General features: G+C 41.0%; 2 protein-coding genes across 4 annotated transcripts in view; one reads left to right on the forward strand and one right to left on the reverse strand.

Moving 5' to 3' along the window:
* The first annotated feature begins 32,867 nt into the window (after positions 1-32,867).
* UPK1B (uroplakin 1B) lies at positions 32,868-60,455 on the forward strand. The gene is made up of 8 exons (XM_058555538.1): positions 32,868-32,980; positions 44,609-44,696; positions 45,708-45,908; positions 48,204-48,278; positions 48,958-49,080; positions 51,294-51,473; positions 56,198-56,281; positions 59,568-60,455. Exons 2-8 carry the CDS (start codon positions 44,628-44,630, stop codon positions 59,616-59,618), a joined length of 783 nt encoding a protein of 260 aa, XP_058411521.1. The 5' UTR covers positions 32,868-32,980; positions 44,609-44,627; the 3' UTR covers positions 59,619-60,455.
* Positions 60,456-67,638: 7,183 nt separating this feature from the next.
* Positions 67,639-72,089, reverse strand: part of B4GALT4 (beta-1,4-galactosyltransferase 4) — a 26,310-nt gene continuing 21,859 nt past the window's right edge. For all 3 annotated transcript variants that reach the window (XM_058555844.1, XM_058555843.1, XM_058555845.1), the window contains exons 6-7: positions 71,838-71,942; positions 67,639-68,562 (exon numbers count right to left, since the gene is read on the reverse strand). In XM_058555844.1, the coding sequence (XP_058411827.1) occupies positions 68,430-68,562; positions 71,838-71,942 (238 nt within the window). In that variant the 3' untranslated portion in view covers positions 67,639-68,429. The remainder of the gene's footprint in view (positions 68,563-71,837; positions 71,943-72,089) is intronic.

The following is a 72,089-nucleotide window of genomic DNA, read 5'->3' on the forward strand; positions in this document are numbered from 1 at the left end:
TTTCAGAGTGGAGGGGAGCAGTGTTCAGTCTAGGATTAATTATTCCCCACTACTGAGGCAAGACCCTTTGAGTACTTTCCCCAACACCCAGGATCCGTGAGGTTTTCCAGTCTGACTGGCGATAATAGGCACCATGCCTAGCTTGGTTCGTTGCATGGCCTCAGGTAGTTTCCCACACGCATGCACTGATATATACGCAGGGGATTACTTGAAGGGCCCCTACCGTAGATTTCCAGAGTTCTTTCTGTGCAGTTCTCTCCTCTCCAGCACTCTGCCTGTGAACCACAGCTGCCTTGGTTTCCCCAGGATCTCAGGTCCATCTCCTTGGCTCAGGGGTCTGCAGGGTTCCTCCGGGGTTCTCTTTTTCTACACCGAGGCCAGGAAATATTCTGAAGAGAATAAGCTGGGGCGATCATCAGGCTCCCTTCATTTCTTTCCTGTCTCCCAGAGAGCACTGCCCTTTGTTGCCTGATATCCACTGTCTTGCAGACAGTTGTTCCTTATATGTTGTCTGTTTTTGAGCTGTTTCAGACAAGAGAAAAATATGGTCACTGTTAGAAGAAACAGAAACTCCAAATCTTTGTATTTTAATGCTTTTCATCTGTTTTGAAAAATATTCAGGGAACAGAATATTTGCTGGGGGTTCCTTTTTATTATTTATTTTTAAATGTTTTTCAATTATAGAACATTTCAAACATGCAAAAATGGAGAGTAGTATATTTAACCTCTGAGTGCTCATTATCCTATTAAATATCTATCACTACATAGCCTATCTTACTCGATATATACCTTACCCACTTTCCTTCTCCCCAGACTATCTTGAAGCAAATCCCAGTCATAATATAATTCCATTTGTAAATATTTCAGTATGCATATCTAAAAGATAAGAACTTTTAAAAAATCTAACCACAATACTATCATCACCTAAAATAGTCTCAGTGATCTCTTAATATCAAGTAACAAGTCAGTGTTGGTATTTCACCAATTGTCTACTTTTTGTAGTTTTAACTGGAATCAAAATAAGATCTATTATGTAAAGATTCACCCCTTCATTTCTCTCTCTCTCTTTATTTCTTACAGTATTTTTTATTGAAGTAACCAGGTCATTTGCCCTGAAGAGTTTCCCAGTCTGGGTTTTGCTGATTGCTTTCCAATGATGTAATGTAATATGTTCTTCTGAACCACATATTTTCTGTAATTGCTAGTTATAGTCATATCTAGTGGTTTCTTTAAATTCAGGTTCAGTTTTTTGTCTTGGATAGACTACTTCATAGGTGCCCTGGCCTATCTCCATCAGATGGTGCGTAATGATCCAGCCTCTGACGATCTTTTGTGCTAACTGCAAGCAGTTATTGATGATCATTACCTGACCCATTCATTCATTAGGGGTTGCAAAGTGGTGATATTCTAATTTTATCACTCTTTTTGTATTTATTAGCCATAATACATCCCATCAACTATTTGGTTACCCTAAGGCGCAGATTACATAGGAAAACAGGATAAATGTTAACTCTTTCTCCTTATTTACCAGTTTTCAGAATAAAAATTTTTCATAGAATTCTCTAAAGGTAATCAATCTTTTTACTATTATTACCAACTCATAGATTTAAATGTATTTCATGCATTTCATCCCTTGCAGTTATTATTCTTGTTGATGCTCAAATCTTCCTATTTGAGGCCAATGGGAACTTTTTTAGGATGACTCCTAGCACTTTTAACACTCCTTATAATCTTTAATCACTTCATTACTTTGTGCTATAACAAGATGTTCCAGAAACAACTTACACTTTTCCTGCCCCAAATCTGAAAGCAGAAACTTCTTTTCACCGCATCTTGATTTGTCAATCTTTTAAATTGTAGCCATTCTAGTGGTTGTGTAGTGATATCTTATTGTAGTTTTAATTTGCATTTCCCTGATGAACAGAAATGTTGAACAGCTTTTCACGTACTTATTGGCCATTAATGTATCTCCTTTGTGAAGTGTTTGTTCAAATCTTCCAACCATTTTTAAACTAGGTTTTTGTTTTCTTATTGTTGAGCTGTAATCATTTGTTGTATATTCTGGTTATACCAGTCTTTTATCAGATAAATATGTTGCAAATATTTTTCTCCATTGCCTAGCTTTCCTTTGATTTTTCTTTACAATGTCTTTCAAAGAGCACACATTTTTGGTTTTGATAAAATATGATTCATCCACCTTTCCCTTTAGAGTTTGTGCTTTTTGAGTCTTACCTAAGAAATCTTACCTAACCCAAGTTGCTAAGATCTGCTCCTATGTTGTCTTCTAGGAGATTTATCACCTTCACTTTACAATTAAGGTCTATGATCCATGTGTAGTTAGTTTTTGTGTATAGTGTTGTATTAGTTTTCCTTGAGGTTGTAACAAACTATTATAAACTTAGTTGCTTAAATCAACACAAATTTCTTATAGTTCTGTAGGTCAGAAGTCTGGTGCAGATCTCTGTATACTGAAATCAAGATGTTGGCAGACTGTGTTCCTTTCTGGAGGCTCTAAGGGGAGAATCCATTTCCTACTCATTGGGTTATTGGCAGAATTCAGTTCCTTGTGTTTGTAGGATCAAAGTCCCCATGACCTGCTGACTGTAAGCCGAGGCCGTTCCCAATATCTAGTGGCCACTGCATTCTTTGTCTCATGGTCCCCTATCTTCATCTTCAAAGCCAACAATGACCAGTCGATTCCTTCTCATATGAGTTGTGTTCTCTTAATCAATCTAGCTAGGGATGAATCGATTTTGTGTATCTTTTCAAAGAACCAGCTTTTGGCTTTGTTGATATTCTCTATCATTTATCTTTTCAATTTTGTCACTTTTTGCACTTTTTTACTATCTCCTTTCCTCCTCCTAATTTTGGTTTATTTTACTCTTTTTCTCTTGCTTCTTAAGGTGAAACCTTAGATCATTTATTTTAGACCTTTCTTCTTTTCTACTATAGACATTTAAAAATATGTTTCCCCAAACGAAAATGAAAATATGCCATACCAAACAACATGGGATGCAGCAAAAGTGGTCCTGAGAGGGAAACTCATAGCAATACAAGCCCACCTTAACAAACAAGAAAAAGCCCAAATAAGCAACCTTAAATTATACCTAACAGAACTAGAAAAAGAAGAACAAACAAAGCCCAAAGTCAGAAGAAGGAGAGAAATAATAAAAATCAGAGCAGAAATAAATGAAATTGAGACCAAAAAAACAGTAGAAAGGATTAATGAAACAAAGAGTTGGTTCTTCGAGAAGATAAACAAAATAGACAAACCCTTAGCCAGGCTTACTAAGAAAAAAAGACAAAAGGCTCAAGTAAATAAAATTAGAAATGAAAAAGGAGAAATTACAATGGATACCACGGAAATACAGAGGATTATAAGAGAATACTATGAGAAATTATATGCCAACAAATTGGACAATCTAGAAGAAATGGATAAATTCTTAGACTCATACAACCTCCCAAAACTGAACCAAGAAGAAATGGAGAATCTGAATAGACCAATCACAAGTAAAGAGATTGAAATAGTAATCAAAAACCTCCCAAAAAATAAAAGTCCAGGACGAGATGGCTTCTCCGGTGAATTTTACCAAACATTCAAAGAAGATTTAATACCTATCCTTCTCAAACTATTCCAAAAAATAGAGAAGATGGAACACTTCCTAAATCATTCTACAAGGCCATCACCCTAATACCAAAGCCAGACAAAGACAATACAAAGAAAGAAAATTACAGGCCAATATCGTTGATGAACATAGACACAAAAATCCTCAAAAAAATATTGGCAAACCGAATACAGCAATACATTAAAAAGATCATACACCATGATCAAGTGGGATTTATACCAGGGATGCAGGGACGGTTCAATATCCGCAAATCAATCAATGTGATACATCACATCAACAAAACAAAGAATAAAAACCACATGGTCATCACAATAGATGCAGAGAAGGCATTTGGCAAGATACAACATCCATTTATGATAAAAACTCTCAACAAAATGGGACTAGAAGGAAAGTACCTCAACATAATAAAGGCTATTTATGACAAACCCACAGCCAATATCATACTCAATGGGGAAAGACTGAAAGCCATTCCTCTGAGAACAGGAATGAGGCAGGGCTGCCCCCTCTTACCACTCCTGTTCAACATAGTACTGGAGGTTTTGGCCAGAGCAATTAGGCAAGAAAAAGGAATAAAAGGAATCCAAATAGGTAACGAAGAAGTGAAACTCTCACTATTTGCAGATGACATGATTTTATATATAGAAAACCCTAAAGAATCTGTTGGAAAACTATTAGAAATAATCAACAACTACAGCAAAGTTGCAGGGTACAAAATCAATCTACAAAAATCAGTTGCATTTCTGTATGCTAATAATGAACTAACAGAAAGAGAGCTCAAAAAGATAATACCATTTACAATTGCATCAAAAAGAATAAAATATCTAGGAATAAATATTACCAAGGAGGTGAATGACCTATACAATGAGAACTACAAGACATTATTGAAAGAAATCGATGACGACATAAAGAAATGGAAAGATATCCCATGCACATGGATTGGAAGAATAAACATAGTTAAAATGTCTATGTTACCTAAAGCAATCTACAGATTCAATGCAATCCCAATCAGAATCCCAATGACATTCTTCACAGAAATAGAAAAAAAAATACTAAAATTTATATGGGGCAACAAAAGACCCCAAATAGCTAAAGAAATCCTAAGAAAAAAGAACAAAGCAGGAGGCATCACAATCCCTGACTTCAAGACATACTACAAAGCAATTGTAATCAAAACAGCATGGTACTGGTGCAAAAACAGACACACAGATCAATGGAACAGAATTGAAAGCCCAGAAATAAAACCACACATATATGGACAACCAATTTTTGACAAAGGTGCTAAGAACATACAATGGAGAAAGGAAAGTCTCTTCAATAAATGGTGTTGGGAAAACTGGACAGCCACATGCAAAAGAATGAAAGTGGACCATCTGCTATCGCCATTCACAAAAATTAACTCAAAATGGATCAAAGACCTGAAGGTGAGACCTGAAACTATAAAACTCATAGAAGAAAATATGGGCAACACACTATTTGACATTGGTCATAAAGGAATCTTTTCAGATGACATGCCTACCCAGACTAGGGAAACTAAAGAAAAAATAAACAAGTGGGACTTTATCAGATTAAAGAGCTTCTATAAAACAAACGAAACCAGAATCAAGATGAACAGACACCCCACCAGCTGGGAGAGAATATTTGCAAAACATGCATCTGACAAGGGGTTGATCTCCATAATATATAAAGAACTCACACAACTGAACAACAAAAAAACAAACAACCCGATCAAAAAATGGGCAGAGGAAATGAACAGACACTTCTCCAAAGAAGATATACAGATGGCCAATAGGCACATGAAAAGATGTTCAACATCACTAATCATCAGGGAAATGCAAATCAAAACAACATTAAGATATCACTTCACGCCCATTAGAATGGCTATAATCACCAAGACAAAAAACAACAAGTGTTGGAGAAGATGTGGAGAAACAGGAACCCTCATACACAGCTGGTGGGAATGCAAACTGGTGCAGCCTCTATGGAAAATGGTATGGAGATTCCTCAAAGACTTAAAAATAGAGATGCCCTATGACCCAGCCATCCCATTACTGGGAATCTATCCAACGAACCTGAAATCAACAATCCAAAGAGGCTTATGCACCCCTATGTTCATTGCAGCATTATTCACCATACCCAAGAAGTGGAAGCAACCTAAGTGTCCCTCAACTGACGATTGGATTAAGAAAATGTGGTATATATATACAATGGAATACTACTCAGCCATAAAAAAAGACAAAATCATCCCATTTGCAACAACATAGATGGGCCTGGAGGGTATTATGTTAAGTGAAGTAAGCCAGAAGGAGAAAGACAAACACTGTATGATCTCACTCATATGTAGAATATAAACCAACACACGGACAGAGAAAACTATATTGTGGTTACCAGGGGCAATGGGGGTGGGGGGTGGGCACAAGAGGTGAAGGGAGTCATATATATGGTGATGGACAAACAAAAATGTACAACCCAAAATTTCACAATGTTAAAAACTATTAAAACATCAATAAGAAAAATATACATATGTTTCCCGAGCCAGCCTTGATGGCCTAGCAGTTAAAGTTTGGTGCACTCTGCTTCAGCACCCTGGGTTCAGTTCCCAGGAACAGAACCACACCACTCATCTGTCAATAGCCATGCTGTGGCAGTGGGTCACATAGAAGAACAAGAAGAACTTACAGCTATACACAACTATGTACTGGGGCTTTAGAGGGGAAAAAGGAGGAAGATTGGCAACAGATGTTAGCTTAGGGCCAATCTTCACCTGCAAAAAATAAAATAAATAAATAAATAAAAATTAAAATAGGTTTCCCTGTAGGCACTGTTTTAGTTGTATCTCACAAATTTTGATATGTTATAATTCCATTATCATTCAGTTCAAAACATTTTCTAATTTCTGTTGTAATTTCTTCTTCAACCAGTTATTCATTTAAAAGTGTGCTGTTTAACTTCTAAATATTTGGGGATTTTCTAGATATGTTATTATTATTGATTTCCAGGTTAATTTTATTGTGCCCTGTACAATTTCAATCTTTTTCAATTTATTCAAACTCTTTTTGTGGCCCAGTATATGGTCCATCTTGGTTAATGTATTATATTCACTTGAAAAGAATGTGTATTCTGCTGCTGTTGTTGTAGTCTATAAATATCAATTAGATCAAGGAAATTGATAATGTTCAAATTTTCTGTGTCTTTCTACATTTTTTTGTTTAATTCTGTCAATCGCTGAGAAAGGGGTGTTTAAATCCTCTACTATAATTGTGGAAGTGGCTATTCTCCCTTTAATTCTGTTAATTTTCCCTTCCTGTATTCTAAAGCTCTGCTATTAGGCACATGCACATTTATGATCATTATGTCTTCCTGTTTAATTGACTCTTTTATCATTATGAAATGTCCATCTTTATCCTTGGTAATATTCTTTGTTTTGAAGTCTATTTTCCCTGATATTAATATAGCCAGTCCAGCTTTCCTATCTTACAGTTTACTTGGTATATCTTTTCTCATGTGTCCTGTAATGCCTAAAATATGTATTACCAGCTCTTTTCAGAAAAAGTTTGCCAACTCCTGGTTTAGACAATTAACATTTAACCTAATTATCAATATGGTTGAATTTAGATCTCTCATTTTATTATTTGTTTTCTGTTTGTCTCTGTTTTTTATTCTCCTGTTCTGTATTTTCTATTTACCTTCTGAGATTTCCTATATTTTCTTTCATTTCCAGTGTATTTTCCTTTACTTCATTGAGCATAGTTACAATAGCTGCTTTAAAATGCTCGTCGGGTAGTCTCAACATTGGATCATCTTGGAGTTGCTATCTGTTGATTGTTTTTTCCACTTATTTTTTATATTTTTTTGTAGTAAGAACATTTAAATGTCTTTCACCTCCTTAGTTAAGTTTATTCCTAAATACTTTATTCCTTTTGGTGCTATTGTAAATGGGATTGTTTTCTTAATTTCCTTTTCAGATAGTTTGTTATTAGTGTATAGAAATGAGCTGATTTTTGTATTCTACAACTTTACTTAATTCATTTATTAGTTATATCAGGTTTTTTTGTAGAGTATTTAGGGATTTCTATAAGATCATGTCATCTGCAAACAGGGAAAATTTTATTTTTTATTTTCCAATTTTGAACAACCTTTGGGTCACAGAAGAAATCAAAAAGGAAATTATAAAATACCTCAAGACAAATGAAAATGAAAGCACAACATGCCAAAATTTATTGAATGCAGCAAAAGTAGTTCTAAGAGGAAATTTCATAGCAATAAACACTTACATTAAAAAAAAACTCAAATAAACAACCTAACTTTACACCTCAAGGAGTTAGAAACAGAAGAACAAACTAAGACCAAAGTTAGCAGAAGGAGGAAATAACAAAGATTAGAGCAGAAATAAATGATATAGAAAATAGAGAAACAGTAGAAATAATGAAACTAAGAGTTAATTAGACTAAGGAAAGAGTTACTCTTAGGTAGACTAAGAAAAAAAAGAGAAGAATCAAATAAATAAAATCAAAAGTTAGAGAAAAGACATTGCTACTGATGCTGCAGAAAAAGAAGGATGATAAAAGAATACTATGAATGATTCCTTATATGCCAACGAACTGGATAACCTAGAAAAAATGGATAAATTCCTAGAAACATACAACCTACCAAGACTAAATCATGAAGAAATAGAAAGACTCAACGGATCTATAACTAGTATGGAGATTGAATCAGTAAATAAAAACCTCCCAACAAAGAAACGCCCAGGACCAGATGGCTTCATGGTGAACTCAATTAAACATTTAGAGAAGAATTTACATCAGTCCTTCTCAAACTCTGCCAAAAAATAAGAGGAGGGAACACTTCCAATCTCATTTTGTAAGGCCAGCATTACCCTGATACCAAAGCCAGACAGAGACACAAGAAAAGAAAACTACAGGGGCCAGCCTGGTGGAGTAGTGGTTAAGTTCATGTGCTTCATTTTGGCAGCCCAGGGTTCGCAGGTTCAGATCTTGAGCGTGGACCTACACTCTGCTCATCAAGCCATGCTGTGGCAGTGTCCCACATACAACATAGAGGAACACGGGCACAGATGTTAACTCAGCGACAATCTTCCTCAAGCAAAAAGAGGAAGATTGGCAATAGATGTTAGCTCAGTGACAATATTCCTCATCAAAAACAAAAAAAGAACAGAAAAGAAAACTACAGGCCAAGATCCCTGATGAATATAGATGCAAAAATGCTCAACAAAATACTAGCAAAACAAATCTGACAGCACATTAAAAGGATCATAACCCATGACCAAGTGGATTTATCCTTGGGATGCAAGGATTATTCAATATGTGAAAATCAATGCATGTGATACACCACATGAACAGAGTAAAGGGTAAAAATCATGTGATTGTCTCAATAGATCTATAAAAAGCATTTGACACAATTCAATACTCTTTCATGATAAAAACTCTCAACAAACTATGAACAGAAGGAAGTTACCTCAACATAATAAAGGTCTTATATGAAAAGCCTACAACTAACATCATATTCAATGGTGAAAACCTGAAAGTTTTTCCTCTAAGATCAGGAACAAGGCAAAAATGCCCACTCTTGCCAATTCTATTCAATATAGCACTGGAAGTCCTAGCCAGAGCAATTAGTCAAGAAAAAGAAATAAAAGGCATCCAAATCAGAAAGGAAGAAGTAAAAGTCTTCTCCATTGAAAATGTATTGAATTTTCTAGATTGTCTGTACATAGGATAATTTTAGATTGTATCCTGGACATTGTGAATATTATGTTGTGTAAACTGAGATCTGTCATATTCCTCTGATGAACGTTGATGATTTGTTTTAGTTGGCAGTTAACATGGTTAGATTCAAATTGGAAGCTCTCTCTTGCCTTCTGTGGTTGATGGGTCATAGCTTAGGTCAATTCTTTATGTCTTTGCTGCACTACTTTGAATCTGTCCTGTGAGTGCATGATTCAAGGGTCTGCCTGAGGCTTGTCCAGGTTTCATACACAGAATTGGGGAATCTCCTTCCTTCTTCTAGGATTCCCCCTCACTCTTCAGCATCTGGTCATAGTCAACTGGCTCCTTCCCCTGATTCCTTCATCCAGAAAGACGTGGGTTTTCTATCAGAATTTTGAGCATTCCTGAGCAACCACACTTATGGCTGTAGCTGTGACTGTCATTGGGTCAAAGTTACAAAAAATTAGGAATTCATTCCATGTTGATCACTTTCTCCAAGTTTAGACTTTCCTCCAAAACCTGCCTATCTTTGCATAGTCTCCAGAACCTTCAGGTAATTGTGGGGTGTTTTTTGGGAGGGAGGGGCTTGTATTCTGTCCACAGTACATAGCTGTTACTTGCAGGATTTATTTTTTAAGTGCTTACTCTTGCATATAGGAAGTGGATTTTCCTTTTTTTTTGTTTGTTTGTGAGGAAGATCGGCCCTGAGCTAACATCTGCCAATCCTCCTCTTTTTCCTGAGGAAGACTGGCCCTGGGCTAACATCCATGCCCATCTTCCTCCACTTTATGGGACGCCGCCACAGCATGGCTCGACAAGCCATGCGTCAGTGAGAGCCCGGGATCCGAACCGGCAAACCCCGCGCTGCTGCAGCGGAGCGCACGCACTTAACCTCTTGCGCCACCAGGCCGGCCCCTGGGTTTTCCTTTTTTTATATAATATATGCATTTAAAGTTTATCACATACATTTAAGTATGTGATATTTTCACTCTATTTTATTCAAAATAGTTTATAATTTTCATTATGCTTTCTTCTTGAACTTATGGGTTTAGGGACATTAGATTATTTATATAAATTATCAAATATTGGATTTTCTAGTTGCATTTTTGTTAATGAGTTCTAAGTCAATTGCACTTTACTCATAGAACAATACTTCAAATCTTTGAAATATGTTGACTTGCTTTATGACATACATGTGGTTAATTGTTGTGAGTGAATTAATTGGGGTTGAAAAAGATTTATTTGCGATGACTGGGAAGTGTTCTAAATATATCCATTAGATCAGGTTTGCTAAACATGTTGTTCAAGTCTTCCATTATGATTGTGAATTTGCCTATCTCCTATAGTTCTGTCAAATTATGCTGTGTATATGTAGTTGAGGCTATGTTATTAGGTGTATTGAATTTAGAATTCCTATATCTTTCTGGTAAACTCAACTTTTTATCATTAAGAGGTATATAACATGAACTCTAACTACTCTGCTCAATATTGTTATAGCTATACCAGATTTGTTTTAGTCAATGTTTAAATGGTATATATTTTTGCATCCTTATTACTTTTAACTTGACTCTGCCCTTAAGTTTTAGATGTCTTTCTTATAAATAGCATGTATTATAATTTTTATCATTATTCAAATCTGACAAGCTTTTAATTAAAGCATTTAGTCCATTTATATTTGATGTTATTAAAGATATATTTGGATTTAAATCTATTGTCCTACCATATGCTATCTATTTGTCCTACTTGTCCTGTTTCTTTCCCTCTACTTTTTGCCTTCTTTTATCATTCCATTTTTCTCTCTGTTAGGTTAGAAGTTATACTCTCTTAATTTGAGGGGTTAGTTTTCCATTGCAGTGATTTTTTTAAATTAACAGATTTATTTTTTAGAGTAGTTTTAGGTTTATAGAAAAATTGAGCAGAAAGAACACTAAGTTCTCATTTACTCCCTTCCCCTGCCCCCGTTCCTTCCCCTAGTTTCTCCTATTATTAACATCTTGCATTAGTGTGGTACATTTGTTAAAGTCGATGAGCCAATATTGATACATTATTATTAACTAAAGTCCATGGTTCATATTAGGGTTCTTTCTTTGTGTTGTACATTCTACAGGTTTTGACAAATGTATGTTATATGTATCTATAATTACAGTATCATACAGAATAGAGTCACTGCCCTAATAATCCTCTGAATATTTTTTAATGGTTCCCCAAGAGATTACAACATGTATTCTTGACTTATCAAAGTCTAAGTTATTGTACCAGGTCAGTACAAGGACTTCTGTATTTTAAATTTCTATGTATTTTAACCCCACAAGATATGGTAATTCCAAGTAGACCAAAACTGCAAGCGGAAAAAAATTCTTTTTCATTCTCCCCAGGTAGAGGAAATGATAAAAAACAGAGACAAATATGAAACCTCCAAAGAATGAACCTCTCCTCAACGTTGTTTATAACCATCAGTGTCAACACTATGTTCAGTTTCCCACTCTGAAAAATGGTTTTTGAATGGTCATTGGTAGTGACTCTGCCTAAATGTGTTCTTAATTTTTAAGTAAAAATTCATAGGGTGTCTTTGTAAAAGTCACATAATAGTTACAGATACTTCTGGCTGATCATATAAAAACAGACACATGTTATACTTATCCAGGCATTGATATTTCAGCGCTCATTCCTCTAAAGCACTGAACAACAGCAAGTTCACAAATCCCAAAGAGGATCAAGAAAAGAATATTAGCAATTTATATGCAATTCTCGTAAGGCATACAAATCTACCATGTCTCTAAGCTGTTTGTACAATTTTCAGTCAAATGTGTGTGGAACACAGGAAACAACAAGGGTTGGAGAGGATGTGGAGGGAAGGGAACTCTCATGCACTGCTGGTGGGAGTGCAAACTGGTGTAGCCACTATGGGAAACAGTATGGAGATTCCTCAAAAAATTAAGACTAGAACTAGACATACGATCCAGGTATTCCACTGCTGGGTATTTATCCAAAGAACATGAAAACACAAATATGTAAAGATACATGCACCCCTGTGTTGCAGCATTATTCACAATAGCCAAGACTTGGAAGCAACCTAAGTGCCCATCAAGGGACGAATAGATAAAGAAGATGTGGTATATATACACAATGGAATACTACTCAGCCATAAGAAACTATGAAATCCAGCTATTTTTGACAACATGGATGGACCTTGAGGGTATTATGCTAAGCAAAATAAGTCAGAGGGAGAAAGTCAAATACCATATGATCTCACTCATAAGTAGAAGATAAAAACAACAAAAAACAAACACATAGAGACAGAGATAGGATTGGTGGTTACCAGAGGGTAAGGGGGGAGGCAGGAGGGCAAAAGGGATGATTAGCCACATGTCTGTGGTGATGGATTGTATTTAGTCTTTGGGTGGTGAACATGATGTAATGTACGCAGAAATAGAAGTATAATGATGTACACCTGAAATTTATATTATGTTATAAACCAATGTTACTGCAATAAAAAAAAAAAGGAAGTGTGTGGAAAAGAATTTGTAACAGCACTTTTGTTCTCTTTTAATGGACGATTGCTATAATATCTTTTGTTTCTTAATACCGGGAGCATATTTTTACTATTTTCCTCTTTGACCCTGCTTGTTATATTCTGTCATTGGTAGATGTGATTTAATCTATTCCTAGGGATGGCACTCTTCTGGTTTTTAACCTACAGCAAAACTCAAACATGTTATACTTCTCTGTACATATCTGTGGGAGAGGCTGAATGTCACTTCCTCATTACTTTTATCTCCTGAAGTGTCTACATCGTGTGGAATGTGTAACCAGTCCAACTGGTATTTAAAAGCAAAAAGCCTTACCGTGGTCTGTCTAGTATGAGAGTACCTGCCCAGCAATCATAACTGAGGTGATTGTCTGATACTACTTTTGTGATCGGAACCTTTCATTTAATTTTTATTAGAACGTTAAAGCAGATTTGATTCTTTATATTGTTTAACTGGTGAATTGATGTGGTTATGTGGTTGCATTACAATGAATTAAGCTTCTGTTTGAACAATCATGCATAAATCCTACTTTTTTTCACACCTGAATTTCTTTTATAATAATTATATTTTAAAAATCTCCTGCTTATAACTTCAAAGTTTATTTAGTTTTCCTTCCAATTGTCCACAAAACGTGCATGTGCTCAGGCTCAATAAAATGTTCTCCACTCCAACGGGCAGCTCGTCTGTTGATTGTAGCCTGGCAAAACTAGATGAAAGGTGTAAATTTGCAGTGAACCTATGGGAAAAGTTTGAGTGATGTGACTAAGGTTATAATTAATCAGTTGACCAAGATAACACGATTGAAGGGCCAACAACATTATTAGTGATAAAAACCTTGGATGTTATCAATAACATCAGAATTAAGTATTGAATTTAGTTCACTGGTTTTTAGCCCTAATACCAGACATCTTTAATATGTTTCTTAAAACAGAAAACCTCAAACCAGACCACACCAGCCACTTCAGCCCTTCTCATTGGCTGTCTATGATGCACTTCACAACTGTTACGTTGACCTTTCACGATGAGGCAGTGGACCAGAGGGGATGGGCTTGGTATGGTCCAGTGATCCTGTCTGAACATGTTTGACTGAAAGGAGAAAGGAGAAAATGAAGACCAAGCCTCACTTTCAGGAACTCAGGTCCTCTACCAAAAGAGCTGTCTAGTGCAGAAGTTCAATCAGCTACAAGTACGTTCAGTTCTTAGTCATCAAGTGGTAGGAAGTAGTCGCAGCCAGGAGTAAACACTAAAGGTGAGAATCTAGGTGAAACTGGCTGTCAACTAGAAGAGGAAAAAGAGTCTCAGAGATGGTCTTTTCAGAGTAGAACTGACAGAGGTCATGGATGACCACGTGGAATAAAAATGTAATGGGGAGTAAAAGTTTCAACGTCAGAACAACCAGAGATCAGAAGATACGGTCTCCCTTGAATGACTCCTCCAAGGATACTTCTGAAGGAGGAGCTATTCCTATGGCTGTGAAGCGTGTCTAAAGTGCTGTTAAATGAGATAGCATGTAAAAGCACTTAGAACAGTGCCTGGCACTGTCAATTCTTATTATTTTAGTAGTTTTATTATCAACACTATTAACATTAGATTTTACCTGAGCAATCTTGATGACCCTCCCTCACTGCGTTCCTCAGCCACCCTGATCTCCTCACAGTAATAGAAAGTGAAGCTGCTAGAGCAGTTTTTCTGGGCCTATCCCCACCCCTCTTCCATTTAAAGAATAAATGTGAGATCATTTGTCATTAGGGAAATGTAAATCAAAACCATGATGAGATATCACTTCATACCCACTAGGATGGCTATAATCAAAAAGACAGACAATAACAAGTGTTGATAAGGATGTGGAGATGTTAGAACACTTATACACTGCTACTGAGAATGTAAAATGGTGCAGCCGCTTTGGAAAACAGTTTGGCAATTCTTCAAAAAGGTAAACGTTTATCATGTGACCCAGCAATCCACACCTAGGTATATACCCAACCAATTGAAAAGATATGGCCATCCAAAAACTTGTACATGAATGTTCATAGCAGCATTCATAATAACCAAAAAGTGTAAACAATGCAAATGTCCATCTAGTGATGAATGGATTTTAAATATGTGATAATCAACCGATGAATGGATAAACAAAATGTGGTATATACATACAATGGATTATTATCCAGCCTTAAAAAGGAAGGAAATCCTGTCACACGCTACAACATGGATGAAACTTGAGAACAAATAAGCCAGTCACAAAAAAGACAAATATTGTATGATTCCACTTATATGAGATATCTAAAGTAGGCAAATTCATAGAAACAGAAAGTAGAATGATGGTTATCAGGAACTAAGGGGAAGGGAAAAGAGTTTTTTTCTTTAAATAGGTATAGAGTTTCAGTTTTTCAAGATGGAAAGTTCTGGAGATCTATTGTGCAACAATGTGAATGTACTTAACACTAATGAACTTTACACTTAAAATGATTAAAACAGTATATGTGATGTTATATGTTTTTTATCACAATTTTAAAAAATTAAAAATGAAAAAAACGTGATATATCCATACAATGGAGTATCATTTGGTAATAAAGAGGAATGAAGGGCTGATACATGACTACAACTTGGATGAACCTTGAAAACATTCTGCTAAGTGAAAGAAGCCAGACACAAAAGGCCATATATTATATGATCCCCTTATATGAATCGTCCATAATAGGCAAACCCATAGAGACAGAAAGTAGATTAGTGGTTGCCAGGGGCTGGGGAGAGGGGATGAGGGGAGTAAATGCAATGAGTATGAGGTCTCTTTTGGGGGTGATAAAAATGTTCTGGAATTAGATAGTGGTGATGGTTGCACAACTCTGACTGTTCTAAAAACCACTGAATTGTACACTTCAAAAGGGTGAACTTTATGGTAAATGAATCATGTATCAATAGAGCTACTTTACAAAAGAATAAATGTGGAGGTTAATATTTTTAAGTCCACTTTATGACAGAGGAGAGTGAAGGAGAATAGCTACGAAACTCAGAAACAATAGAAACAGGAATACTTGAGCCTTCCGGGAGAATTATCCTCCAATTTCCCCATTCTTTACAATTCTCTTGTTTTACAATTTGGTCTTTCTCATATGCTTTATTTTTTTGAATGAGCCTCCTATTGTATTGTGTGTGTGTGTGTGTGTTGTGTGTGTGTCTTCATCTTTATTGAGATCTAACTGACATAAAACATTGTGTAAGTTTAAGGTGTACAACATAATGATTTGATATATGTATATATTGTGAAATAATATCTACAATAAACTATCCTATAATTTCTTGACTGACATTTCAGTTTTACTCACTTTCCTCCACTTACCTTCTTTTTCTCTTATGTAATCAACTTCTATATTAACTCTATGCAAACCCACCTATTCTTGCAAATATGTAAATTGTAAGTATATAAGTATAGTTATGTCTGTTGATGTTTTTGTGCTCACACCTGTCTGTCTTGACATGTGTACAGCCATGTTTGGCCGCTCCTTTGACCCACAGCCACCAGCACAAAAAGAAATATAAAAGCTGCTTTCTGCATGGTGGGAACTGGCCCTTCTCCCACGGAAAGAGTTGCAAGTTGTAACATTTCAAGGCTCTTGGAGCGTCGTAGCACGGGATGTACTGGCCATCTGTGCCGGGCTAAGACGATAACCAAAGAGAACAATGCACGTACACAATTACTGGGCTGGGACGTTAGCCAAGGGGCTCAATGCACATACGCCACTGATAACCATTTGTGCATGGGAACACTGGATGCTTGCTCTGTAAACTCTGTAACTGCTTATATAAACTGCTGGAGACTGAGACCTGGTGAGAGTTCCACCTGTGGAAGGGACGCCTTGCCCAGGACGTGTGATCCTTGCCCAGCCGTGTCGATTGACAGGACTCTCCCGGCAGTGGGGCGTGGATGTTGTGAGTAATTGATTTACTGTGAAGTAACTGATTTGATGTGTTCTCTTTTCGGTCAACCTGGTGTTTCTCTTTCCAGTTGATTTGTGTCATTTCCCTTCAGTCGATCTGGTGTTTCCCTTTCCGATCGATCTGATGTTTTTCCCTCTTATTATATGACCTATTCGGATCTGCTGCTATCTCAGCCGATGTGGATGTTTTCCCTTTCCAGTCGAGCTGGTGTTTTTTCCCTCTTATTATTTGACCTATTTGGATCTGTTTGCGGACTATCGCCTTTACTATCCTCTATATAATAAAATATACCTTCAGTCCATTTGTTTGGAGTAGAAAGTTTCTTTTACGTCTCCGATCGAATCCCCGAACCTCTCATAACATTGTCTAGATATATTTTTGTGTATAGGAGTGTGGACAAGTATGGTTCCAGATAGCATTCTACCAATGTTTGAATCTTCATGTCAGCTATTTGGATGAGACCATTATAAGGCTAAAACTCAAACAGGGAGAATTGTGTTTCTCTGAGTGGCAAACAACATTAGTGTGCCAGTGCCTTATTGGGCTCTCAAAATGCTATTTTTTTTTTCTTGTAGTGTTGGCAGAATTTGCAACAAGCTGAGGCCAGACAGAGAGTGGTAGTGTGGCCTATCGTTATGAACAGACAGGATTCCGTAAAGATTTACAAAAATAAATAAATCTATTTTAATGTTCAAAGCAGGATGGAGAGAAAACAGAGATTTTTATGATTTCCACAGCAGATGGGATAGCAATGACAGGTAAACTAGGAGAGAAGCCCCACCTCAGAACCCACAAAGGTGGCTAAGTGGAGGGAGAAGATGTTTTTCGAGGCAGAGCCTCAGAGGGCTCCAAGCTCAGGGTGGGCAGGTACAGGGGAAAAGAATGAGCTATGAGTAACAAAGGACTCCTCCTTTCTAATGACCTTTACGCTCCATTTTAGTCATCTACCACCAGAGCCACACCTTGTCATCACCAAAACTACCCCACCATGAAATCACTCGTGGAGTCAAATTACATTTCCAGAAATTACACTGAACCTGGAGAATTTTATGGGGAAGATTTGTGTCAAAATTCTTTTTTTTTTTTTTTTTGCTGAGGAAGATTGGCCCCGAGCTAAGATCTGTGCCCATCTTCCTCCATGTTTATATGTGGGATGCCTGCCACAGCATAGCTTGATAAGCAGTGCATAGGTCCATGCCTGGGATCCGAACCCACGAACCCCAGGCCACCAAAGCAGAGTGCACAAACTTAACCACTATGCCATTGGACCAGCCCCTTGTGTCAAGGTTTTATAATGAGAAAAAATGAGGATAGTTGTCTAGCCTCAAAATTGTCCAACCACAGATTGATAAAACAAATTGTGACCTATCCATGTAATGAAATTCTATGCATCCAATTAATGTTGCTGTAATTACTGTTCAATTATTTGGATGAGTATAATTTGACCTACCCTATATCATATAACAACATACATATGTTGTTACATATGTAACATAGTACATACATATGTATGTAACATATGTAACTATGTGCATATACATATAAAGAGTTAAATAGAGAAAGAGGCAGACAGATTGAAAGAAATAAAAGAATAGGAAAATATGAAATTTTGAGTTGGAAAGCCCTTTTTAAGCATAATGCCAAAGGCAGGAATCATTAAGGAAAATATTTATATAACTGACAAGAAATATAAAAAAAGTATGAAAAAAAGTTAGCAAAAAGGCCAGTGATTAACTGAGAATAATAGTTGCAATGAACATGGCAGGTCAGACTCCTAAATATGTAACAAGTTCCCATAAGTCAATTTTAAAAGCCATAAATACCCCCAGTCAAAGAAGAGGGCCCAAACATGAATGGGAAACGTATTGAAGAAAACATGTAAATAGCCAAAGAAATATAAATTAAAACAAAAATTAAATACTAATTAAATATTTTTTATAGACAAATTTTTTTTAAAGATGGTACCTAACCCAGCTGAAAGTGCAGAGAAATTGGCACTTTCTTACACTGTTGTGGGGAGTATGCATTTAAAAACTTCTCTGGAATGCAATTTGATCACAATCCAAAACATGCTCTTTAGTCAGAAATTCTAATTCTAAGAATTTGTACTAAGGAAATAATGAAATGTGTTTAAAATTTTATCTACAAGAATATTTTCCACAGCATTATTTATAATATTGAAAATCTGAAGTTTCAACCTGAAGGATTCAGTTAAATACATAAAAGCATATTCATATGGTGAGATACAATATATCCATTTAAATTATGTTGTAGATAATCCTATAGGGAAATGTCTGCACCATACTGTAAGTGAAAATGCCTGGTTTAGAAGACTATAAGTATGATCCCAATTACGTGGGGGGAAATGCACAGAAGAAAGATGGGAAGAGCTATGAGTGTAGGGATTTAGTCAGTTTTGTTCCTGCTAGAACTGTTCCTGACCCACAACAGTACCACAAATAGTTCCTGAATGGATGATTCTACACCAAAATTTTCACTGTTTGTCACTGGGTAAGGAGGTATAGTGATTTTTATATTCTACAACGGACATACACTCATTTTGTTATCAGAATAGAATAATGAATGTTGTTTTAAAAACAGAGAATCATTTAGGGCAATACTTAAAGAAACGCAGGGACTTTCGTATAACTGGCACTTTGGTCACACACTTTGGGCTCTCCTCAAGCATTTTTTAATATGATGATTTTTTTCCCCAAGACTGAGTAGATCTAATTCACCCTAAACCTCCCAAATCAGAAACTTATTCATTCATTTGAGACGATTCTAGTGTCCATGAGGCAGCAAGGGCAGAGGAAGAAAAACAACAAATAATCAAGATAATACCAGGAGTGACATCAGCAACATGGTGGAGTGAGCTGTTCCCATGTCTCTCCCCCTTCGAACTACAACTAAAAGGACAGTCATTGATCAGCAGAGGAGACCCACACAGCACATCAGGATGCCTGAGAGACCCGAGCAGCTGTATATCTGAAGGTGGATGGACTACCTCTTCGAGGATGTGGTGGAGATAGGTGAGCACCCTCTGGACCCCAGGCAGCACAGCGCAAGCATGCGACTACTTTGCTGGCTGGAGTGATCATAGCTATCACTGTTGTGGCCCAAAGGGTGGGAGCATGCCTCAGCGAGACTGTGGAAAAAGGTGACGGCAGCCCTGAGCCTCCCGTGTGATTGTTTCCCCATCTAGTAGGAGAGCCCTCAGGGCCATGCAGCCCACAGAGAGCAGTGCAGGCTTGGACCCAGTGGGGAAGCCCCACCCACCAAGCACAAAGGCTGGTGTGACCTAGGAGCAAAGTGTGGCTGAACTGCGGCTCAGGTGAACAAGCTCCTGGCTACCACGAATGCCCATAGTACTGCCTCAGCCCCGAAGTGGGGAAGTGTGCCTTGGCAAGACTGTGAGAGCAGGCAGCAGTAGCCCTGAGCCCCCTTATGATCACTCTGTCATCTGGTCAGAGAAACCACAATCCCACTCCAGTCCCAGGGAGTGGCTTTGGTTCAGTCCCAGAGGGGAGGTCCTGCCCACCAAGCACAATGGCTTGTGCGACCTAGGAACCAAGGGCGGCTGAGCTCCAAGTCCAGATGAACAAGCTCCTGGCTGCCGTGAATACCCATAGTACTGCTGTGGCCCCAAATGGGGGAGCACAACTCCGTCGGTCTGTGGGAGCAGGCAGCAGTATCCCTGAGCCCTCCATTTGACTACTTTCCCATTCGGTGGGAGACCCCATAGGGCCACTGCAATCCCAAGGAGTGACCCAGGCTCGGACAGCCACACCTGACAGGGGTCGCAGTAGCAGGCTCAGACTACACAGCCCCCGCCCACCCCCCCAAGTGGCAGCTAGTGGAAGCTGCATCCAGAAACTATCACTATGCGCCAGCACAAATCCACTCCATCAAATGATATAAAGAAATATATTAATACTCCAGACCAGAAGGAAAAAGACAAACCAATCTTGAAGGCATGGAAATCTATGATCTAAATGACAAAAAATTCAAGACAGCCGTCATAAGAAAACTCAGTGAGATACAAGAGAATTCTGAAAGACAGTTCAATGAAATCAGGAACCAAATTACTGAACAGAGAGAATTCTTCACAAAAGAGATCAAAGCTATAAAGAAAAACCAAACAGAATTGTTAGAGATGAAAAACAAAATGGATGAGATAAAGAAAAATCTGGAGTCCTTAAACAGAGCTGACAATATGGAGGATAGAATTAGCAATCTAACTTTGGAGGATAGGAACACAGAAATGCTTCAGATGGAGGAGGAGATAACTTAGACTAAAAAGAAATGAAGAAATTCTCCGAGAAATATCCAACTCAATTAGGAAATGCAACATAAGGATTATAGGTATTCCAGAGGGAGAAGAGAGGGAAAAAGGAGCAGAGAGCTTGTTCAAAGAAATAATAACTGAGAACTTCCCAAACCTGGAGAAGGAGCTGGAATTACACATAAAATAAGCCAACAGGACTCCTAATTACATCAATGTAAAAAGACCCTCTCCAAGGCATATATTAGTAAAGCTGGCAAAAGTTAATGATAAAGAAAAAATATTAAGGGCAGCAAGGCAGAAGAGAATAACCTACAAAGAAAGCCCTGTCAGGCTTTCAGCAGATTTTTCAGCAGAAACCTTACAGGCTAGGAGAGACTGGAATGATATATTCAAAATTTAGAAAGACAAAAACTTTCAGCCAAGAATACTATATCCAGCAAAAATATCGTTCAGATATGATAGAGAAATAAAAACTTTCCCAGATAAACAAAAGCTGAGGGAGTTCATTGCCACAAAACTCCTCCTACAAGATTTGATCAAGAAAGTCCTCATACCTGAAAGAGAAAAAAAGAAAGAAAGAAAGGGTTTACAAAGCCTTGAGAAAGCAGATAAACAGGCAGACAACATCAGAAAATTGCAACTCTCTCTCAGAACAGATTAGCAAACAATTATAACTCTAAAGATAAAGGGAAGGAAAACATCAAAAACAAATATTATCACTTCATTTTAACCACAAATTCACAATACATAACGGAATAAGTTGTGGTAACAACTTAGAAGGGGAAGAGGAAAGGGATGAAACCCGCTTAGTCTAAGGGAACAAGAGGCTGTCAGGGAATGGACTATCTCATCTACAAGATCTTTTGTACAAACCGCACAGTAACCACTAAACAAAAAATCAGAACAAAGACATAAATGATAAATAAAGAGAAAACTGAGGAAACCATCATAGAGATCCACCAAACGGAATTAGTAGTCCAAAATACACTGGACAAGAAACAAGAGAAATACATAACAACTGAAAAAAAAGAGATAAAATGACAGCATTAAGCCCTCATATATCAATAATCACTTTAAATGTGAATGGATTGAATTCCCCAATCAAAAGACACAGAGTGGCTGGGTGGATTAAAAAACAAGACCCAACAATTTGCTGCCTCCAGGAAACACATATCAGCTCTAAAGACAAACACAGGCTCAGAGTGAAGGGATGGAAGACGATACTCCAAGCTAATGGCAAACAAAAGAAAGCAGGTGTTGCCATACTTATACCAAACAAAGTAGACTTCAAGATAAAAAAGGTAATGAGAGAAAAAGGGGCAATATATAATGATAAAAGGGACACTCCACCAAGAAGACATAACACTTATAAACATATATGCACCCAACACAGGAGCACCAAAGTACACAAAGCAACTATTAACAAACTTAAAAGGAGATATCAACAACAACACAATAATAGTAGAGGACCTTAACACCCCACTTACATCAATGTATAGATCATCCAGACAGAAAGTTAATAAGAAAATAGTGGATTAAACGAAAAACTAGACCAGATGGACTTAATAGATATATAGAGAACACTCCATCCAAAAAGAGCAGTTTACACATTTTTCTCAAGTGTGCATAGAACATTCTCAAGGATAGACCATATGTTGGGAAACAAGGCTAACCTCTATAAATTTAAGAAGATTGAAATCATAACCAGCATCTTTTCTGACCATAATACTATGAAACTAGAAATCAACTACAATAAAAAAGCTGGGAAAGTGACAAAGATGTGGAGACTAAACAACATGCTACTGAACAACCAGTGGATCATTGAAGAAATGAAAAGAGAAATAAAAGAATATTTGGCTACAAATGAAAACAAAAATACACCATACCAACTCATACAGGATGCAGCAAAGCGGTCCTGAGAGGGAAATTCATAGCAATACAGGCCCACCTTAACAAACAAGAAAAATCCCAAATAAGTAATCTTAAACTACACCTAATAGAATTAGCAAAAGAAGAATAAACAAATCCCAAAGCCAGCAGAAGGAGGGAAATAATAAAAATTAGAGCAGAAATAAATGAAATTGAAACAAAAAAAAAAACAGTAGAAAAGATCAATGAAACAAAAAACTGGTTCTTTGAGAAGACAAACTAAATTGACCAACCCTTAGCCAGACTCACCAAGAAAAAAAGAGAGACGGCTCAAATAAATAAAATTAGAAAGGAAAGAGGAGAAATCACAACGAATATCACAAAAATACAAAAGATTATAAGAAAATACTATGAAAAACTGTATGCCAACAAACTGGACAATCTAGAAGAAATGGATAAATTCTTAGACTCAAACAACCTCCCAAAACTGAATCAAGAAGAAATAGAGAATCTGAATAGACAAATCACAAGTAAAGAGATTGAAATAGTAATCAAAAACCTCCCAAAAATCAAGTGTCCAGAACCAGATGGCTTCTCTGAAGAATTTTACCAAACATTCAAAGAAGATTTAATACCTATCCTTCTCAAACTATTCCAAAAAATAGAGTAAGCTGGAAAACTTCCTAACACATTCTATGAGGCCAACATTACTCTGATACCAAAGCCAGACAAGGACAATACAAAGAAGAAAATTACAGGCCAGTATTGCTGAGGAACATAGATGCAAAAATCCTCTACAAAATATTGGCAAACTGAATACAGCAATACATTAGAAAGATCATACACCATGATCAAGTGGGATTTATACCAGGGACACAGGGACTGTTCAACATCTGCAAATCAATCAATGTGATACACCACATTAATAAAACGAGGAATAAAAACCACATGATCATCTCAATAGATGCAGAGAAAGCATTTGACAAGATCCAACATCCATTTATGATAAAAACTCTCAACAAAAGAGAAGGGTATAGAAGGAAAGTACCTCAATATGATAAAGGCCATATATGACAAACCCACAGCCAACATCATACTCAACGGGGAAAAACTGAAAGCCATCCCTCTGAGAACAGGAACAAGACAATGGTGCCCACTCTCACCACTCTTATTCAACATAGTACTGGAAGTTCTGGCCAGAACAATTAGGCCAGAAAAAGGAATAAAAGGAATCCAAATAGGCAATGAAGAAGTGAAACTCTCACTGTTTGCAGACAACATGATTTTATATATAGAAAACCCTAAAGAATCCATCAGAAAACTATTAGAAATAATCAACAACTACAGCAAAGTTACAGGTACAAAATCAACTGACAAAAATCAGTTGCATTTCTGTACTCTAACAATGAACTAACAGAAAGAGAACTCAAGAATACAATCCCATTTACAATCGCAACAAAAAGAATAAAATATCTAGGAATAAATTTAACCAAGGAGGTGAAAGACTTATATAATGAAAACTATAAGACATTATTGAAAGAAATTGATGATGACGTAAAGAAATAAAGATATGCATAAAAAAATATCCCATGCACATGGATTGGAAGAATAAACATAGTTAAAATGTCCATGCTACCTAAAGCAATCTACAGATTCAATGCAATCCCAATCAGAATCCCAACGACATTCTTCATGGAAATAGAACAAAGAATCCTAAAATTCATGTGGGGCAACAAAAGACCCTGAATAGCTAAAGCAGTCCTGAGAAAAAAGAACAAAGCTGGAGGTGTCACAATCCCTGACTTCAAAATACACTACAAAACTACAATAATCAAAACAGCATGGTACTGGTATAAAAACAGACATACAGATCAATGGAACAGAATTGAAAGTCCAGAAATAAAACCACACATATATGGGCAGCTAATCTTCGACAAAAGAGCTAAGAAGATAGAGTGGAGAAAGGAAAATCTCTTCAATAAATTGTGTTGGGAAAACTGGACAGCCACATGCAAAAGAATGAAAGTAGATCATTATCTTTTGCCATACACAAAAATTAACTCAAAATGGATCAAAGACTTGAAGGTGAGACCTCAAGCTATAAAACTCATAGAAGAAAATATAGGCAGAACACTCTTTGACATCGGTCTTAGAGGCATCTTTTCAAATCCCATGCCTACTCAGATAAGAGAAACAAAAGAAAAAATAAACAAGTGGGACTTCATCAGACTAAAGAGCTTCTGCAAGGCAAACGAAACCAAGATCAAAATGAAAAGACAACCCACCAGCTGGGAGAAAATATTTGCAAATCATATATCCGACAAGAGGTTAATCTCTGTAATATATAAAGGACTCACACAACTGAATAACAAAAAAAACAAATAACCCGATCAAAAAATGGGCAGAGGATATGAACAGACGTTTTTCCAAGGAAGATATATAGATGGCCAATAGGCATATGAAAAGATGTTCAATACCACTAATCATCAGGGAAATGCAAATCAAAACTACACTAACATATCACCTAATACCTGTTAGAATGGCTATAATCACCAAGACAAAAAATAACAAATGTTGGAAAGGATGTGGAGAAAAGGGAACCTTCATTCACTGCTGGTGGGAATGCAAATTGGTGCAGCCTCTATGGAAAACAGTATGGAGATTCCTCAAAAAATTAAAAATAGAAATACCTTATGATCCAGCTATCCGACTTCTGGGTATTTATCTAAAGAACTTGAAATCAACAATCCAAAGAGGCTTATGCACCCCTATGTTCATTGCAGCATTATTCACTATAGCCAAGCAGTGGATGCAATCCAAGTGTCCGTCAACAGATGACTGGATAAAGAAGATGTGGTATATATATATACAATGGACTACTACTCAGCCATAAAAAAAGACAAAATTATCCCATTTGCAACAACATGGATGGACCTGGAGGGTATCACGTTAAGTGAAATAGGTCAGAGGGAGAAAGATAAACACTGTATGACTTCACTCATATGTGGAATATAAACTAACACACGGACAGAGAGAACAGTTTGGTGGTTACCGGGGGAATGGAGTTGGGGGATGGGCACAGGGGGTGTAAGGGTGCATTTATATGGTGACTGACAAATAATAATGTACAACTGGAATCTCACAATGTTATAAACTATTATGACATCAATAAAAAAATAAATAAATAAACAAGATAATACCAGACTGTGATTATTTTTACGAGGGAAATAAAACACAACACTACACGAGAAAGTAACTCGAGTGGAGAAGGCAGGGTACTTTAGGTAGGGCAAACAGGAAAGGCTTCTCAGAGGAAGTGAGAGCAGAGCTGCACCTGAAGGGCGATGAGGAGTCACCCCTGGGAAGCACCAGGAGAAATGGATTTCCACTAACAGGAAGAGAAAATGCAAAAGCCCTGTGGTTGGAGCACACAGAGGGGGGAAGTAGTGCCTAATGAATTTGGAGAAGACTTCATGGGTAACTAGTCAGCCATGGTAAGGAGGCTGGCTCCCACGCTGAGTGCAAAGGGAAGCCACCAAACTGTTTTAGGCAGAGGAACAACAAAATCTGATTCATGTTCTTAAAAGTTCTCAGAACATTTCTTATCAAGAGTGTAGCTTTAAACTGCATCACAGAATCTTCCCCCAATATCTAATAAAATAAGCAAAAACTTTTAAAAATCAAAAGTATGTATACTTACTGAATATCCAGTTAAGAGAGGCCACAACCTAATTCACTGTTCTTCAAAAGCTGGTGCCCAAGGAAAGAAAAAGAAGGTTCCAGGGGAAAGCAGAGAAACACAGCTGTATTTTTAAGAAGACGAAGACCTGGCATTCTTACTATTACCCTTAAATCCAGACAGTGTTGCTCTGTGTTTTTGAACTTCTAACCAGGAAGCACTGAGAACGAGTGAAGGGGGAAGGGGAGGGGGCTGACTCCTGACGGAAGTGCAGGTTCAGAGGTAGATTCAGAATCGAGAGCTGGGTCCAAGCGCTGGTGTCTTCTAACATAATTGGTCAGGCCAAGGAGGAGACAGCAATGCGGACTGAGAAGGAACAGCAGAGGAATAGAAAAGGCATGAAGAGAATATGGTATTAGGGAAGTCAGAAGAGGAAAGTAGTACAAGAAGGATGGAGTCATCAGCCGTATCAATTGCTGCTGAGTGACTGAGTAAAACGAAGACAAGTGTCCACTGGATTTGCCAAAATAGAGGTTGTAACTTAACAAGCAGAGTCAATGGAGTGGTAAGAATGGAGGCAAGATTGAATTTGGTTGAAGATTAAGCATTCACCAGCTAAAAATAAAGCAGGTGATCAAGAAAAGTATATTCATTCCAGATATTGAGACCAGAGATAATCTTTTCCCTTGGGATTTCTTAAACCACCCCCCCCCATCATGTAAGATTGTGTACAACATCCTCAACAATATCTCGGTAATAAACACAACAGTAAGTTTCATAGACTTGCCCCCTAATATTGGACATCAGAGATTTTATAGAGGCTTTTCTTCATTGAATGAAAAATTCTGGTCACTTTATTGGAATATGGTTATTCCATATAATTCCATATAATAACAATAAGTGGCTATTGAAATGGGCTCAAGTCTCTTCCAGTTGTAAGAGACTATTAACACATGCATGTCCCTTTCCTGGGAGAGGGCTAGACTTGCTTTAAGAAGTCATCTTGCTGTAGCCATAATCTAAAAATATATGCCAAGTTAAGCATTTATCAGCTACAGGAGCTGAAGGGAATATGAGAATGTCAATTAACGTTGAGCAAAAGGATTGCTGAGTGAGAGAGAGGACCCATTAAAAGTCAAAAAGCCTGAATTCATACATTTCAATAAAATTTACAAAGAGAATCAAGACCTGCTGGAGAGAAAGCAGTTTTCAGAGGCACTGGAGAATTGTGCGGCTCTGGGCACTCCGGGCACCTTGGTTGCAGGTTTGGCTCAGTTGTTTTCACGGGAGAAGCCGAGCTCTGATTAGTGACCTGCTCACTCCACAAGGCGCCCTGGTGCTCTGGCAGACTTGCTTGTGAGCCAGTTTTGCAGGCTATAGCTTCTTACATATCCCAGGAACAATATTCTACTCTCCATTCCCCTCATTAATTAGTTAATAGAAAAAAAAAACACACTAGTAATTTAAAATTTTAAAAACCATTTTAAAAATTACAGATTGTCTAACTACACTCAAATAGTATAGCCTAGTACTTAAGTGTGCAGGCTGTGAGGACAGACAGATGGGAGTCTTCACCTCTAAATAGCTCTGTAACCAGGGGCCAGTTAACCTCCTCAATCTTCAACTCCCTCATCTGTAAAACAGGGGTTAATAATAGTATATGCTTCACACGGCTATTGTGAAGAGTAAATGTGACAGTGCCTGAGACTTTAGGAGGTACTGAAAATATGGCAGACAGAATCATGGTTTGAGAAGTCTTTTTTTCCTGAACCTGGTGATTACAGCAAAAAGCATTAAGTAACCTGAAAGAAATCCATGATGACATAAAGAAATGGAAAGATATCCCATGCACATGGATTGGAAGAATAAACATAGTTAAAATGTCTATATTACCTAAAGCAATCTACAGATTCAATGCAATCCCAATCAGAATCCCAATGACATTCTTCACAGAAATAGAAGAAAGAATACTAAAATTTATATGGGGCAACAAAAGACCCCAAATAGCTAAAGAAATCCTAAGAAAAAAGAACAAAGCAGGAGGCATCACAATCCCTGACTTCAAAACATACTACAAAGCAATAGTAATCAAAACAGCATGGTACTGGTACAAAAACAGACACACAGATCAATGGATCAGAATTGAAAGCCCAGAAATAAAATCACACATAAACGGACAGCTAATTTTCAACAAAGGTGCTAAGAACATACAATGGAGAAAGGAAAGTCTCTTCAATAAATGGTGTTGGGAAAACTGGACAGCCACATGCAAAAGAATGAAAGTGGACCATCTGCTATCGCCATTCACAAAAATTAACTCAAAATGGATCAAAGACCTGAAGGTGTGACCTGAAACTATAAAACTCATAGAAGAAAATATAGGCAACACACTATTTGACATTGGTTATGAAGGAATCTTTTCCAATGACATGCCTACCCAGACTAGGGAAACTAAAGAAAAAATAAACAAGTGGGACTTTATCAGATTAAAGAGCTTCTATAAGACAAACGAAACCAGAATCAAGATGAACAGACACCCCACTAGCTGGGAGAGAATATTTGCAAAACATACATCTGACAAGGGGTTGATCTCCATAATATATAAAGAACTCACACAACTGAACAACAAAAAAACAAACAACCCGATCAAAAAATGAGCAGAAGAAATGAACAGACACTTCTCCAAAGAAGATATACAGATGACCAATAGGCACATGAAAAGATGTTCAACATCATCAAGGAAATGCAAATCAAAACAACACTAAGATACCACCTCACGCCCATTAGAATAGCTATAATCACCAAGACCAAAAACAACAAGTGTTGGAGAGGATGTGGAGAAACAGGAACCCTCATACACAGCTGGTGGGAATGCAAACTGGTGCAGCCTCTATGGAAAACAGTACGGAGATTCCTCAAAGACTTAAAAATAGAGATGCCCTATGACCCAGCCATCCCATTACTGGGAATCTATCCAACGAACCTGAAATCAACAATCCAAAGAGGCTTATGCACCCCTATGTTCATTGCAGCATTATTCACCACACCCAAGAAGTGGAAGCAACCTAAGTGTCCCTCGACTGATGATTGGATTAAGAAAATGTGGTATATATATATACAATGGAATACTACTCAGCCATAAAAAAAGACAAAATCGTCCCATTTGCAACAACATGGATGGGCGTGGAACATATTGTGCTAAGTGAAATAAGCCAGAAAGAGAAAGACAAACACTGTATGATCTCACTCATATGTGGAATATAAACCAACACATGGACAGAGAAAACTGTACTGTGGTTACCAGGGGCAGTGGGGGGTGGGCACAAGGGGTGAAGGGAGTCATATACATGGTGATGGACAAACAAAAATGCACAACCCCAAATTTCACAATGTTAAAAACCATTAAAACATCAATAAAAATAAAAATAAAAAAAATTTAAAAAGAAATTTTAAAAAATTAAAAAGAAAAAAAGCATTAAGTAACCCACATTCCTAATTGAGAGAACCTCCAGATGTGGGGCCAGTTGCTTTTCCACCCAGTTTACACTACAACTCCCTCCCTCCTCCATAAAAAAAGTGGATTTGAAGCAAGAGGTCTGTTTAGGGAGTGCAATGTTTGTGAATAGAAACGTTCTAGTGGTTCTTCATCCCAAAGATGAGAGAAAGAAGCCCCACGAAGGCTGGAAAGTTTGAGGGTATGTATAAGACCAACATCTTGTAGTTCAGTTAGAAATTGCATTAGTCATCAGGCTTGTTAACTTGCCTTGGACCCACCAGAGAGAAGGAAAAGCATTGGAGGGATGGCGTAGTGGCACGGCAGGGCAGAGAGGGGCATGCACACCCCCTTTAGTTCCGGATTTTATGAGATGTACTGAGGATGGATCTGCCTTGAGAACTGGGGTCCTGGAGTGTAGGTGAGATTGGAGTGTACAGACTGGCTGCAAACCAAGGAAAGGGGCAGAGCACCCTCTGGTGCCTAGGGATGCTGGTTGGTGGTTCAGCGAGAACTCTCATCAGCCAGATCTGTCCACCGCTCCCGTCTACACTGAGGCTGCTGGCGGTGAGCCAGATGGTGGATAGTGTGATAACCAACAGAACGAACAGCAGCCTCTCCCAGACCAGTCACATAAAATGACGTCGCTTCACTCCAGAGGGACGTATACAGGGAATTGGGAGGGAGATTATTGGAGAGAAGACCACCCTCCTCCTCCCTTGGCCTCCCAAACCACTGGAGTCCCAAGTCTAAATTGTAGTGATAGAAGAAAATATCTAAGTCTTTCTAACCAAACTGAGATTTTTAGTAATGAGAATTTGCTGATGAGTTTTGGAATTGGGTTAAGATGTGGTTTCAGGAGCCACCTCGCCAGAGAGAAAGGAGAGAGTAACAGAACACAGTTAGAAAGCAATTGTTGGAAAAATAAACCAATCATATTATACATTAAAGACCCGAAATTCCTCATGTGATCAGTGGCAGTTCTTGTTTGAAAATTAATCTTCCTTTTCCTGGCTAGTCTCTTGTTTCTTGTTATTGGGCTTTATGTTCACATTACCTACCTTGAAAAGATTCATGTTTATTTTCTCCCCACATAATCCTAGTAATAGAACATAAAATACCTAAGACATGAATGGAAACATATGTTCCATTTCCTTTCTTGCTACTTTATCATGAAGATTTCCAAAATAGCTCAGGTTTTTAATAACTTACATGTCTCTCTTTTCATAATTTAATATAGATCCTTTGTAAACATAGGAAATACGAAAAAAAGAAAAGTCATTCATATCACATCATCCAGATATAACTCTGTTGATTTTTACTTTACATTCTTCCTAACTCCTTAATTTAAAAAATTAAAATGTGTCAAATTGTACAAACTATTTTGTAACCTGCTTTTTTTCATTTTTAGCACTTAGAAGAGTGCCTGGCACATCATAAATTCTCAATAACTATTGAATAGATGAGTGAATGTATTTGCATGTCATTAAATATTTTTCTGCGGCATCATTTTTCCCAATTGCACAGAATGCCATTGTGTGAGTTATCATGCTGTATCTAACCAGGCCCCGGATTGCTGAGGAGGAATAAGGCATGTGATGGACACAGAGATGCCCTGTGCAGGCCCCCTCAGCAGGGAAGGTGCTGCCCGGCTGCTGGGAGTACTGGCAGCTCCAGCCTCCATCATCAGCCGCCTTCAGAGATTGCCTCGGCTACAGAGAGCTGCCTTCCCAGAGCGACCCGTATCTAAGGACTGATCGTAGAGGGGCCCAGTGCAGAACTGTGGCAGGCCATCTTCCTCCAGAGTTTCCCAAGGCTGGAGGGAGGGGATTGCCTGAGGCTGTCCCACCTGCATGGCAGCTCCACTTCTGTCTCTGCCCAATCCTGCTCCTTCCCACTCCTTTCCATGGGTGCTGAATCCCTAATAAATGTACTGCCCACTAAACTCTGTCTCAGAGTCTGCTTCCTGAAGAACCTAACCTGTTACAGAGACGGTCCTGACCCATGAGGAACAACTGAGTCTATTGATTAAAGCACTCCACAACTTCTAACAGTACTGCCATTACCCATCGCTAGCACCAGGCTGCATAAACTATGGTGCATGTAAACCATGATATGCTATGCAGCCATTAAAAGTAATGTTGTTGGTGCTGCATGTGACACGTGGTGGCTCCAGAAGAAAGGGAGGATGGGAAGGGAGGACTTGGACACCATCAGGTAAGTACTTGAGCCCTCTCTCTATGCCTGAATTTCTCCCAGTCTGTTTCCAGATCTCTTGCCCCTTTTTAGTCTTTGGACCACCTACAGTGTGAGCATTACTCGGGCAATTCCTATCTCCGTAAATGTAGCACAAGCAAGTTATAGACACTGAAACTAGACCTGACCTTAGACAGATAAACATGTACCAGGGTGACTCTAAGCAGTCAGGACAATAGAGAGAACTTTTCATGCACAAAAGCAGAATAAAGGATCAGATCACACTAATAAATCAAATCAAAATAAAAACAAAAGCGCTGAGTGTGCGTTCGAGGAAGCCCAAACCCAGGCGGAATCCAGAGGAGTGATGAACTGAGCGCTGTGAAGGCACCACTATCTGTCGGAATCACACATTCCAAAGCAGCAGCAATCTGCGGACTGAAAGTTTCCTGTGACTTCCAGCCTCGGCCAGGCAGGTTCAGGCAGCAGCAGGCTCGGCCCATGTGAGATGCCTCCTCCCAATCACAGACCACCCTCCCTGTCCCCGAGGCTGGAAGGACTGCTGCACGGTAGAAAAGGCCCTCAGCCCAGGGCGGCTCGCAGAGCGGCCGGCACAGCGCCTGGAGGAGGAGAGGGCGCCGTGAGTAGACGGATTCCCCGGGGCAGGGAAGCCAAATGCGCTCTCCGTGGTTGGGTTGCTTTCCTGGGAGGGGAGCTAGCGGTCTGAAAGGGAAGGGGGAAGAGATTAATTTCCTGATGCACAGAGTCTGTCATTTTTTATAATTTAGAATATTGTAATTCTTTTACTTTCAAAGTCTGTCATTTTTTGTAATTAGACTATTTCGTTCTCTTTTACTCTAACTGTACAAATTGCTTTCTTAAACTCTTTGATATTGTCCAGGTCTCAGAACTGAGATTAAAGTTCTTCTGGAGGTATTATTCATTCATCCTGATTCCAACCTCAAATTTCCTCACAGACCAAGAGAAATCCAAGAACCCTGGGAAAATCTATGTCTCCTGATTAAATCTCAGAGAGACACCTGTGTGGACCCCCACTTTCCTTGTGAAATCAGAAAAGCAAAAGAAATTTTAAGGAAAGGGTCATGTTCTTTCTTAATAATCAGCCTCTTAGCCTAGCAGAGAGAAACTTTCCTGATCATCTCATCAGAAATCATTCAGTTCTGCCAGCTCGTAATAGGATTTGTGAGGCAATTTAATCACGTTTCTTCTCTGCAAACAGTTCTGCTTAATAAATGTGTCAGTTGAAAAAAGTCAATAAATTAGCCTTATCTACACAATGTTATTTTTACATAATTTATTTTTACTCTTCACCAATTAGTTGATCCACCAGGATCCACAGGTCCTAAATGTATTTTTTGTTATAACAACATTTCCACATATAATACAAATTTAGTTTCAAATAATGCTAGTATTATTTTATATTTATGTTTACTGTCCCACTTATAAATAGCTTTAAAGATTTTTAGGACTTTTGAGTTTTCATTAATTTTAATGTCTTTTTTTGTTTAACTATAATGTTTATTGACCATTTCTTGCCCAAATAGAGTTGCTGAGCACAAAAAGAAAGAACTCACTTAGATTTTATATATATACATGTTTCAGTTATGTATATAACCCCGGTTATACAGTTTTTAAAATTGTAAAGAAATGGTTTTCTTTTGATTAACCCTTCTCAATGAGGAGAAAAATTTCTTATTTTGTTTTCTGCTACGATAAACTTTTTTGCTTTCTGCTACAATAGGCTTAAAAATCAACTCACCTATTTGTTTTTTCTCTTTTTTGGACTACCTGGAAAGAAAAGTAGACTTGTAAATCCGAAGGGGACCTTAGATATCATCTAGTCAAGAAAAACAAATGAAACCTCAAAATTTCTTTTTGACCTCTCCTGCCTGCATTCTTACGCAGAGCAAACACTGACCAGCCCTAGAATGTGCTGCACCCTGATGCTGGAATCTGGGCCTCATTGCCATGCGGGCTGCCCACACCCGTGATGGGCCACTGTTCCCTAACTGGGGCGGAGACCAAATTCATGAGGAGGTACCCTAATCTCACCTCCCCAAGGAATCTCCATAGTATTCCTGCCCTGGGGCTGGGCATCCCGCTGGCATTGCCCACACCTGAGGTCCTCACTTGGCTGCGAAGGCCTGAGCCATTGCTTACATCTCAGTCCTTGACTTTGGGTGAGATCGTCACAGCAAGCATCAGGAACCTAGAGCAGTGCTGTCCAGTAGAACTCTCTGCCATGATGCAAATGTTCTGTACAGTAGCCGCTAACCACATGTGGCTACTGAGCGCTAGAAATGTGGCTAGTGCAACTAAAGAACTGATTTTTTTATTTTATTTAATTGAATTAATTTGAATTTAAATAGCTACATGCAGCTACTAGTTACCATATTGGTCAGAGCGGGTGTAGAGCTTTAAAGCAAGAAAGACTAATGGAGGCTGAGAGCCATGGGTGTCACGGCCGTGGGAACAAGCTCCTCTTTTCAGCATCCCCAGGGACTCATCCTACCCTAGATTTGAGCAGACTATCAATTGTCCTCATCTAAAATCTCCACACCCATCTTTATTCTCACCTCTAAGTCATACAACTGTCTACTCTTGTTCTGGGTTTCAGGGTCAGGCCTAAAGCAACAGGACATTGTGTTTTTGTTTCTTCCTCTCTTATTTCTCCTTTTTAAATTTTCTTTTGTTAATCCAAATTTCTCTACCATGAGCTAGAGTTTGAGGTGTGGTTTGTGTGTTCTCTGGTCCAACAAACTTGAGCAAGGAAAAGAGGTAATGAACTTGAAAAAATGATCTCATGCTTGGCGGCTCAGTCTCACCTCTTTTTCTTCTGCCTGGAAAATTGGTGTGTTTAGTTAGCAATGGTTTTTAACTCATTCAATGTGTCTGGAAACATCAACACCATGGATATGAATAATTTTTATAAAAAAACAAACTGAACGAAGGCACAAGGTAAAAAAAGAAAGAAAACTCCAGCCTTTTAAAAAATCTACACTCCTCAGAGCAAAGGAACTCCCAGGATGTTGAGCAATTGGAGTAAATCATCACGGTGGCAGGCCACTGGGCAGTCTTCCACAGGGCGGGGCCCACAGGGACTATTCGTGTACGTGGAAAACATTTTGAGGTGAGCTGGGCAATTTCAGTCAGAGGCAATACCGTTTCTGAAGGGACAGCCACTGTTCTGCCCTCTGCCCTCTACCAATCCCACTTTCTAAAATTCACCCCACTTGCTTCCTTAATAGCCCTGCCAGGTTAGGAAAAAAAAATCTACTACATATGAAGGAAGCGCTGCTTCAGAATAACATGGGAAAGTTTCCGTAGACCCCGTATTTGAAATGGCTTCTGCACACTGAGGGCTAAAAGGGCAGGAAGGAAGGCAGATGCATCCCCTTATCAGGAGTCAGTCTCCCTCCACAGACAGACCGCCTCAGGCCCCCAGATCGTGAGTCAGGAGGGCCGTCTGTTTCCGCTCTACCCTCTCCTTGGCTCTCTCTCCCTCTTACAGTGTCTTCCCGCTCCCTCTGGAAATACGAGGAAAGCATCTGATAAAGTCATTCCCAGTGAGGCGTTGACATTGATGGCTCATTAGACTCCATGTGCCTCTTGTATAGGTATTTGCATCCTAACAAGGAGCAAAGGGGTGATGCTCCAGTTGTGGGGTTTCAGAATTAGGGTGAAGAGTCAGGAAGACCTTGAATGGAGGGCGAGGTGGAAGGCTCTCTCCTTACCAGCTTTGTTTATCTGACTCCCTTGTGGAGTAACTTGTAAGCGAAAAGGGCAGACTCAAGGGCAGGGCATTGGGAGTTTCTCTTAATTTTAAAGGAACATAAAGGGAAGTGGTATCTCCCTACCTTGAAAAGAAGAATGCAACAAATTCAATAGAAGTTTGGCTCAAGAGTCAGGAGATCAGGACTCGAATCTTGACTCTGCAAATGACACATCAGTGATTTTGAACAAGTCACTTCCCCTCTCAGAACCTTAGTTTCCTCATCTGTACACTGAGGGCACTGACTACAAAGCCCCTAAGTTGGCAGCCAGAGCTGACCCTCTGTGATGCTATGAATGGGCACATGGCCAATAACGACCTAGGTTAAATGACACCTTAATTTCTCCCCCGTCATATACCTTCTTAGTAAGACAAAAACTACCAGGAATCTAGTCATTGACTTCTACATGTCTCACTTATCAATTAACTGGAAAGTTTATAAATTTGTTTCTTTAGTGCAGGTGTTTGTCAAATTGACTTTTTAAATGTACAGCCATCTATTCCTTTGTGGTTTCAGAATAGCTTATTAAACAAACTTGGGTAAAGAAAAGAGGTAACAAAGTACCAGGTTAGATTGCTGTGGCAGAGGCGAGTAGGGAAGAAAAGCCACACACACGTGTCCACCAAACAGGACACAGCTTGAGCTCCCTGGAGAGCTGTTTGCTTCAGGCAGAGAGAGGGAGGCAGGGAAGGAAGGATAATTCTGGGTCAGCGTTGTTGGGGAAAGAAGAGGTTTTTCATCTGAGTTTCAGAAGATGGTAAGGAGTTCAACGGGCAGAAATGTGAGAAGGGATTCCAAAGGGAGAGACATCTTAGGCACAACCTGGACGCACGATCAGCACACTCAGAGGAAGGTAAGCAGCAGGCCATTTGGAACTTGCTGGGCACTGTCTTGAATACAAGCTAAGGAGTTTGTGCTTTATCTCTGAGGTTGTCCACCCTCCCTTCCATGGGCTAGAAGGAAAATGAAATGATTGAGTCTGGACAAATACTGTAGATATAGGCAAGGGAAGTCATTGGTCTGTCTCCAAGAGCTCAAAGCCAAAACGTTCTCAAATTCACTCGCACCCGAGTAGAACAGGAGAAATCCAGATTTGAAGAGATTGGTCCTCAGGAGAGGATGGGTGGACAAGGGGAGCCATCTGACATGAGGAAGTAAGAAGGAGCCTGTGGCTGAGCTTTTGGGTGGAACAGGAGCTATCTAGGGCCTTCCTTAGAATTGAGGCAACGGGGAGCCTTGGAAGGTGTCTAAGCAGGGGAGTAATATAAGCTCAGAGCTGTGTTTTAGGACCATGGGTCTCAAGATTGAGTAAGCGGAGGGCCGGCCCCGTGGCTTAGCGGTTAAGTGCGTGTGCTCTGCTACTGGCGGCCTGGGTTCAGATCCCGGGCGCGCACCGACGCACTGCTTCTCCGGCCATGCTGAGGCCGTGTCCCACATACAGCAACTAGAAGGATGTGCAACTATGACATACAACTATCTACTGGGGCTTTGGGGAGAAAAAGGGAAAAAAAGGAGGAGGATTGGCAATAGATGTTAGCTCATCAGGGCCAATCTTCCTCAGCAAAAAGAGGAGGATTGGCATGGATGTTAGCTCAGGGCTGATCTTCCTCACAAAAAAAAAAAAATGAAAAAGATTGAGTAAGTGGCTGGCACTTAGAAGGCATCTTTATCTTTGTGGAATCCACAAAGTGTGGATATATTAAATTTAAAATAAGTAGATCGTTTTGGCCTAAATTCATACTATAAACTCCATTATAGCCAGACAGATGGTAGCAGGTACCCAAGACTGAAGAAAAATTTGTACAAGGTAAATGCTTAAAATGACAGATTTTGATCATTAATTTTTCTTCAAATTAGGAAATGACTACAATTATTCAATTTTGGCATCAACACACGTTGCCCCAGTAAGTGGAATATCTGTGCTCTGTAGGATCATTTGAGAACCTCTGCTTTAGCAAGTTCACTCCGGAATCACTGTGGGGAATGGGAACAGGAGCTGTTGAATCCATCTGAGCCAGACGTTAGGGGCTGGCAGTGGGAATTGGAAGGAAAGCATAAAATGGTCTCAAGAAACATCAGAAAATGATCATTTTTTTTTCCTCCTACCAAAAATATAAATCAATCCAAATCGAAGGGGTGTATTATTCAGAGTTCTCCACAGAAACAGAACCAATAAGATATATTTATATAAAGGGAGAAAGGAGTTTATTTTAAGGAATTGGCTCAAATGTTGTGGGGGCTGGCAAGCTGAAATCTGTGGAGAAGGCCAGCAGCCTGAAAATTCAGATAAGAAGTGGAATTTGCAGTTTTGAATCTGAAATCTGCCACCTGGAAACTCCAACAGGGTTTCTATATTGCAGTCTTGAGGCAGAATTGCTTCTTCTTCAGGGAACTTCAGCCTTTTCTCTTAAGCCCTTTATCTGATTGGGTGAGGCCCACCATATCATGGAAGGTAACCTGCTTTACTCAAAGCCTACTGATTTAAAGGTTAATCACATCTAATTATCTTCAAGCAATATCTAGAAGGTTATTTGGCCAAACAACTGGGCACCATATCCTAGTCAAGTTGACACATAAAATTAACCTTCACAGGGTGTTCATTTTGATACGTCCTTATCAGGCAGGCAGAGCAAAACTCAAGAAGTTATTAACTTCTTAAGGCACAACTACTACCAGGCCCCAGAGAACACCACAGTGTATATTCTGTGCGTGGAGATGCTCCCATTTGTCCCTCCCTTGTGTTCTCTCTCCATGCGTATGCCCTCTGGAAAGGTCAACAAATTCATGTCTTTTTTTTTTAATAGCCTTAAATGTGGAACTTTATCAAAGTTTTTCTTCTTTTAACCTGAATAATTTCATTAGTCTGCCCTTATGCAGAGGCATTTAATAGCCCTCAAAGAACCCTAAAAGATTAGTCAGGTCTGATTGTTTTCTCTAGTAGAAATCACGCTGCCTTCCCTCTAAGGGTACCGAAACACAACCCTTCCTAGAGATTCCGCCAGCTTTTCTGTTATGGAAGTAAACTCACAGGGCTCAGTTTTCCAGGAGATTTTCCTAGAAGTTTTCCACTGAGTGGGAGTCTTTTTGACGTAGAGACAATATAATATCAACTTATACATTTTGACTGAGATTTTCCAACTTCACTCTTGAGTGTCTTCTAACTCTTGGGTTACTGCCTTCTGAGCTCAGTAATTTGCCTACATGTTTCTTTGTGGTTAGTTCTAGACTAGTGGTTTCCAGGCACTCTGGGGCTAGCCATGTAGTTAGGAAGTTCAGAGCTGATGAGGGCCAAGGTCTGGGAGGCCCACGCTCCCTGCTCTTGTTTCAGCCAGATTTTGATCCTCTTTTGTACGTTCGAGTTCCACGTTGAAATCCCAGTTCCATATTTCCTTTGAAAATGTGGCTCTGTTTTAAAACAAAATTAAATCACTAGTTTTAGCTGCCTTCACCATTCACTAGTCTATTAGCTCTGGTCTGTCTGCTTCAAGAAACTGAGGCAAAAGTAAAGAAAATTAATATTGGTTGGGTAACTAATATTGTATTAGAACTTCACATATGTTCTCATTTAATTTTCACAGCAGCCCTTGAAGTGAGGATTATGATACCCATTTAGAGATGAAGCTCAATAAGATTAAGTAACCAGCTGAGGTCACGAAACTGCTAAGTGGTGGAGCTAAGGGTCAAACCCAGGCTTGTCCAAAGCCCGTGTTCTCTCTACTTCACTAAACTCTCTAACTTATTCTGCAATAAAGGTCTAGGCAAATAATTCACTCATATATTCACTCATTCATTCAAACAGACATTTTTAAAATTTACTTTATCTGCTTTTATTTAGCAAAATAACTTATTGAATGCCTACTATGTGTCAAGCACTGTCCAGTTTGGACCTAGAAAGGCAAATAAAGCAGGGTCCTCCAGGGTCTTCTCCTGTTTTGGAGACTCTTGCAGTCAAGTGCAGGAAGCCGTTCATAGTTGATACCAGGAGGAAAGAACGCACAAGGGGAGCAGAATGGCGGCGTCTTTAGTACTTTCTGTGTCGGGGAGAAAGCAGCCCCAGCACAGAGGGGGACCTCGAGGGCCGTCTCTGCATCAGCTCGCAGTCTGGAGGAGAGGCCCCCAAGCCAGCCAAAGCCAGAGGGATGAGGCCCAGCGCGGGCTGTCCACTGTTGAGGAATGCTGGTGGAATGCACAGAGGGCCCTCCCAGATGGACGTGCTGCTCGGTACCTGACTTGCGCCTCACCCCTAGCACAACTGGGAAGCTTTTTTCCCTCTGCCAAAAAGAATTTTTCCCCCATGAATCCTTCCCTGGAAAATAAAAAGCAGCACAGATGGGTAAGGCTTCCTCCAGGAGAACAGCTGTGGGCAGGGAGCAGAGGGAAGGTGGAAGGGGCGGCTTCACCTCAGCCTAGGAGCCTTCGGCTGTGGGACCAGTCACCACTCAAACCTCCCTCCTATGGCCGTAGCCCAACAGCCTGCCCTTCCTAAACCTGCCCCTGGGTATTATTCGGAAAATGACCTTTCCTCCGTGGAGGAAAATGTGCAGATATTAGTGCGGTGTTGAGGCGCTAAGGAGCCAAGAACCCAGAGAAGTGAGCGCAAGAGGCTCGTGACTCTGACCTCCGCGAAAGCACCACTATCTGAGCAGGGGAAACGCGTCTGCTCTCCCCGCTCCCAGGGTTGGCAAGCGAGCAAGGCAGGGGCTCCTTTTTCTACTGAAAGGGTTAGCTCTGTGGCAGGACTTTATAAACTGGAAAGTGTTAAGTAAATGATCTGGAGCCGGGCGGACCTGGGTTTGAATCTCAGCTTTTGTACTTTCTAGCAATGGGGCCTTGGGCAAAGTAATTAATCTCTTCAAGCCTCCCTGTCTTCATCTGAAAAATGACAAGAAACCAGATGCTCCCCCAGATGGAGATTGATTTTTTAGCCCAGTGAGATTCATTTCGCACTTCTGACCTCCAGAACTGTGAGAGGATACATTTGTGTGGTTTGAAGCCGCTAAGTTTGCGGTCATTTGTTACAGCAGCCGCAGGAAACGAATACGGATTTTGGTAAAAATACCCATCTCTCAGTTGAGAGGATGAACATTAAGTGCCCAGCATGTGCTGAGAACACCGTAAGTGCTCATTAAATGACAGCTTTCATCTTCATTTCGTTATTTTGGAAGACAGGAGTGGCTTTCTAAGTTGTTAAAGGCTATTGATGCCAGAGGCCTGAAGGAGAAGAGGTGAGAACGTAGTGAGACGGGAGAACGATCTAGTGCTCAGCAACTTCGGAACGCCTCGCCCCTCGACACATTCCTGCCTTCCTTAAATCTGTCCCCCGCAGGGCCGCCTCCCTGGCCTTTCCTACCACAAGCCTGTCTAGGTTTCTTCAGTCCACGTTTCTTGTTGCTCAAACCAAGTTCCTGTCTGCCTCCTTCCTTCTCTCTCCCACTCTTGTCTGCACTTCCCCACCCTCATTCTGACTCTTGCAATTCTCCCGCAGAGAATTCATCTGTCTCTTCCCCCTTTGTAAACCTCCGTGTGGCAGAGTCATCTGTGGGAAAGGATGTATGCTATGGGGCACAGTTGTGTCGCTGGGGCCAAACCCCTTGTTCAGGGTCCCTTCAGCTCTTTTCTGCCTCAATAAAGCCCCTCCTTGGTGCATAACCTACTCTCCCCCTTTATTCTACTGTGCACAGTCGTTTTTGCTTTGAATCCATGTTGCTGTAATCATACTTTAAATTTCTTGAGAGAACAATTGGTCTTCTTTCTGTTCTTTAAGCCCAGCTAATCACCACAAATAGGCTGCTCCCTGGTAAACGGGTGTGTCATCGGTGCTGGTTGGTGACGGTGCTGAATCTGGCCTCTCCAGATTTTTGCCTTTTGCTCTGTATACTCGTGTTGTCTGAACTTCTACCTTTCACAGTCTATTTATTTGGTTTCTAGTTAGGATGGTAACCCGACCGGTCAGGAGCAGTATCTGTGCATACCAGTAATGAACCTTACGATGTGACTGAGCCGGCTGCGTGCAGAGGTCCCCCTTGGCGGAGTTGGTGCATTAACTCCTTCAGGGCACCCAGGCTCCACTAGGTCTAGTGTGCAACAATCGCTGGAAAGCAAGGAATGACATCCCTGAGCATGAAATGATATTTCCAAGCAGAAAGAAATGAATGGGATTTCTAAGCAGGAACTACACATAGGGATCTTGTAACAATAGCCAAGTTTCTTCTATTCATTCAGCAAACATTGATGGAGTGTCCATTATATGCCAATTCTGAGCCAAAAACATTCATAAATTTTAACTCCTTCAATTCCCACAGCTACCCAGGTGGAAAGGTAAGGGAAAATATTTAGAGATGTATAAGATTACCTGGAAGGTTGTTAATACTTACATTAGAACATAACAATTCAGTTAAAATTTAGCCAAGTCTGGGTCAAATGGAAAGCTTGCTTCCCACACAAACCAGAACTTCACCCAAGCTGACTCATTTGCTCTCCCATGGGACCTTGCTCTTGGAGGTCTCTACTCCCCAACTCTCCCTGGAATGTCACCTGCCCCACCTTCCTCCCACACTCACCCACCTCTAGTCTACTTACCAAAACCATACGTATTCTCCAAGGCTTACATCTTCCCTCCTCCAAACTCCCATAGTGCTTAGGATCTTACTAGATGTATTATAACTACTTAGGAAAATATCTTAGCTTCCCTCCTAGAGAATAAAATCCTAGAAGAAGACAATCTCCCTTACATATCTTTGTATACCTCAAAACACAAGTTGTATTATTTAATACATTTTGATTTAGAGCATGAATGCATGAACAATTAATTAATGTAATTAATAAGGCATTAAGAGACGTGGATGGCTTTCCTCAAAATATTTCAAGTGCAAAAGTAGTTGACCCAAACACCCTCGTGTTCTTTCCAGAGAAGCCTTGGGGAAGGAGAGGCCCACTTATTTTTAGTGGCATACAAAGCACTAACCCTTGTAAAGAGTTTCTGGGAGCCAGTGTGGGCTGTGAGGAGGAACTTGGGCTCTGGGGTCACACAGACCAAGGTCTCCAGGCTCACTCTTCCACTTACTGGTTGTATGGCCCCAGGGAACTTAATTTACCTCAATTTAAGCTTTAGTTGCCTCATCTGTGAAACGAGCGTCCTCACCCTTTTTCTTTTTCTACCCAATAGGGTTATGAGAATCAGGTGTGTCTACTTACAGTCCCTAGCAGAGTGGCACATAGAAGGAAGTAAACGTTAGTCCCTCTTTTCTCCCCCCTTATGTGATGAGGTACTTTTTTATTTGCCAACTATTTTTGAAGATAACAAAATATTATGGAAATAATGTTTTTTAACAGCTGCCTAACAGTCCATGTGGGAACCATCTGCCAGCTCTGGTCATGGATTTACCCTTTGGGTTTGAGTTTGCCACGACCTCGGGTCGGGAAGAGCTATACCAGGGACCCTCTTGTGCTTCGGCCCCGCCCAGTCATCGCCACCTCGAGTCTGCCCTTGGTGACTTGTAAGGCCTCAGTGCATCACTCAGAAGTACAGTAGTCTCCCCACACTGCAGTTTCGTTTTCTGCAGTTTCAGTTACTCCCAGTCAACCATGGTCTGAAAATATTAAATGGAAAAATTCCAAAAATAAATAATTCGTAAGTTTTAAATCGCTCACCATTCTGAGTAGCATGATGAAATCTCATGCCATCTTGCTTCATCCTGCTGGGATGTGAATCATCCCTTTATCCAGCATTTCGACACTGTATATGTACCCGGCTGTCAGTCACTTAGTAGCCTCTTGGTTATCAGATCAACTGCCATGGTATCATGGTGCTTATGTTCAAGTCACCCTTATTTTACTTAATAATGGCCCCAAGTGCCAGAGTATTGATGCTGGCAATTCAGATATGCCCAAGAGAAGCCATAAAGTGCTTCCTTTAAGTGAAAAAGGTGAAAGTTCTTGACTTAATAAGGAGAGAAAAAATATCGTATGCTAAGGTTGCTAAGATCTATGGTAACTTTTATTACAATGTTGTTATAATTATTCTATTTTATTTTTAGGTATTGTTGTTAATGTCTTACTGTCCCTAATTTATAAATTAAACTTTATCATAGGTATGTCTGTATAGGAAAAAATATAGTATATATAGGGTTCAGTACTATCCATGGTTTCAGGTGTCCAATGAGGATCTTGGAATGTATCCCCTCCAGTTAAGGGGGGACAACTGTATGTGGTCTGTATATTCCATATGGTAAAGAACTCCTGCAAGTTACTGACTCTGGCCTGGCAGCCTTTACTTTTTTTTTCTTCTTTATAAAATTACAGTGATTATTGAGCTTAATACCAAAATTTCCTCCATTGCTAAATGATTGCATGACTTTGGTTTGGATGCTTTGGAGGGCACTATGCAATGGCGTGATTCAGTCGTGTGATGGGACTTGCAGCAGAATTTGTCACCTGCTCCTGTTAAGTAGTAATGTTCTCAACTGTGTCTGCAGCTGGTGGAAAATCCTGAAGATGGCCAAAGACAACTCCACTGTTCGCTGTTTCCAGGGCGTGCTGATTTTTGGAAATGTAATTATTGGTGTAAGTAACGAGTATTTTTCATTCTGCTCTTGCTGTAATCATGATTTTAGATCAATCAAAAGTGAAAGCTTCAAGGAAAATAGTGATATAATTACTGGCTCCCTACATCTTTATTTTGAGAAATGTGTTAGTAAAATATGCTACCTAAAATTTAACTATATAATTAATCGTATATAACTACATAATATGTCAAAAGACCATGGTAAAAAAAATAGATATTCCCCTCCCAACTTTAAAACACGAGAATCTACAAGGAGCCGTCTCAACCGTGGTCAGTGTCAAACTCTCCCACCACACACACGCTTCCATGTTTCTTTCCTATTTCACCTTGGTTTGATTTCCTTGGGACTCTGCTGTTAATGCTACTGGGGACAGATATTTGCATCTTCTTGTTCTCCTCATACAGAGGCCAGTACCAGGCTGTGAGAGTGGCTCAGAGGCCAAGGTGTGTGGTGAGAGAGCACCTAGGAGTCAGGATCGCTGGCTCTTCACCCAGCTCTGCCTCTGACTCCATGTGACTCTGGACTAGTCACTACCTTTCAGGGCCGAGATCCCTCATCTATAAAATACAGGGGGTGGGAAAGATAACCACCAAGGTTCCTTCCGCTCTAACATCCAGTGGTTCTCTGGCACTGATAAATATGACCAGCACCAGTTTAAATATTACAATCCAGGAATTTGGGCAATGGGCAGTAGGAGTAGGGTGGGAAATTACCTTCATACAAGAAGACATTGTTTGAGTGGTTCATGCCCCAAGGACTTCTAGATGGTCTGAAATTGTCTGGATCTTTTACCAAATAGCAATAAGACAGAGTGACAGGTGGAAGGAGGCATGTAACTAATTAGTAGGTGGAAGGAGCTATTTGATTTCCTGGCAACAGAGTTGAAGTCACTTGCTTAGAGCCTATGCAGGGGATGGAGTTAGTCTCTCTTCCCCACCCCACTTCTCCACCCGCTTTCCCAGTGCTGCTCTCCTGGCCACCAGCCTGACAGAACCCTCTCTGCCCCCAGATGTGTGGCATCGCTCTGACCGCAGAGTGCATCTTCTTTGTATCTGATCAACACAGCCTCTACCCGCTGCTTGAAGCCACCGACAATGATGACATCTATGGGGCAGCCTGGATTGGCATGTTTGTCGGCATCTGCCTCTTCTGCCTGTCCGTTCTAGGCATTGTAGGCATCATGAAGTCCAACAGGAAAATTCTTCTGGCGGTGAGACCTTAAAACTTTCTATAGTTGTCTCCTGGACCAATTTTGATGGATTGTTTTTCTTCCCTGAGCACTATGCTTTGGCTTTCAGTGGGGTAGGTGGGAGCAGAGAGTGCCAGGTGAGGAGCAAGGAGGGGAAGGTTCTCCCTGCAGTGAAGCTTATCCATGTGGGGGCGAGGGTGCCCTCCATTATTGCAAGTCCAGGAGATTCCAGTACAGAGGACCCAAAGGGAAGACACCTGGGGTGGGGGGTGCTTTTTGAGTATTTTCCAGATCTTTGCTTCTCACACTGGTGTCTGGATGCACCCAACAGGTCCAGCCAGGAACTACGTATGCCAAAGGAGAGACAGAGTGAGAACTCTATAATTAGATTTTTTTCTCTTGACAATAAGTAGTTTAAAATATTATTTGACTATTACTCAGGCATTGATATATTAGGATGTAAAATACAAAATATGCATGAATTTTTAAGAGAAAGCATGAGCCTTTTCAGACATATTTGAGCCCAAGGCCGATGATTTTGTATGATGAACTGCGCTTCCCATATTACACATTCGCTCTGCTCTTCAGGGCCCCTAGGACAACTCGATGCACACCACTGTAGAGAGCAGTGTCAGCTCCCACCTGCCTGTGGAGGCTCTAACTCTGTGCACTAGAGGGGCTTCTGCCCCAAGTCACAACGGCAAGGCCATGCCCTGCCTATTTGCAGCCAGCAGAGCTAAGAGCCCTCAAGTGTTGGGTCTAGACCTCTACTCTCTGGCCCCATGCTCAGGACAGCAGTTTCTCACACAGTGAAGGGTTCCCACCCCCACTCCCCACCCTCAAATAACTCTCCTACCCAAATGCTGCAGGACCTGAGTTCCACCTTTAAGGAACGAGTCGAGCGACTTAAGGTGCTGGTTGGCTTATTTTTCCTGTGGTCTGACCTTGTCCTGGCACCCAGGGAATGCAGAACTGTGACATTCTCTGCTTCCTTAGTGCGAGTTACTTCCAGGGCAAAAGCACCCATTTTTGCAGGGTGGGGAAAGGAGTGCAGGGAAAGGGAGAGGAGGGGCAGGTGTCCCTGGAGACGAGCTTCTCCTGCATCCCGGTCTCAATTTGGGCCAACATGTCTGCCTGACAGCCAGGAGAACTCAGCTGGGAGGGAACCTTCATCACCATGCCCCCCAAAAAAGGAGCAGAGAACCCTCTAAGGGGCTGACAGAGAAACACCTGCGCCCCATGCCTCCTTTCCGGAATGTCTCTAAGGGGTTCCTGAGCCTCTTTAAGGGGAGCCAGCAAAGCTCTTGACAAAGAACAAGGCAGTAGCTAAGACGGCGGGGGTGGTAATATTTGAGGCCTCGGAGGATGCTCCTGCTGTTAAGGGGCCAAAGCCTTTTTGTGGGCTGAGTGGTTAGGGCTGCAGAGGGTCTTGCTCAGAGAACCCGCCTGCCCAGGGAGGGAGAACAGTGTTCCCTGCCCTCCCTCACTGACTGCAGAGCCCCTTCCCCAGAAGACCAAGGGCCAAAAGCATATGGGCAAGGCTGAGGAATGCAAAGACAGAACGCTTGCAAACAGTCCCCATCCCAGATTCAGAGGCCATTGGTTGTTCAGATATTTTCCAGCCATAAATAGGGGCAGTGTGGTGTAGAGGCATCCTGTGCACTCACACACGCTCACACACATATACACACACACCAACAACAACAACAACACACAATGAGCTCTGTTTCACTCACCTGACCTGATACAACTGAACAGGTGAGGGATCAGAGAAGAATGCCAGTGAAGAGCTGTGCACCTGGAGGATGGCCATTCCTCTCTGATGAGATTGGGCACCGTCAGGAGGGACAATGGATATTGAATACAGTCCAGTTCATCTTTTTCTGATCTCTGTAATTCAGTAAACCATAAAGAAAATTTCTACTAGTGAGAGGGGATTGATTTGAGGCTCTACATAAGGTCTGATACACTAAGACTCTTGCCAGCCGTTGAACAAACACACACACACACACACACACACACACACACATATATCAGTTCACCCTTTTGGATTTGTTTTTCCCAGTTAAAATAGAAATACAGGATACTGGGCTGAGAAAGCCCTGTATTCAATGGTCGTTTGTTCTCTGGGAAAAGGAGAGAATTGAGCTGATTATACCCACTGCCAAGTCTTGCTCGAAGCAGCAGATCAATGAATGTTTGTTGAATAACTACATGAATGGATGGTTATATTTAGAATAATGTGCTGAAAAAAACATTAAAAAAATCTCTCTGGAAGCAAATGTCATTCTCTTATTTCATTTGTTTCTCTTCTAGTATTTCATTCTGATGTTTATCGTATACGGCTTTGAAGTGGCATCTTGTATCACAGCAGCGACACAACGAGACTTTGTGAGTACAGTCTCAAAAAGCACAGAGCAAAAATGATCATATGAATCATCACTATCATCATCATAATATAGTAGCTGACATGTATTAAGCCCTTACTCCATACCAGACACCCTAATACACACATTAATAATATATATATAATTTTACTTAACCTTTATAATAACCCTATGAAATAGATATTATCACTGTTGTCGTCCTAGAGATGCAAAAAATGAAACTTAAAAAAGTAAAGTAACTTGTCCAAAGTTACACAGCTGGTAAGTGAAAGAGAGAATCCTGAGTCAAGGCAGAGTGACTCCCAGGGCCCAAGCTTGTAACCTCCATGCTCTTCACCACTCCGCCATGGCCACTGGCCCTCCAATAGGATGATCAATAATCCACCATGTCTAAGACTTCCTCTCAATTCTGCATCCTGCTTTCTCTCCTTTCCTCCATTCCCTAGCCTAAGCCACCCTACAATGCCTGTCCACCCTGGTCTCACTGGGATTTCTTTGAAGGTGGGGGACTTCAGCCAACCAAAGCAGCCTCACACCCACCGTGCCCCTACTCAGTGCCTCTGAGCACAGTTTTACTCCAAGAGACAATGTTCAGTGCCCCCAGCAACAGGCCAAGCAAGGCACTTTACCTCCTTGGGGACTGGTGAGCTAACTCTCCCTCTTTGTTGCTCCTCCCACCATAGTTCACACGCAACCTCTTCTTGAAGCAGATGCTGGAGAGGTACCAAAACAACAGCCCTCCAAACAATGATGACCAATGGAAAAACAACGGAGTCACCAGAACCTGGGATAGGCTCATGCTCCAGGTAATGCCTGCGGTCTTAGGAAGATGCCATTTTGTACCTAAACCAGTGTCCAGAGGTGTATGTATGGTTGGGAGTGAAGTCAAAGTGTGGGGACCACAGCCTCCAAAGGGGTTTCCTTCAAAAAGAGGCTTGACAAAGCAAGTTCATCTATTCCTCTTATGGCAGGGGGTGTGGGGTGTACACATGACTCAGTGGGACCCCTAGATCTATATTTTATTTCAAGATATGATGCTGATTAGCTTCCATTTATAAGGATAATGACAGTGTCAAGAAATTTATATTAATCACACACTCTGCCTCTTACAACTCAGGCATTACTTACATTAGAAGAAAAATGGTGCCTCCTCTGCCCCACAGTGAACTCAAGTGGCAGTTATTGTCTATTCTGCTTTTTTAGTACCTTTTCACACCTCCTATGGACTAGTCCTGCTAAAGACTATGGGCTCTGACTTGATTTGATCACCTGGTTTTCTCTAACGGGAAATCATACCTTATATCCAAGTTTACTTCAAATACCATCAAAAGTCCAAGTCTGTCAGAATATTCACTATCATCCCTACATTGTTATATGTATATAGATTCTTTTCCCCTACATAAGCCCTGATCTGACCCAACTCTCGCACAGCCCCCTACTTCCCCTCCCCACCCCACCACCACCGTTCCAGTCTGTCATCAGCCAACTCCCTTACAACCTCCACCTGTTCTTTGAACTCTCTGTACCCTCTATCTTCTATACTTTCTTCATTTATTCTAATATTCCCATTCCAATATTTTTTTTTACCCCATTTGGACCTCCAATTCATTGGCCACTTTCTATCGCTCTTCTGACTATAGGTCAAGCATATTTTCCGCTCTGTTAGCAAGATCTAAACTCTTCAAATGAAAATGTGCATGCTCACACATCTGTTTGTTTGGTTGGTTTTTTATTGAAGTATAGTTGACATACAATATTGTATTAGTTTCAAGTGTACAATGTAGTAATTTGACATTTATCTACATTACAAAATGATGACCCTGATAAGACTAATAACCATCTGTCATCATACAAAGCTATTACAATATCATTGGCTATATTCCCTATGCTGTACATTACATCCCCATGACCTATTTAAGTTTGTACCCCTTAATCCCCTTCACCCATTTCACCCTTCCCCCCTCAACTCCCTCCTCTGTGGCAAACACCAGCTTGAATGTTCACACATTTGAAAAATCTACTTACCAACTTTTTAAACCCAAGTCTGAAATAAGCCTGGCTCAAACTTAACCATTTTTCCCCAAAATGCTCTGGTCAAAATACAGGATGATTATTTCCTTTGGTGAGATATTTTCATAATCCGGTGGCAAAATAGGACATGCTTTTAAGACAGTTGACTTATCATCAAGTTTGCTTGGATATATTTATTCTAAAAGTTGAGAGATGCCCATAGTTTTAATTTCTTCCCTTGAAACATTTCAGCAAAATTTGTAAAAAGGAAGGAAAGTGATATGAATTGTGTTTTATCCTGTATCCTCAATTCTGTCCAAAGTGTAACGAGTTAGCTATGTGTTCATTGATTTTCCTTGTCCTTGTGGAGGCATAGCTCTGTGCCACCAGGTTTTGGTTATTTTTTTCCGGTTTATTTTCTCCCATTATAAAAGTAATACATAGTTACTCTAGAAAATTAAAAATATAGAAAATAAAAACAAGAAGAATCACTCATAATTTCTTCATCACTAAAAATTTTAATTTTCTGGTTCTCAATTTGCTCATATGTAATATTAGAATAATTGTACCGCTTTCACATTGTAGTATCAAGATGCTAGTATTAATTATTAGTATTTATTAAGGTTTACTATGGCCAGATGCTGTACTAGACACATTAAGTGTACTAGACGTGTTAAGTGTATTCACTAATTTAATCCTCACAACAACTCTATGAGGTAGGTACTATATTTATCCCAATTTTACTGTTAGGGAAAATGAGGCATGGAGAGTTTAACTTGTCAAAGGCTACAGAGCTCATTAATTGCTAGTAAAGTAATAAATGTAAAAGTATTTTGCAAACTCCGAAATGTAAGTTATCAGTATTTTCCATTCTCCTTTGGGGATTTTTAGTAAACGTAAGATGTGGTACACTTTCCATATCTTCTTTCTCCGTAAAATCTCAGTTGCTACATTGATGGCTCTAGCAAGGACTGTGGAAGAGAATTTTGTGTCTCTCCTCTGCTGACAGGACAATTGCTGCGGCGTCAATGGTCCATCAGACTGGCAGAAATACACGTCGGCCTTCCGGACGGAGAATAACGACGCTGACTATCCCTGGCCTCGTCAGTGCTGTGTTATGAGCAATCTTAAAGAACCTCTCAACCTGGAGGCCTGCAAACTCGGAGTGCCTGGTTATTATCACAATCAGGTGAGTCCTCTCTCCTCCCAAGACCTGCCAGAAAGTTCCTGTGCTCTTCGTGAGGAAAATACTGGTTAACTGTAGGTAATAGTCTCTTGGTAAGAAATTCTGCATCTTTTTTCCTAAAACTCCTGTAAACTATGTCCTTCTCTGTTAGTAACATGTGAATGCTAATCTAGGGCTGATCTGGGAAAATTTACATTTTAATAACGTTAACAGAACATGAGAATGCAACAGCAAAATCCAACTTTGTTTAAATGAAAAATATTTGTACAATGTATAGAATTAGTATTTCAAAAACTATTTACATTAAACAACGATTTGCTCTATTTTTGCAAAATGTAAATTGGAAGGGATGAAATACAAAGAGAACATTTTGCCAGTTCCAAAGCAATGGGAATTTCTGAGGGTAAATGCAGTAATTATACGTCCACATTCCTTATTCAGTGACAATACAGAATAATCTTAATAAAATATTAGATTGGTGATTTGGGTAGAAGGTAGTTTACATACAGATGGTTTTTGAAAAAGAGTTTCCAGCCTAATGAGTATGGTACGATGATCATGAAAACTGACATTTATTGAGTATTTACTGAAAGCCAGACACTGTTCCAAGTGCTCAGAGGAAGGTGCCAGTAGGATCCCTATCTTATGGATAAGGAATTGAAATATAGAGATGCTAATAAGTACCTTGGCCAAGGTCAGCCAGCTAGTAAAGGGTAGAGTCAGGATTCAAACACTAGCAATCTGGCGCCAGAGCCCAGACTCTAAGCCAAGAAAGAACTTGGTAATATTCCCGAAAAGCCCAGCAGAGAATCCCTATATACTTGGGGTCAGCCTCTGACATGCTGTACACTGCTCTGTGAGTTACCACTTGGAGGACAGCGAGTCGTGTGCCAGTTCATTCAATAATTGAGAAATGTCGGACTCTTTAGTCTTGGAGTAAATGATAGAACCTGCACTTTCAGAATGGAGGACACTGCACTGCCAATCATCCTGCCGCACCTGGAAGGGGGCCTGGACTTGGGTTGGTTGCATTTACCCAGAAAAGAAATGGGAGTGGTATAGATTATTTTGCAGCGTCGTTCAAAGCAACCCTCATTTAGCTTTTCAGCAACATTGTTTTGGCATCATTTTAATCATTTATATTCAGACTGCTATAAAATTAAATTCATTGCCTATAATCACAATATATAATATAATGATCACTCTCAGGAGTAATAAAATGCTTTCGATATTTCAACACTGGAACTGGCCCATGCAGACATATCTTGATTGGATTGTAATTGCATACAAACTATCATCTCTTTGAAAGAGACAAAAAAGGATGTTTACCCTCAGATAATCAGTTAATCTCTCAGCAACACTATTTTCCCTAGCACATATAACATTCCAGTAATGAAGGAGCTCCACACCTGTTTTGACAACCCTGCTAATGTCCTCCCTTACAGTCCCTTGGCCTCACTTTGTCCTTAACATTTCCACCTCCACTGCCCACCAACTGCACCACAACTACAAACTCCTCATCACTCAACTCCACTCCCTGACCAAATTCCTGAATCCTGAAATTCCTCTCCCTGTCTCTGACTCCCGGTGCTACTTCCTTCTCAATCTCACTCATTCTTCACCTTCATAATCTCTTTTCTATTAATCCTTTCCAATTCTCCCTACCCTAGTCCCCCAGATTCTTACACACCACCATTCTCTCTGAGTTACAGGTCCTGCTAATTCTGCTCTAGCAATCCTTTTCCACAAAGCAAAATATGCCACCCCACTACCTCATCTACTTTACTTCTTTTATTGCAGTTGACCTCTTGAACTATGTTATAGTTATTTGTTCACAAGTCTATTTTTTCTATAAGTCTCCCTGAGGGCCGTGCATTATTCAGTTCTATATCTTCAATACTTAACATAATGCGTGGCACAAAGCCGGCATGGATAAAATGAAGAGGTGAATGGCTCTCTTTTTCACATGCATATTGTTGCTTTTCAAGATCTACATCATACAACTGAAGGTTAACAAAATTAGAGAAGTCATCATAAGTGTGGTAATAATAGAAATCAACCAGAAATTCACATAGCATGTCGGATGCAAGCATGGGCATTCTTACATCATGGTCCATCTGCCCCAGAAATGCTATGTGCAGATTCTGATCACTGCACCTCAAGAACATTATGGAATGAAGGAGGATCAAGTTAAGCGAGGCTACAATGGTGAAAAGGCATCATGAAGGGCCTGCCCGCTGGCGTAGGGGTTAAGTGCATTCGCTCCACTTCAGCAGCCCGGAGTTCGCAGGTTCGGAGACCAGGCACAGACAGACACACTGCTTGTCAAGCCATGCTCTGGCGGCGTCCCATATAAAGTAGGGGAAGATTGGCAACGGATGTTAGCCCAGGGCTAATCTTCCTCACACACACACACAAAAAAAACCATCATGAAGGCACTAAATGAGAAGAGGTGAAAAAACTGGCTGTGTGAGCTCCATGAGGGCAAAAACCATTTCTATCCTGTCACAGCTGAATGTGTAGCCCAGTCCTGGCACCTAGCATAAGTGGCCTTTTGTACATATTATTGGACAAATGACTACCTCCCAGGATTGTCAGGAGGATCAAGTGAGTAATGGATATAGGAGGGTTTGTGAACCATCAAGTGTGTCACTTATGACACTGTTGTAACCATTACTTCATATCACATTCCATTCACCCTGTCAACATCGATTAGGTGGTTACTTTGTGCCAGGCACTTTGTGCCAACACTTGTTCTAGGTTCTAGAGATTCAACAAAGAGCAAGATAAACCCCTACCCTTGTAGAGCTTGCACTGTAATATGGGAGACAGACAACAAATAAGTTACCAAACAAATACATGATAATTCCAGGTAGTGATAAATGCCATGAGCAGAAATAAAGCAGGAGAAGTACATGGAGAATGATGGGGCAACAGGTATTTTTCTCTATGGTTGTTGGGAAAGGCTTTGTTGAGATGATTTTTGCAGAGTTCTGAACTAAGTGAGGAAAGGAGATCCTGGAAGATTGGTGAAGAGAGTTCTAAACAAGGGAGGCAGCAAGTGCCAAGGCCCTGAGGTGGGAGCACTCTTAGCTTTTTGGAAGAACATCAAGGAGATCAGTATGGCATGACAAGAATGAGTGAAGGAGGAGCAGAAGGCAAGGATGGATCCAGATTTCGTAGGGCCTGAAGCTTATAAAATTTGTAGGGAGGGTTCTTCCTTAGGAAAAACAATTAAAAATATGCATATAAAATTAGGCACAGGACCTTGAAATGGTCTTGCAGGTAAGGAGTTCTGAAGCTTAAGCTCATTAGCTTTACAGTGAGACAGCCTCTGGTAGTGGAATCTAGGGTCATAGAGAGAGGGAGAGCCATATCAGACAGGACCTCACAGGCTGTTGTGAAGACTTAGAACTTCATCTTAAGCGTGGTGGGAAGCCATTGTTTTGGAGCAGGAATGTGAAGTGATTGATTCATGTTTTACAAGGATCCCCCTGGCACTGTATGAAAACTAATAGGGTGCCAAGAGTGAACTCAGGCCTCAGGGAGACCAGTTAGGAGGCTATTGTAGCAATCCTGGAGTGAAGCCGTGGTGGACGAAGGTGGTTGCAGGAGGTAATAGTGTTTGGATTTGAGATGTATTTTAAAAGTAGACCCAAAAGGTTTTGCATAAGTATTTGATGTTGGATAAGAGAAGAACAGTTAAGGATAACTCTAAAATTTTCCGTTCAGGTATCTAGGTGAATGGAGGTGCCTGTAACTTAGATGGAGAAGAGTAAATGGGAGAGAAATCAAGGCATATGCAGCAAAGGCAGGGCATGTAAGTGGATTAACAGGGGACTGGGGCAGATCAGAAAGGACAGAACCTCAAGTGGCCACCTGTAGCCCTGGGTGGGGCCTCAATTTCAGGGTCAGCCTTTCAAGGTCATTTCCCTCTGGACTTCAATGGTTCATGAAAGCAGTCTGGGTATTGCATTTCCTAGGCATTCCTGTGATTCCCAGGGCTTTAGTAGAGGTCACTCAGACGGCAGAGGGCAGGTCTAGCCCTGCATGTGTGTATCACTCCAGCCCTTTGCATAATGAGTAGAACAGAGTGTGCCACGTATAAACACTTACTGGATCATGCATGAATGAATGATCCGATGATTAAAAAATGAATCACTCTTTTGCATGCACATTGTGGCTCTTCAAAGTCTCACTAGAATCCAATAGAGATACATTGAAATATGATGTCCAATGAAAATTTAGAAAGCATGGCATAGGGGTTCCTTTAATGATAAAAGAAAAAAAGCCTCTGGTTTTCATAGACTGGAAGCACTTTTATTTAAAAATAAACAAATCAAAAAGTAACTCTGCCCTCAAACAAATCACCAATAAAATCTTTGGGGAGAAAAAAAATTCAAATTTTACTAAGAATACTTTACATTGTCCATGGTATTCAATAAAAAAAAATGTTATGCTGAAATAGCAGCACCTCTATTAGTTAGATTGAATGATAAAGACACGAATAAATGTGATATAGAATAGTTGTTCAACAGGGTTATTTCTATTCCCTCAACAAAGCACAGTTCATACCTGGCTGTCCAGGGGGATGTAGAAATAGCCTGGTTATGGGAAACGGGACTTGGACTGGCATTGATTCAAATAGCAATCAGCTTTCCGCCCCATATCTAACATTTTTTGTTCTGGTTCCTCTCGCACTGATGGGGAACCGCCACCACCTCCAGGGCTGCTATGAACTCATCTCCGGACCAATGAACCGACATGCCTGGGGGGTTGCCTGGTTTGGATTTGCCATTCTCTGCTGGACTGTGAGTATTTCCTGGCACCTGTTGTATTTCTGAGAAGATAATGATAAGGAGAAAGCTTGAGATTGCCCGTTGGTTAGCCCAACCACACTCAGACCTGAGGACTAGTCAGGAAGCTGCTGGCACCAGAGCAAGGGTGGTGGGTTCCCTGGGGAGGTGGGGAGTTAACTTCCTCTACCAGGGGAAGGATGTGCCCTGCTAACCAGGTCCTTCTTCTGGCGGACTGGGATGCACCTGCCTGCTCCTCCGGCTCTCCAGATCCCATTCATTCATTACAATTAGATATCAAAGACTGTCGTCTACCTAGGTGGCTCCTGCCTGACACTAATCTGCCTCGCTCCTTCCAAAGAGCTGCCTTCACCAGTCTCACCTTGTCCTTCTAGAAGCCCACTCTATCTGATGTGCGTGCAGCAAGAGGGTAGGGCGGGGGTCTCAGCCCTGCTTGCGCATTAAAACCTCCCAGGGGAGCTTGGGGGAAAAGAGCATGCCGGGCCCCCAACCGCTGAGATTTTGATTCAGCTGAGCTGGGGGTAAGACCCAGACATTTTTTTTTTAATTTTCCAGACGATTCTAATTTGCTGTCAGGATTAAGAGCCATTGCATTTGGGAAGCAGTCCCAAACTTTTGGTTTCAGAACCCTTTTACACTCTCAAAAATTACTGAGGACTCCAAAAAGCTTCTGTCTATGGGGCTGTATCTACTGATATTTACCCTATTGGAAATTAACAGAGAATTATTTTAAATACTTATTAATTCAGTTGAAATAACAATAATAAACCAATTACATGTTAAAATTAACAATATATTTTTTGTGGAAAAAGTGACTATTTTTCAAAACAAAAAAACACTGAGAAAGTGGCCTTGTTTTACATTTTGTCTCTTCAATGTGTGGCTTTCATAGAAGACAGCTGGGTTCTCATATTTGCTTCTTTATTTAATCTGTTATAATATGTTGCTTAGGTTGAAGAATTTGAAGAAAATCCATCCTCACACTGATATGTAGTTGAAAAAACCAGGAATGTTTGGGTAGCTTTATTTAAAGATAATTGTGAATAATCTTTTTTGACACTACACAAAACTTGACAAGTAGTAGTTTCTTAAACGTTAGCTGCAAAATGGAATCTGAAACTATGTTAATGAACTTTTCAGACTCTACTACATTAAAATACATTACATTGGTTTATCTGGCAGTTTGCATAAATCTTTTACCCATTCATGATTTTATAACATTGTGCATTGATTATTTGGGAAAACATTAGTTCACTGTGTTATGCAGATCTTCCAAATGTTGGATGATTTCTTTATACAATACCAAGAAATCACATTTGAAAAGACTTGACACATTGGGAGGCTATCAAGCTCATCATGACAGATACAAGTTTTCTGACTTTTGCTTAACTTCTCAAATTTATCACTGGCAACAAATATTGTCAGTTGCTTTCCCTGAAGTGATAGACTCACTTCGTAAGTTTTCTAAAAAATGTCTGCCAAACACCCAATCTGAATAACCATAGCTTGTCTGTTAGTCATTTTTTCAAGTAAAAATGGTGTTTCATGAAAAATATGTCTAGTTCAGTGCACAACTCAATCACACAAGTGCTTTTCCTCAGGACAACCATCATGTTTCAGTAGGCAATAAAACTGCCTTATGCACACTTCCTTTCTGGTGTACAGAATGTTAAAAAGATGTGTACTCAAAGGTAAACATTTAATAAAATTGGTAATTCTTACTGCTTCATCAAGGACAATCTCAAGTAAAACTGGCATTTTTTTTTTTACTGCAAGTGCCTGGCAGTGGAGAATACAATGATGACTGACACGGGTTCATGCTCTGCCTTGAGTCTTGCTAAGATGCCAGCAGCTTACCCTGCAGTGCTTTTGCACCATCAGTGAAACAGTGAGAAGGGAAATAAAGTCTTAATATTGTTATGCGAATAGTCTTGACATCATGGACCCCTGAAAGGGTCCCTCGGATGTCTGCGCCCCTCACTTTAAGAGATGCTAGGTTGAGGCGCGAGAAACTGGGAAAGGCAGGAAGGGAAAATCAACTCCATCGCGAAGTCTTCTATGATCCCTCAATCCACCCTCCTAGGAACTCCCGCCACACCCTGCATTCACCTCTGTCACTGTCACTCCACTATGAGGTCTGTGTCTCTGCCAAACGCCTGGGTATAGCTGCCGTTTGTATCCCCGGTGCCTAGCAGAGCACAGAGTCAGTGCTCGATAATTTGTTGAACGATGAAAAATGGTAACAGTGACGTTTCTATTCGTGCCATGCTAGCAGGAACTATGGGATGATGTTTAAAGGCTTTGGAGGATTTAGAACTGCAGACCAGATGAAACCCTTGATATTGAAGCCTTGATACTTCCACAAGCACCAAATGGACTCTGGGTCTAGCAAGTCCCCTTGAAATTCAGAAGAGGGAAGGGAAGTGAACTAAATGGATTGAGGGCCTGCTATGGACAGGACGTCATGTCAAATACTTAAATACTTTTAACATTAAATCCACCCAATGGTAGCGAGGTAGGTAGCCAGTCTCCTTAGCTCAGTTACTTATCTTCTCCGTGCCTCAGTTTCTTCATAGGGTTTTGGAAGCCCTTAAATTGGGTTATGTGTGTAGCACTCAGAACAGTGCCTGATGCATAGTAAGTTACCAATAAACATTAGACATTAGTATTATCATTATTTCATTCTCTCATTCAATCTTCTAACTCTGGGGTAGGTGAAGAAGATATTATTATCATTCCTTTACAGATGCAGGGAGTGAGTGGCAGATCTGCAACGGACCCCAGATATTCTAGCCCCTTGCCTGAGTCAAACGTCTTGAATTCTGTGATACATTCTTCAGGGGCAGCTGTTCCAGGTCACAAGCATTTTTAGGAAAAGAGGGAGTCCCAGGAGGTTCAACACTAGATGCAAGAAACTTGTACCCCAAATGGTGCATACTAGAAATAGGACTCCACTGGAGGGTAATTAGTCCTGATGGGAAGAAGAAAGAATTTCCCCAGGGGGCTAATTTAGCACAGAAGGGAGAGGGGTACCCCAGCTGATGGGGAGTCTAGATGCAGATTGGGGTGGAGTAGGGGGACAGGGAAGTCACATCTGAATGGCAGGATGGACTCAGTGTTACCTCTGCCCTGTGATGTTGCTTAAAGCAAGATTACTCTTAAAAATCCAGTGTCACCTAAGCCTGAATGAACCTAACATCATTTTTTCCCCAAGTTGGAGATGTTTCTAAAACAATTCCGTATTTATTATTCTTTGTTTCTTTTCCCCCTTGTATTCTAGTTTTGGGTTCTCCTGGGTACCATGTTCTACTGGAGCAGAATTGAATATTAAGAATGAAGTGTCCTCACTACACCACCTTCCCCCAGCGACTCTGGATTTGGCGCTGGAACCACGCTGTCCTAATATTCCACATTTGCGCTCCACGGGAACATGTGCAATCTTGCTCAAATTACCCAGTCAGTCAGCATGGACTTCCTTTAGGCTCAGGCTCCTGAAATTCTCACCACTGGTGTTTTCGCCCTGGTCTAGGATTCTGCAACATTTTATAGACTGTGGGAAGGGAAGAATTTACAAAGTAGAGAATGACTACTCCCATCCCTGTTTATTTTTAATTTGGGAGCGTACAGACATTCTAGAGGAACCCGTGTTCTCAGAGCAAGCCAAGTCTGTATTTGGAAGCACATCTGCCTGTACTTCTCACTGCTTTCATTCCACTCAGTGTTGTCCCGGTGAGAGAATTAAGGAAAAGGTGCTGAAATACATCTTTGCCTTTGTTCTGGTGGCTCCATCCAGTGAGACTCAAGTGGTTCTCTTAACGCCACCTTGGGATCCTTTAATTCTCCAGGACAATACCCAATCTCAAGTTAACAATGATTGAAATTTCCTCTCAGATAATGCAGAGTGAAATGTCTTTAGTAACCTCAGTTCTCCCGTTAATTAAAAGTGTGTGGACTTTTGGGGACAAAGTAGGGGCCTGTTATATATTTACCAGTCTCAGCCTGAAACCCCTTTCAAACAGGGGAGGAGCAAACCAGCTATTAGATGGGTGATTTATGATGATTTTTGTTTATTGTCAAAATATTTCTCTTCTGAGCTATGTTTCCATTTGTGGTTCTGAAGGAGGTTCTCATAACTCAGCGTTTGTTTTCCTAGTCTTATAAATAAAGAGGGCTTTTAAATATGTTCACTTTCTTTTGTTTTTACTAGCGTCATAAATGGTGATATATGAAACCAACGAAACAGGTATTCCGACAGAAGAGCTTATTCGGCTGGTGGGGATTAAAGTTTAGGGGACAGAAAAGGCAATAGGGTGTGGTTTCCTGCTCGGTACTGGTACTGGGAACCCTGCTGTGCAGTTAAAGGGCTGGAGCTTCTACATTTACTTTTACTTTTCTGTCCTGCTCCACTCAGCCCAGAAGTGGTGACCGAGCTGCCGCTTCTCAAATCCTTTTCGTCCTGCAACGGAAGCATCCCTGACTCCAACTACTGAACTGTGTCCCCTATGAAGAAAACATACCTGTCACTGCAGGATCCTATTCCCAGCCAACTCAGTCACAGAGAATACCCTGATCCCATGCCCCTGACCAGGCTCCTGTGAGTTAGGCTGAGCCCCTGGGCAGGAAGGGACAGGGGAGGAGGTGGGTGGATGGGCATGCCTCTCTATGCACCTAGTGGTAAAGCTGGGGCAGCAGCCTGATCCCTGATTCCCAGGATAGGGGGCCAAAGGCTCATGTCCTGATACACAACCAGCGTGCCCCTCCCCTGCCTCATCTTGTCTCTCCAGGACGGAGCTTGGGGTGTCAAGATAAATGACACCTGCGCTTGGTGGAGAAGGTTCTCTCTGTGGTCCGTTAGAAGAGAGGAGGCAAGGGAAGGAGCTTACTCTGGGCAAAGCTCTCTCCCATCTCCCTTTCCATACTCTTATGTATCCTGGTGCCTTCTTCTTCCACTGCTAACTAGGTTTTCCAGTGCTCTCCTGTGCTCCACCGGCTGAGCAAATCCTGCCCCAAACCCACTCTTGCCTTCCCCTCCAGGGCTTCATGCTCCAAAATTCTCTCTACCGGGGCCGGCCCGGTGGCGCAAGTAGTTAAGTGCACGTGCTCTGCTATGGGGGCCCAGGGTTCGCCGGTTCAGATCCCGGGCATGCACTGACACACTGCTTGTCGAGCCATGCTGTGGCAGCATCCCATATACAATAGAGGAAGATGAGCACAGATGTTAGCTCAGAGCCAGTCTTCCTCAGAAAAAAAGAGGAGGGTTGGCATCAGATGTTAGCTCAGGGCTGATCTTCCTCACAAAAAAAAAAAAGAAAATTCTCTCTACCTACAAAATTCCATTATCCTTGTGATTTGATCTCAGCTAAGTTAAGGGAAAGCCTTTTGCAAACTAATTTATACTAGTGAGTGACAACTAGTCCCCACTCTCTTAATCTTCTCTGCAGATTTTTCCTTGAGACCTGAAATTGATCTCCAGTTGGTGGAATCCAATGCAGCCCTGGGAGCGGGGGAAGGGCTATTGCGGGGCAAGATGGCCCACCGGCTGCTCCTTAAATCTTACCAGCCACAGGATCTTACCTGTACCAAGAAGTAACTAGAAAGAGAATGGGCCTTCAGTTAGCCCTTTCCCCTGACTCCCTCCCCAGCTAGCTTACTACCTGGATCCTCGGCCTCGCCCTTCATAGAAAGTGCAAATTCCACCGTAGACGTGGACAGGCTCTGCTCCTCCCAAAACAAATAAGGCCCTGAACCCAGCACCCACTAATGTCCAGGCCCCCACAGAGGAGGACACACCTTCCAGCTGACACACCTTCCAGCTGACACAGACCCTGGCCTGAGGATTCCCCCGCGAAGAGTCCAGCCACTCAGGACTCCTGCCCTTCCTGCTGCAAGGATCTTCGGTTTAACCTCAGGGCAGTTTCTGCTCTGCCCAGTTCCTCCTTCCAGCCCTCTCCACCTTCCCCGGAAGCCCAGCCTTCCCCTTTCTTCTGTCTCCTAGGACTGGAAGTAGGGGTCACCGTGAGACCCCCGCCACTGCTCAGGGTGAGGCCCAGGCCCAGCCTCACCAAAGCCACTGCCAGCCCCACCAGCGCAGGGAGGGGAAGGAGAGCAGAAGAGCCTGGCTCTGGGTTGCTGGCAGGCTGCTGGGCTCGAGACACGCCCAGACAAAACCATCTTGTGAAAACTTCCCACTGGTCCAACAGTTGGTCTGCCTGTTCATCAGGTGGGCAAAGAACAATTACGACCTAACACCAAAAATATGTCAGGCGAACTCTGGGGTAGGTTTCACTTGAGTGCAACACCAGACAGGTCATCACGCTCTCTCAACTGGCCATTTCCTCCCCAGATTGCTACTCAGGCTCCTGGTAGGCTGTTTACACGGAAAGTTAGAAAGCCCGCTGCTCATGTCATCAGCCCTGTAGCTCTTTTTCTACATCAGCTGGAATAAACAGGAACTGCTTCTATTCTAAGTAGCAGATCAGGTACTTTCTGGCTACCCATAAGGAAAAGAAGGAATAATAGTCACGTGAATTTGAAAACTCAATCTCCTCTCTTCCCCATCCCCAGCCCCACCAATCTGATTGACAAGCCAGGCTGTGGTCAAGGAATTGGAAACTGAGCTGGTTTCTCATTTCTATTGACTGAACAATTTCCTTTCTCCTTCTGTATCTAGTATTTCCTCTAGCTTCTCTTCCCAGCTTCACCTCACCCAGAACCTTATCACCTCCTATACGTGAGACTGAATCCAAGAAGAAACCCAGAGGAGGCTAGCTGTAAGCTATCGAGTTTGCTTTCATGTGTGACATTTTTATCATAAGGCTCGAGTGGCCCATCCAATGAGGAGATCAAAAAACATCTTGGAAAAAGGCAGCATTGCTGAGAAATGCATGGTTCCCAGACCCTTCTCCAACCAACCCTTCCCTCAACCCCCAACGAACTCCCAACACACACACACACACACACACGCACACACATCCTTTGAAGGAGACAAATAGCCAAAATCCTGGGGTTAACGAGAAATGGTGTCATCATGCCCTACTGTCTGGTCGCCTCTACCCTGAGTTCCTCTTGAAAAAGAAAAAAAGAGCAGCCCCTGACCTTCAGACGCTAGGCTGGCACTCACAACTAGGCCATGCTATTCTCCTAGTAGACATAAACAATCTCATAGAATACTGGCCTTAGATAACTAGGTCACTCTGAGACCAAGATAAAATGGGGCCAACCAAGGCCACTTCATAATTCTAAGCACAGACAAAAACAAGGTCACTGTGCCATCCACAAAATACTAAACACACCCTTTCTTCGCTAAAATGAGTGACTACTACATGTTTACCAATTACAGCTCTATTCTCCTGCTAGTCCCTCCCTATGGATAAAATGTATTGAGAAAGACAATTATAGAATTGTCCCCACTGACAGCGTCCAATATAGAGCACATCCTGCTTCCTTAGACCCTCCCCAAATGACCAATCCAAACCCAAATGCTGCGATAGCTTCTTTCTAACTCCGTTTTCCTGAGACACCTCATGGCTCCCCATGGTGTGTTCCTGCTCACTGCAGTGAGTCATAATCCCAGTGTATCTGCAGATGTGCTCCTGGGGTCTTTGGTTGAAGGACATGGCGCTCTCCAAATAACTGCCCATCCTTATTTCCTCTCTTTGTGTATTTCTTGGTTTATCTGCTACCGTGAAGTGGTTAAGAACATGAGCTTTGGAGTCAAACACCTGGCTCCAAATCCCAGCTCTCTATGACTTTGGCAAGTCACTTAGCCTCTCGGAAACTGCTGCAGGAAAACATGTCTATCCTCACATGAGACTGGGAGGATCTAGTAAGATATGCAAGTGTGAGGGGCCGACCCCGTGGCTTAGCGGTTAAGTGCGCGCGCTGCGCTATTGGCAGCCCGGGTTCGGATCCCGGGCGCGCACCTACGCACCGCTTGTCGGGCCACGCTGAGGCGGCATCCCACATACAGCAACTAGAAGGATGTGCAACTATGACATACAACTATCTACTGGGGCTTTGGGGAGAAAAAGGAGGAGGATTGGCAATAGATGTTAGCTCAGAGCCAGTCTTCCTCAGCAAAAAGAGAAGGATTGGCATGGATGTTAGCTCAGGGCTGATCTTCCTCACACAAAAATAAAAATAAAAATAAAAAAAGATATGCAAGTGTGCGTTAGAATGGCTAACAGCCTGTAAGAGATACCAACAGGAAGTTATACCATAAATCTGGTCTGAAGAACTCTGTCTGGCCCATAATTCCTGGGAACATGCCAACTCACGTCATGTCACTTCAATTTATTGCAATAAACTTGATGGCCAAATATACTGGTTCAAATTTACTGGCACTCAAACAATAGCAATGAGTAATAGCTTTTCAGCAAAACTCCTACTCGATAGTGGAAGAAAGTACTAGGGTCATCAAGATAAGGCATTTTAATGGATACATCTCAAGTTCTGGCTATTATTTCTAGAATCCTAGCAATAAATGAGATTTCTGCCCTTACTGCCTTCACAGAGAAATCTCATAATCTCCTGACAGTGTGATATTCTGGGGGGGAAATCTAAGAGACTGGAGTCAAGTGAGACCTGGGTTCAAATCTTATTGCTTCCTCTTACTAGCTTTGGGAAGTTACTTAACTTGAATCTGTTTTCCCTTTGCAGTACATATAGACCTACAGGGTTATTGGAAAGTTAAAATAAAAAACACAGGGAAATTGACTAATATGGGGCAAGCATTCAATTTATTGTTATGTTCCACCCTTCACCAACCTCTCCTCCAAGGCCCACAATCACACACACACACCACATATGTACGTACACAAGGTTCAATTTCATTTATCAACTTCAACAGTTTCAATGGAACAATGGAGTCTTTGCCTGTACAGTCGTGCTCCCTGGGGCGGGGCCTCTCAGCCACATCTTTGTGAATACCTTTGAGACCTATCAGGGCCTCTCAGCAGGTATAAGATGGTCTTCAGTGTACTTAAAACCAGTGAAGATGGCAATAGCTTAAATATATAGGGTACTAAAGAATAGACTTTTTGAAAAAAGTTTTGGAATGTGATTGGTGAAAAAGAACTTGGGAAATCTACCTGACTATGCGCCATCTTGTAGGACATGTTAATGGCTTTTGACAGGGACTATATATACATATAGGACTTGGGAAAAGTGCAGGTTTCAAGTCTGGCGCAAAATGTCTTTCACCTCTCCCAAGAGTCCATTCACAGAGCATTAGGGGCCCCCAGGAAACCTGACAGGGGCTTGAGAGGAAGTGAGGGGGCTAAGGACGGAAAACCAGGGAAGGAATTTGGAAAAACGTTGCACGAGACCAAATGAGAATGGAATGTGCTCATTAGGGCCGGGAAGATACAAAACTTCTCTAGGAGGCAGGACAGGAATATGGAGTCAGGAAAACTACCTCAAAGAAGGAGAGAAGCCCGGATGAAGGCATTCTATCTGAAAGGTCTTGGAGTCAGAAGACCTGAGTTTGCACTCTGGCTGTGCCGTTTACCAGCTGTGGGATTTCCGAGAAGTCCCCCACCTGTTCGGAACCTCCACTTCCTCATCTCCCCTACTTAGCTGATGAGTCAACAGGATCAACAAAGTGAGTGTAAAAACATCGCAAGATCTAGAGCGCTATAAAAATGAGTGGTAGTCTAAGTGAGAAAAAGTCAACAGAAACTTTAAAGTAGCACAGTCTTCACGTTAAGTATTTGATGTCCCAATAGCCTGCGCTCATATAACCCTTACCAATTACAGTAGGCACATCCACAATACTCAAAAAGCATGGCCTCTTTTGGGGTAATTGGTGAGGAAAAACACACAGGGCAGGAATCAGGGGAAGCTCTGCTCCTTGGAGGCCAAACGCCCCTGCCCAGCTGTGGAGGGAGAGCAGGTGGATGGCAGCAAAGAGCCTCCAGCCAGTCACTGGGCTGCGATCCCCAGTGCAGATAAAGTGGCACAGTGGGGAAATAAAGGTCTTCGAAATTATGCTCCACCTCGAGCAGTTTCATAATGAGTCACTTAAACGACGGGTACATTCTCTTGGTTGAAAGAATTACCTGAAGAATAGTAATAGGCATAGTACAGTGGTTTCTAACATTAAGAAAAATGCAGATGCCTTGTTAATAGCTGAAAATACACAGGGAGTTTCCCATATATATATATATGGTGGTAACTGTATTTTGTTTCCATTGAAGGAGAAACTGAGTTCTCAAATATGAATCCTCAAATTCCTGCATATACTATTCTCTTCCTTTACCCTCACCAACCATGACGAGGGACCCACAGCCCCCAAACTGGGGACCCCTGGCACAGGCTGTTGGCAATTACAGTAGTTCAGTCTGTATATGATTATAATTAAGAAAAATGGGACAGAATGCTAGAGAAAGATTCTGCAGAAAAGACAGAGAAGAACAAGTGGGGAACACATGAAAACCATCATTATTTCTTTGCTAAAGAAAGAAAAAACATAGTTTTTACTTGTCCCTACTGAGTTAAAGGTAAACCAAGCTAGCCCTAGGTAAACGTGTCATGTTTTTTATAAAGTGTATTTTCCTTTCAAATTCTCCTTCTCCACTTGGGTGGTGACTGCTGTCTTTCTTGGGAGCCCCAAACCCTCCTATTGCATCCCTCTCCCTGTTTGGCAAGGATATTATTTACTCTTATTGGCTAGCACTCATTCATGTTCAAGTTTAACAACTGAAATGTCATGTAATAATGATGGACTGAGAGACCCTGGGGCACAGTGGCATAATACTTGCTTAAGAACACCCACATCTACATTATTTGTGTGTCCATTCACCTATGCAAACAAAATATTGTTATTTCTGTTCTGACCCAGTATCCATCTCCCATTATATTCCTCAATCACCCACGTCCCTAGCTCCCTCCCTCCCCAGGAAGCTCAGAAGTACTGGTGGCTTCTCTCCCAAACAAATCACTGCCCCACTCAGTGCCCTGGCCCGACCTTCCTTCCAAATTAAAGGCTTCCCAAGCCCTGGGCCCTGCGCCCCACTCCTTCCTATCTAATCAACCAGGTGTGCCCGGAGGCAGCCCTGTGCACCCATTATTGATCATGAGAAAGGAGCAGGCTCAAGAGGAAGAAGAGAACAAGAACATGATGTGGCCCAGGAAACGAGATGCAGATGCACCTGCCACAGGCCCGGAGCTGGTTATACAGGAGGCTGCACACAGGAAGAACAAGAGAGAAGAACAGAAGGATGACGAGGAGAGGGAGGGAGAGGGCTTAGTCTCATTTGTTTTGTTTTTAAGCTGTTTAGGATTATGGACACTGAAATGAATACATCTGTAGGCCTCAAACAGCAGTAAAAAAAACAAGACTGAGCACCCAAAGCTTTTTCATATTTTACTACAGAGGTACTTTCGACGTATTATTAGATATGTAATTTGTAAACTGCTAATTCGTATCCTACACGTACAAAATCATTTTACAAAAATGCTTAAGAAACTCGTAGATAATGTGTTCTCTGCTGGGCTATTCCTGGAAGGCGTGCTGGGCAGGTGACACCCATTGCAGAGTAGCAGCAGCAGCAGCCCGCGCAACCGCGGCTGCCTCTCCATCAGACACTGTTCTCCCGCCACCTCTTCACCCCCAAGTTCACCGCATCTTGATTCTTCACCCTCCTCTCCACTTCTGTGGCCTTCCTCTCACCGGGACCCACCTCTTCACAGATGACCACGCAGGAGAAATGAGTTACAGAAATACATCTTCGTACCTTTCTCCCTTGGATGAGAACAAATCTGATTCTCTGGGACATTCACCAACGTTTTTCTCCGGGGCCTTTTTTATCTCATAATGTATCACTTCAAAACTTAAATAAACCTCGTTCAATCAGAGTTCTCAGGTAGCCTTCATGATATCTTTTGAGTAGTCCTTTTATACTTAGTCCTTCAAGTATCTGTAACATTTAATGCTCATGATCCAAACAACTAACAATGCTGTCTTGCTACAAGTGTTTTACATTCCATTATCACCAGGAGCTCTGCTAAGAAAATACAAAAAGGAAAAACTCAGCTCAATAATTAGCTCCAACAAGTTCTTAATGTGTGCTACTAGGGGAAGTCTCTAGGCCAAAATTATTGCCATCAAATATTCTTCCGAATGTCACCAGACAACCCAGAGTCATGGGTCAGACCAGAAATCCACTGTGATGTTGATATATAAAGGATTGTAATCCACAGAGAGTAATTTATAAACACAACTAGTCAACCCATCTGTTCTCCAGACTCGTGACACCTGATGTAAGAGCTTCATCCTAAAGATAAAAAGAACAAGTGTGAACGACAAGACAGGAACTTAACATATATTTCCATCGCTTTTCACATTGTCACCAATATTTGGCAAAAGCATCTTTGTAAATTATTGTACCTGTTTGGTTTCCTACTGCAAAAAAAGTTTATTTTCTCCATCTAAGGTAACAAACACCAATGACAGCCATGTGTTCACGTGTCAGACCCCATATGAAACGCTGAGGACCAATGACGCACAGTGTCACTGCACACAGTGAGCCCTCAGTCTACAGGACAGAAGGACATACAAGTAACACTGATACAGTGTGATACACGTCACCCACTGCTAACAGGTTCTTGTATAAGCTTCAGGGGATCTATGACCACTCTAATGTTATTGTGAAAATTTTGTGTCTGTAGGCAGGGAGCGTACATAGCGTTCATGAGTCTCAAACGAAGTAAGAATGTATGTAGAGGAGGATTAATGAAGGGGCACCTAACTTCAGGAGGGAGTCCGGGGAGGGGTCGTAGAGAAGGTCAATTTCACTGAGGCTTACAAGAGGAGAAACTGACTAAGTGAAGAAGGTGAGGGAAAGGACACTCAGGAAGAGAGACCACCCTGTGTAAGACGCACAGACATACAAAAGAGCAGGATGCATTTGAAGAAGAGTGAGGAATTGTGTGGCTAGAGCCCGGGTATGTGGGGAGAGGAGTGGGTGATGAACTGAATTGGTCTCTAGGAGCTTAATGGTGAAAAGCAATACATTTTGGTTATAGTCAATGTGGATGGAGATCAGAAGCATAATGCAGAGCTAAATAAAGTCAGAAGAAAACAATAAAACAATACAGTATGACTTCATTTATATAAAATTGAAAAATATGCAAAGCTCAACAATCTTTTGTATAGGGATACAAACATATGGGAAAACAAGAAAACCAAGAAACAGCAGAAATAATATAATTATCACAAATACTTATGACAAAAATTCAGGAAAGTGTTACCTCTCAGAGTTGGGGGAGGATATGAGATTAGGGAGGGCCGTACAGGTAACGGGCATAAATTGGGTGCAGGACACCACCAGTGTTCAAGGTATCAAGAATCTCTAGACTTTTCATACAATTTACAGGTATTCTTTTCTATCTATTCAATAATTTTTTTTACTTTAAAGAGAAAAATGCACACCTATGGACAAAGACTAGAAAGACACATGGAAAACAGAAATAGCTGTTTTTTTAAAGTGGTAGATTCTAACAAAAGAGCTAAAAATCTTTTAATATTGTTTTAAAATACAGACTCTAACAAAGCCCTGTAATATCGGGCCAGAAGTCCTTTAATACTGTTTTAAAACTTAGGGAAAAAAACAGAACCAAGAAATGTAGATTCTTCAGTCACAGCCCCATAAAGAATTGGCTTATCATCCAGGATTCCCTGGTGAAAGGGCTAATTCCTGGGGCAGAAGGACGAGATGAGTCTCGAACAGCTCATCACACCGCAGCGCAGGGAAGCAAGCTCCCGAAACTACTGTAGTTATGTCAAAGGATTCAGGAGTCAGCCTGAAGATGCCATTTGCCAAAGATGAGACAATCTCAGCATCAAAAAGAATACTGACTACATCCTGCAGGATGCTAGGGAACATCAACCCATCACTTTGAAAAATGATAAATCAATGCTGATTCTTTCCCTTTATTCTGCCTTTTCTATAAGAACCATATCCTACGGTACTCAAATAGATGAAGAGGGAAAGTCCTTTTTCGTAGAAAAATCTATCTAATAAATGCAGAAGGAATGACAGAATACCAGAATTTTGCAATTCCTAATTGAATAATAAATTTAGGCAATGATCACCATTGGCTGCTAAAATTATTTAGGTGAAAGACTGATGGGGAACCTAACAATGAGTGGACGGGGCTGACAACACTTGAACCCACAGAGCAATCCTGACATCAAAGAGACATGACCAGACATCACATCCTCCTGTTGTGACACAAGAGGAGGTACACACACCATTGATGAAGTGTTCTTGCCTCAACATAGTACCGGCATCTGATCAAGCCTCCAGACCTAACTCCCAGGTTACAAGGAAGTACAGAGTTCAGAGGCCACATATTAAGTTATACACCAGGATGCAACTGGCAAAATCCACAATGCAGGAAATTCCTTCGGACAAATGACCTGGTTTGTTCAACAAATAAACTGCAAGAGGAAAAAAGAGGAGTGGAGGGGGGACCTACAGATTAAAAGAGACTTCAGAGCCGGCCCGGTGGTCTAAGCGGTTAAGTGCATGCACATTGCTGCATCGGCCCGGGGTTCGCAGGTTTGGATCCCGGGCGCACACCGATGCACTGCTTGTCGAGCCATGCTGTGGTGGCGTCCCATATAAAGTAGAGGAAGGGGCCGGCCTGGTGGTGCAAGTGGTTAAGTGTGCGCTCCGCTGCGGCGGCCTGGGGTTCACCGGTTCGGATCCCAGGCGCGCACCAACGCACCGCTTGGCAAGCCATGCTGTGGCAGCGTCCCATATAAAGTAGAGGAAGATGGGCACCGATGTTAGCCCAAGGCCAGTCTTCCTCAGCAAAAACAGAGGAGGATTGGCAGATGTTAGCACAAGGCTGATCTTCCTCACAACATAAATAAATAAATAAATAAATAAATAAATAAATAAATAAAGTAGAGGAAGATGGGTGCAGATGTTAGCTCAGGGCCAATCTTCCTCAGCAAAAAAAAAAAAAAAGAGGAGGATTGGCATTGGATGTTAGATCAGGGCTGATCTTCCTCACAAAAAAGAAAAAATAAAAGAGACTTCAGAGAAATCATTCAAATGCAATGTGTGGACTTTGTCTAGATCTTGATCTGAATAAACCAAGTGTTAAAAAAAAAAAAAGAATTCATGAAATAATCAGAGAAATCTGAATACTGACCGGATATTCGATGATATTAAGGAATACTGTTAATTTTATTTTAGGTATGATAATGGTATTGCCGTTCTTTTTTTAAGATTTATTTTATTTTAAGGATATATATTTACACATGAAATGCTGTGATTTGCTTCTAAAGCATCCAGCAGGGGAGGAGAAAAAAATGGGAGAGAGAAAAGAGGCCATGAATTGATAACTGCTGAAGCTGGGTAGGGAGTACTTGAGCGTTCAATACACCATTTCTTCTACTTTCATGTCTGTTTGAAAATTACCTTAATAAAAAGTTTTGAACAAAATAAACTGGCTCATCTGATGGAATTCACAATCGTCCTTATGGACAGAAGAGACTAAGTAGGCAGCTGGCGAGACACATGAACCCAGGACTTACCTTTCTACATTCACCTCATTGCCTTGGTCTCTAGTATGGAAGATCATTGTATATTTACCCACTTGAGGCATTGGCCGGATTATTTTCATTCTCTGAAGCTCAACCCTAGAAAAATAATAGAGGTGTTGAAAAAACTTCTATCCCACTTATCTATCACTAGGCACTTAAAAAGAATCATTTGCAAATATTTACGGACGCACACACACACAGAATCACACGTAGCTTGATTATTTGGGTATTAAAAAAAAACGA

The sequence above is a fragment of the Diceros bicornis genome, chromosome 15, assembly GCF_020826845.1.
Source record: "Diceros bicornis minor isolate mBicDic1 chromosome 15, mDicBic1.mat.cur, whole genome shotgun sequence".
Classification (NCBI taxonomy): domain Eukaryota; kingdom Metazoa; phylum Chordata; class Mammalia; order Perissodactyla; family Rhinocerotidae; genus Diceros; species Diceros bicornis.

What these genes read in the sequence shown, in the direction of transcription:
- UPK1B (XM_058555538.1), top strand. Translation starts at nt 44,628, where the DNA reads ATGGCCAAAGACAACTCCACTGTTCGCTGTTTCCAGGGCGTGCTGATT. An exon ending in ACAGGAAAATTCTTCTGGCG is followed by an intron (nt 45,909 to 48,203) that starts GTGAGACCTTAA and finishes TTTCTCTTCTAG; the next exon opens with TATTTCATTCTGATGTTTAT. An exon ending in CTGGTTATTATCACAATCAG is followed by an intron (nt 51,474 to 56,197) that starts GTGAGTCCTCTC and finishes CACCACCTCCAG; the next exon opens with GGCTGCTATGAACTCATCTC.